This window comes from Opisthocomus hoazin, chromosome 2, assembly GCF_030867145.1.
Source record: "Opisthocomus hoazin isolate bOpiHoa1 chromosome 2, bOpiHoa1.hap1, whole genome shotgun sequence".
Lineage (NCBI taxonomy): Eukaryota > Metazoa > Chordata > Aves > Opisthocomiformes > Opisthocomidae > Opisthocomus > Opisthocomus hoazin.
In genome coordinates this window covers 12,437,476-12,502,057 of record NC_134415.1, presented here as the reverse complement: position 1 = coordinate 12,502,057, position 64,582 = coordinate 12,437,476, and the positions used below count along the sequence as shown (strand labels likewise).

General features: G+C 44.8%; 1 protein-coding gene across 8 annotated transcripts; it reads right to left on the bottom strand.

The window, feature by feature from the left end:
* Nucleotides 1-3,977: 3,977 nt before the first annotated feature.
* Nucleotides 3,978-51,055, bottom strand: DRC8 (dynein regulatory complex subunit 8). 8 transcript variants are annotated; one of them, XM_075445561.1, is made up of 8 exons: nucleotides 50,880-51,039; nucleotides 32,719-32,803; nucleotides 27,342-27,414; nucleotides 23,279-23,358; nucleotides 21,399-21,441; nucleotides 21,232-21,298; nucleotides 20,129-20,226; nucleotides 3,978-4,297 (listed from the first exon to the last, which is right to left on the bottom strand). In XM_075445561.1, the coding sequence occupies exons 1-8, from the start codon at nucleotides 50,905-50,907 to the stop codon at nucleotides 4,205-4,207; spliced, it is 567 nt and encodes a 188-aa protein (XP_075301676.1). In that variant the 5' UTR covers nucleotides 50,908-51,039; the 3' UTR covers nucleotides 3,978-4,204. The 8 variants fall into 8 exon arrangements, with proteins under 8 accessions (XP_075301676.1, XP_075301702.1, XP_075301660.1 ...); XM_075445545.1 differs by lacking the exon at nucleotides 3,978-4,297 and adding an exon at nucleotides 7,213-7,626 and having other exon boundaries at nucleotides 50,880-51,047; XM_075445549.1 differs by lacking the exons at nucleotides 3,978-4,297; nucleotides 50,880-51,039 and adding exons at nucleotides 7,213-7,626; nucleotides 50,659-50,722.
* Nucleotides 51,056-64,582: the final 13,527 nt, after the last annotated feature.

Genomic DNA, 64,582 nt, shown 5'->3' with positions numbered 1-64,582 from the left:
TTACGTATTCTCCTGCAGACAGCACAATCATCTCTAATAAACCCCCCCCCCTCAAAACAAGTGGCCGGTTTTCTCAGAAATGGATGCAATAAAGAGCTTAGCGCCAGATCCCCCGGCAGGGCCACAGCGCGGACGGGTCGACGCGATGGAAAGGGCAGAACACAGGGGACTTGCCTCCACCTCTCCATCCTCCTATTGTGACTTCCGTACAAACGCACCCTTCCAGCGTCCCTCCCGTACCTGGGCTGTACCAGCTGGGAGGAAACAAGCCCAGCCCGCCGCACCACCGCGCGAGCCATCTCCCAGTGCCTTCCCGACCTCACAGACGCTCTGCCAGGGGTGAAGGCGCGGAAGACGCCCCGCTGTGTTCCGACTTGACTAGGTTACCGCCCTCAGAGCGGAGCAGCCATTCCTGATCTGGACGAGAGCGCTTTAACCCAAAGGTGACACAAGCGATGCCTCCCAAGGCGGCCAGGCCGCATCAGCCGTGCCTCGTGGAGGTGCCTCCACCAAGCCCCCGACCCGGCAAGCGAAGGGGATGCACCCCGGCGCCCGCTGCGCCTGAACGGGCTCCGCATACACCAGTGCGTGAAGGTCCCGTGGCTTGTCCTGTCAATGGACGTGACAGCGATGACAAGGTCACGCAGGTGACGCCGTGCAGCGGCGGGGAGCAGGCCCAGCCCGCAGGCCCCGGACACCCGCTGCCGGCAGCCACGTCCCGCTCACACGCACGTTCACTGCGTGATTCTGGCGGCGAACGGGCAGACTTGCTCAGTTTTTCAGCAGAGCTTTAATTACCGAGCTGCTCGCTGCGCCTGCCCCGCCAGCCGCCCTCACCCTGCGCACACGGTGCCTGCGGGCAAGGGGCAGCGAGAGGCTCGACGGGGCGTCCCGACAGCCGCCCACCAGCGCCCGGTCGCGACCGGGACGCCGCGCTCTGCCCCGCACTCCGCCTTTCTCCCCGGACCCCCGGGGCAGCGCCGGGCGGCTCAGGCAGGGTCCGCAAAGCCTGGAGGGGGGGAGAGGCGGGAGCTCCCCCCCGGGCCGGGCCCGCCGGGTCCCCAGGGGCTGACTGTTAAACCGTTAAACCGTCGAACCGCCACCGCACCGGCCCGGCGGGGCGGGGCGGGGCGCGCGGCCCCGCGGCGTTGGCGGGCGGCGGGCGCCCTCTGCCGGTGGCCGCGGGGAAGGAGGCGGGCGCGGCTCCCCCGGCGCCGTTCGTTGACCCCCGGGCAGGGCACGGTACCGGGGTTCCGCTGCTCCCGAGGGGGTGGGTCAGACACTCCCGGTGCGCCGGTCTGCGGCGGGGTCCCTGCTCCCGCCCGCCTCCCGTCGGGTCCTGCCCGCGGCCCGGCTCGGGGAGGCGCCGGCACCAGCGGCCGACCCAGTCGCACGGCGGAAAAAACCCGGCTCCCGCCCGCACGGCAGGACCTTGAGGAGGGTGTCCGTGGGTTTCCCAGTCCTCAGCTGGTGGCTGAGTTGGGTCTGAGATGGAGAAGTAGGGTCACGAGTGGTAAGGAGGAAGAACATCTCCGGTCAGGACATTAGGACCTCAGGACACAGCCAAACTGTCATTCACACCCAAAGGAGTCTCGGTAGCAAATTTCCATTTTCTCACCTCTCAGGTTTGGGGGAGCCGTTAAGAAGGTGGCACTGAGCGAGCTCCTCTCGTGACTTGCAGCCTTGCATGACCTGGTTGGCCAAGCCTGGGTGATGGCTCTGCTGCTGCTGGATCCGCTCTCGCTCCTGGCAGGCACGTACTGACCTTCTGGGTCATTTGAGAAAGGTTTCATTGAATTGAGAGAGTTTCTGGAAGCTGAGATATTCCAAATTCTCCAGTTGGAGGTATTTTGCTGCTAAAATCTTTCCAATTCTTGTTATTTTGTGCTGGTCAAAGTGTAGGACACTATGGTATCACTCCAGCAAGAAGCTCTGCTAGAAGCCCTCTCTGGGCTAACGCCTTCCTTTCTGGGAAGCACTGAGGTACAGCTTTCTCCCATTCTTTCGGCTCCCTTCTGTGGACATTGGTAAGGTTTGCCCCTACAACCCCTCCTGCTCCGTGTGTCGCCAAGGAGAGGTGATCAGTCAGCAGAATCACCAACAGGCCGGTGACAGGCAGCTCCACAGCTGCTTCTCGATTTCGGGTTTACGCATTTCTTCTGTTATCAGAACTGGTAGCCGTGGGAATCTACCTTAACCTCAGTCCTGGCAAATCATTTATTCTCACTGTTCAGAAGTTAGACTAATTGTTGTTCTTAATTCCAGACAGAGCTGAAAAAATGGGGCTGTTCAGACGTTTATAAGCAGACAGGAGCCAAAGCCTCAGATGCAGGCGTAACTATCAGACAGAGGTTTGAGCAAAAGCTGGTCTCAGAGCACTGAGGATGGACTTTGATCTCGATCTACATGCTGCGCCTCTGTGGACTGTTGTGACCTGTCTTTTAGCCAGTGTACAAACCTCCAGCTTCTCCACCACACCGCAGTGCGTTTCCGGCGGTGTGCTACCGCTCTGCTGCGTTCAGGGGATGCCTTCTGAGCATAGCTCAGCGTGGGTGCTATTAAATCTGACCTAGAAGTTCAGCTTCATCACTCAAACCTGAGATGCTGGCACACGCCCAGTTCTATCACTAAACAGCAGTTTGTGAGAGCTGGAAATGTTCGTTGCATCAAAGAAATCCTTTGAGGTATTCACATTTATAATAAATCTCAGGATAAAATAGGTGACAGCAACTGTAACGTGAAGAGTCATCGCTGCCTGCACAGAAGCTTTGTTTCCAACTTCGGTGCTAATAAGACTCAGTATTGGGTCTTACTTACAATTTTAAAAAGCTTCCTTGGGGAGATTTGAAATGCATGACAGTGCTGATACTTGCTTAAAGCTGCATATTAACGAGCTGGAGTCCGCTGGGGGACAGCGAGGAAATTGAAGGCATTTGTAGTAATAGTGATAAAGAATTAATTGTAAAGATAGAAACAGCTAATTATTAAGAGCCACTAACAAAATCACCAGAACTTTTCCAGGTTGATAGATTTCTTCTCTAAAACCTTTCCAGTTCCTGTTCTCATCCCCTTGCCAAAGGATCGTTTCGGCAAAAAACTCTGCTAAAAGCACGTTAAGGCCCTTACCCTTTTGTGTGGCACAGCCATCAGCAGAAACACACACCTCCGCTGCCCGAGTAGTCCGCAGGACTTGGGAGTTCATGCAGGGCGGGAGGAAACCAGCTGTACAGATGGCATTTGTGCTTCTGGTGTTGCAGGTAATGCTCCTTCTGCGGTACCGGGGATATTATACTGTGCTTCTGCAGCGTGTTTTTCTGCGTGCTCGTGGCAATTGTTGAGTATGATATCACGGAGAATGAAGACTGGGCATTTCCCCTGTATGAGCCAGCTTCTGAGGCATTTGCTGTAGCACAATTTCTAAATCAGTCCACAGATTCACCTGATGTGACAGCATACAAAATAGAGGCAGACCCTGGAAACCGTGTCCTGTTCATGCACTGCTCCTGTCCCCAGTTCTGGGTGGTGTAACGCGGACAGGGAACTCTCTAGCTGGTCCTTGTTACAGCTTCTGCTTCTTGCTGCTACCAGCAGATCCGCATCAGTACGCTTCAAACACACTCTTCCCTACTCCAAGCAATGGCAGAGTTTTGCTGTCAGCCGGACGGGGGTATGTCTCCCTGTTGGCTTAGTTTGGCGCTTCTGCCTTGGGGCCGTTTCGCAGGTGTTGAGCCTGTGCTTTCCTTGCTCCACCGAGAGCCTCCTCGAATCTCTCTGTAGTATGGAAGGAAGCTGTTTGTGTTCAAACTTGGACAGAGTCTCATTCTGTTGCAAACCAATTGCCTTTAAATCTCACCCTTGCCCAACACCAAAGGCAATCCGTTTTCCACAAAGGGCTGTATATTTGAGTTTATTTTGAATGGAGAATTTTTCTGTATCTCAAATGTAAAATATTTCATAGATTGTCTAGAAACTGCTTTCATAGTTCTGTCACACAGCACTGCCTACTTTCATAAATCTTTATGTTCTCAGTAAAAATCAATGCCTACTCATTAATACAATATTGATAGGTGTTTCATAAGTAATAAAGGATGCGGTGTCATGCAAGTACATATAACACAGAGCAGAGTTGCATGGAGAAGTTTACAGTCATTTTATGCAGTGGGATGCATTGCAACGACAAGTGTGCAGCCAGTTTTGGTGAAGTTCATAAATTCAAATAGGGAGATTTGTCAGGATCCCATTTGCTGTTACTCAGGCACCATAAGCATTCATCACAACTCCAGAAATAAAGACAAGCCTGAAAAATAGAGCAAATAGACCAGTGAAACCCAAAGCACCAAGCCCGAACAATGCAGATTTTACACAGAACAGCAACAGAGCAAGAAAATATTGGAGTAACAACACCCAGAGTCACAGTCTGAAGGAAAAAGACGCCAGCTGTTGCTTGTGTGGAAACCCTGCTTGGCTCTGCAGGCACATGGAGAAGCCATCGACTGCTTGCTGCGCCGGGCTTGGTGGAGCCACATCCAGGTGATGCTACAGCAGCACCAGGGTAATGCTACAGCAGCACCTGGGGGGCTGTGATGGAAGCCCCCAGGGAAAGCATCTGCGGGCTGCCTCGGCCAGGGGGGCCATGGCAGCCTGGGCTCGGGCTCACCGCTAGCGATTCTCCCCGAGCGTGGGGACACCAGCTGGAGATATTAGAGGGCAGAGGATTCCTTTCAAACGTTCTTCAAAGACTCTCCTAACTACCTCAGGGGCCGAGGAAAAACCTGTCTTCCAAAAGAATTACTCTCAGTAATCTTCTTTGGATAGAAGAGGGGAGAAGATGGTATTGATGGTATTAATAAATGACGGCATTCACAGGAGGAAAATAGGCCAGCGTGTGCCAAAGTTATAAAACAGGCAAAGTGGCTGCTGGAGGGTAGCAAGCGCAAAGCCAGCGTGCGTGCCTGCTTCGCCCCGGGAGCCAGGGACACAGGCAGGCAGTGCAGATGGCGTGGAAGGGGGCGAAGCATTTATACCATCACATTTTCACGCTGCGTCCTTTCTTCTCGCAGGAGTAATTTATGGCGGTACAGATGAACAACGGAGCTGGCATCACAGGCGCTAGTCCGTCATAGGCTGGGATGTGTAAATGCCTTAAATGAAACACTATGTAAAAGGCAGCAGGCAATCCTTTTCTGCCCCTCAGCTCACCTGAGGCTAACTAATTCAACTCGGTGCTCAAACAACAGAGAATTACATTCATGATAAGCTGTGTCAGAGGCCTCACCCCAGTATGTTCCTGAGATTTTTGTAGTGGTAGGCACTCCAGATCTGTGAGCATCTGTTTCATCTGAAACTGTTTTTCAACTCCTTTTCAAACATTTGATACATTTCTTTCATCATCCAGTTTAAGGTTAAAAGTGAACCTTACAACATGCAGATTTCCAAAAATTTTAATGGTCCTTTTTTCTCTTTGCTGTGCATCATTCCATGCTGACTGTATTCTTTATGAAGCAACTGCAGAGGGCTGATGACTGCCTTATCTGCCTGCCATTTCCCTCACCCCTCTTTGTTAGCTGCCTCTAGTTTGTCATTGCCTTGAAAGTCACAGTTTGGTCCCTGCATGCCTCTCTCCGGCAGCTCGCTGGCAGCTGGGGAGGCAGAGCCATGGCTACACCTGGCATCTCCTGTGGACACAGGTCAGCGGCCAAGAACGACACAGAGGGCTGCTCTCTTTGCCCTTCCCTGTCTACCACCTTGAGTTTTCCAGCTCTGACTACATGAATAACCCATCAGGGGAGAGCGGGAGGACTCGTCAGGAACCCCAGACGACTGCAGTTTTTGTGTCTGTGTGCTCAGGGCTGTTCACACTTGGCAGCCCAGCTCCAGAGCGCTCCGAGCAGGGGACGGGCAAGGCGTACCTGTTCCTCAGAGGGACGCTGCGAGGCTGGTGCTCTGGGTGAGCACGGTTTGCTGTGCATGGGAACTTCTTCCAGCTTTAAGCAAACGAGCAGTCTTGTCGCCGAGCACTGGAGTCAGCGTGGGGGAGATGACTCTGGCAGCCTACCTGTGTGCCCAGGCATTGCTGCACGGTTTCAGGGCAGGCATGCTCACAGCTCTAGGGGATTGTCCGTCTGTCCCCTCAAGCTGTGATCTGTCCCTGGAAGCAACGCAAGCAAGGGGCAGCTGTGCTCAGCAGCATGTCCCCACCTGCTGCCTTAATGATGTGGCTCTTTTCTGAACCATAACTGTTCTGTCAAACGCCACGACAGAGGGAAAACAATCCCATACCTTGGCAGCTAGCAACACAAACACAGTTTCAGAGGTGAGCTGGCAGCAATTGATGGGCATTTCTTCCTGCTGCTGGAAAGCGTGGAACACATTACCCTGTGTTCCCAACTTCAGCAAACTGGGCTCTTCTATTCTTTAGAGGGCTTGTCTGCTTGTGAAAGTTTTACCAGTTTAACATAAACGGAAGTTTAAATTGCCTTAATGAAATCAGAATGACCTTCTTGGATTATTTCTTTGGATTTAAAGCTCTTTTTACTGATTACACCCATTTAGCTTGTACCCACGTGAGCAGGTGCAAGTGGAACTGGAGACAGCCAGCTTTAAGCTGGTAGCAATGTTCAGACATAAAGCTGCATCAGTTTGACAAAGCCAATTTAACATAACAGTCGCCACTGGACTGTAGAAAGATGAATACTTTTCAAACAACCGTGCTGGTGGAGCAGGAGGAGGTTAGCACTTCTGGTCTGCCCCCAGCGCTCCTCACTGCCTCTTTTCCAGAGGTTTCCCTCTCTTCAGACTCATCAGGATGTCTCTTTATGCGTAGACAAGGCTTCAGAGGATTTATAATAGCCTACACTTTAATTTGGTTGTTTAGCCTTGTCCATATTAAAGAAATGTTCACCCATGCAATTAGCCTTATGGAGCATTTTAACCAGTGCTACCCTCACCACTGTGTTCACTGCACCATGTCTGATCTGCAATGATGCAACAACGTCAATTTACAACGATTCATTTGGTCCAGACCTCCTAGCACAGGCAGGGTGAGAGTCCGGGAGGCGGCCGATGCTGTAGGAGAGCCACGCTGCCGTTCTGTGACCGGGGAGTTCTGGACCGCAGTCAGGGATTCGGCATGAAAACGCAGAGTGCTGCAGTGACAGCTGAGGCTGGGCCTGTCTGAAAGTACGGACCAATATTCTGGGATGTATGTTGCTAGGTGAGGGGAGCTTTTAATAATTGTGGTGTTTACTGAGAAGCCTCAAGTGCCAGTACATTCACACAGTTATTTCTCTAATGAAACTGCAAACTGGAACTGCAAACTGTGGACCTTTGGTCCACAAGAGCTGGAATCTGTGCCCTGGAGCTGGCAAATCCCTGTGTTTGTGGACGTGCATGGGACGGCATCCCGCGCTGCTGGAGCAGCCGGGGCTTCGTTGTTCACCGACAGGCCCCGAGCAGGGCTGCCCGAGGACACGATGCCGCTTCAGGTGGTTTTGTATTGATCCGTGCTCTTGTTGGGTGGGAGGCTGGTGTTTGCTCCTGCGTTATTTGCACTTCAGTCTGCATGACCACGGTGTCTTTGCTTGGTGGAGGAGATACTGCAAGCCTGGGAGGCATGTTCTTTGAAGGCTGTTTACATACAAACAAACAAACACACCAGTGCCAGTGAGTGGAAGATCTCAAGAGAAATGGGGTGCTTCTGTAGCGTATCAGGCCTGCTTAAAACAGAAAAGCAAGACTGCAGTGATTCTGACTTTATTTTTTTTCTAGGAAAAGCTGCACTCTGCCTCGGGATGGTGATGAGAGTTGACATAAAGATCGCCCTAGGGAGAGGAATGTATGTAAGGTTGTATCTTTCAGAGAATTCATCTTATTTGGGCTTCACGCTGATGTATTTATCACAGAGACAACATTTTTCTTGCTAAAAAGTATGGAGAAAGCTCCAGAGGGCCTGGAAAGTGTATTGCCAACAGTTCTAAAGTTGAAACTGCCCTGCTGCGTGCCACACAGCTGCGAAGCTGCATTCAGAACACCTGGATGTAGATGCAGCCTACCCTGTCAGACAGCCACCCTGTTCCCACTTGCAAGGGCTGGTGTCTCAGGAAGGTGGTTCTCCGAGCTATCCGGAAAGCAGATATCTTTGGCTGACAAATACAGATGACTGGCTGACTTTTTTTTTTCTGTGTACACCAGGTTTGTCCAGTTGTTCGCATTCTTTCACATGCTTGACTGGAACAAATTTTCTTAGACTTCAAAAAGAAGGTTGTAACCTTTTAAGGAAGTGTTTTAAGAAGCTGCTCAGATGTTAACTAATCAGTGGGGGGTCCATGTGATTTGAAGAGGCTTTGTTGAATGAATTTCTGACAAACTAGAAAGAAAAAATTGCTACATATAACACAGGTCAATCTGGAAAAGAATGGGCAGCTAGGGCCATATGGCAACTCCAGGATTACCAATTGCCATGCAGATAACAATAAAATGAAGGCTACAAGCTTGTAGGCTTCTTCAGGGAAAGGTCCTGATGACTTTCAGGAGCCTGGCAAAGGGTGAGTGGGTGTGTGTCTTTGTGTGACTCTGTTTACCATTTTCTGTGTTGAAAGAAAAACAGGTATGTCTCCTCCAAAGATGAACTGTTTACTATAAAGGCTATCTACCTGCCTAGACACCTGTTGCACTTTTTGTTTATAGCATACTAATGAAACGAAACTGGGGTTAATTAGGCTATAGAGTCGTATTCAGACTTACTAAGGAGATATTAAAACTTTAAGAAGTGAAACAAGAAATGACTATAGATACTTACAGTATTTATTTTACATGTCTCATAATTATAGGCATTAGCAGTAATGGTTCCATAAACCCATCCTGAATAATGCTCAGTTCACGTTCCTTTGAGCAGACAGGCCAAGGAGTTGTTTTTAATGCATTACATACATGAATTTACTTTGCTAACTAAACCCAACATCCTGTGTATTGAACATTGCTCCCCAAGCTTCAGCCACATGGAATGCTGAGAACAGCATTCCTTAAAATTCAAGAACCTTCCAGCTCTTGTCTTGATAAATGAGGAAAACTTGCATATATCACAACCACAAAGACTTTTTTTTTTCATGGACCACAAGACTGATCCTAAAATTCTTCTTCATGCCTTCTTCAAGCAGGTAGGAAGTTCCTTGCTTTTACACAGGGTTTGCATTTTCTTATCCACAATACCTGCCAAGTGGTTGGTGCCAGGATGTGGCATCTTAATGAGACTTGTTTGCTCGTGCACCTTGACATCACATCTGTTGCAAGCAAGGGCCCAGGCTACCTCTCTTCCCTCTCAGGCCCAGCTTCCTTGTAGGGTCTTGAAGATATCAGTAAGGGGAACAAATATGAAGAATCTGTCTTAATGAATTCTGCTTACAAGGAAATAACTTCCTTTGACCCCTGGACTAGATTGGCAAGCACAGACCACGCAGGAAAGTGGAACATGGAGCCCCAATTAATGAGTAATTGAAGGACTGTTCTGGAAAAATGGAAACCATTTCTAATCTATGAATGTAGCAGTGCATGGCGGATCTACAGATTTCTGTAATTAGCAGGCATCCAAAATATGCTGTTGACGCCACCAGAACCCCTGCAGAATGAGGCATTCTCTCCAGCAGGAGGAAGATGGCAGTCAAAGTATGCTCTTGCATGTGAACTTTTGACCCATCCAAGTACCGCTGAAGAAGGCACAGCTTGCATCCTGGATTTTCAGTGTAGGAAATAAGGATGTCCTTTGGACGCAGCAGTGTGAGGACAGGTAGGAGATGAGAGAGCAGTTTGGCACTGTCAGTTTCCTAACAGCACGTGTCTGGCACGTTCCAGGAACCAAGACAGGCAAAGAGAACTCCAAGGAAGTACTGAGGGTTGCAGTTTTTACATCAATGGGAGGGAGAGAGATCTGCACAATACCATGACATTCGGTAGGTTAACCATATTCCCCTAGTTTGCCTCTGGTACAGCTTTTGTCTCCAGTAAAAACCTCCAAGCTAAACACATTGTGGTTTCCATGATTTGCACTTGTGCACATTGATGTTGGTTAGAGATACAAGTACAGCAACCGAAATGGTATAGGTACTCTTCCTCTACTCCGTAATATACAGGTCTGTTCTGCAACAGCCGAGCTCTGCATTCAACAGGACAGGTAGTAATGGGCCACAAAGTACTCACTTCTACAAATCGTACTATGTACACGTAGCTCAGTTATACACAGTTTTCAAAGAGACCAGCTTCTTCTCAGCATGATTGCTGAGGAGGCCACTAAATGGGGACATAGCCAGTTGACTTCAGATTTATACGAAAATAGAGTCTACGATGGGAACACAGAACAGAGAGCTTGCTAAATATAATCATGTTAATTGTGAGCCTCTCTGACAGACGTGGGAGATGGGAATTTTGAGGCCCCCTTCCTGGCGTCTCCTGAGATGCCTCTGTACAGCTGTATGAGCTCTGTGAGACGGACACTTACAGGACAGTAAAGCTGGCCCCTTATGGAATGTTGTAGTAGATTAATGATGTTATTGGTAACGTGAGGGTAGTAATGAATGTGGAGAGTTTATCTTAGTTTCACAATCCCAAGTGAGAGGAGCGTGACTTCCCGTAGCCCGGCCTGTCGTTAGCATCATTTCTTTGACAGAGTTGATGTTTCCATAGCCAGTGAAGCGGCAGTGGCAGCTGGGGACAGCCTTCACCAGTGGGACTCTGCCGGGGCAGCTGCAGCGGGGCTGTCAGGGGACAGAGCAAGGCTTTCTCCCCAGGTGAGGGACAGCGGCGGTCGGCAAATGCTGCCGTTCAGAGGAACACTCATTGATCAGCAGGGACTGAAGACAGCCATTTCTGAGCAAATTAATTTAATCCACCTACTATCTAAAAAATGTCCCAAAAACAGAATCTTATCCATTGCTCTTAAACAAATATTGTACTTAAAGATCTCATCAGCGGAGCAGAGGTTTAGTGCAAGGGTTTTTCCTTACGGTTTGTATCTGGTTCAGAGCATAACAAAAGGAAAGTGAACCTGCTGGTCTCGGCTGGGTGCACATGAGTGCTGGACAAACAGCAGGTAATTCCAATAGAGAAAGGGGAAGAATGTTCTTCTGTTGCCCTTTTTATTATCCTTGTTATGAATTTTCATTGCCAAGAGGTAAGTTACAAAGTTAAATTTTAGCAGCGATGAATGCATTGTTTCTTCTCTTGCTCCTTGAGATACATTCGTCAGCTGATGCATAGATCTGGTTCCCAGCCAGCTGTACGAAAGGCCAGGCAAGCTTTCTGTGTGCCCGTGTGAGAACGCTCTGTCCCTTTTCCCACCACTATTCACCTGTCATTTCTGATGATGTACCTCATAGGCCTTAATGATCATAGAAATAAGAATCATATTTGAACAGCACTAATCAGCATTTGGCTTCCAACCAAGCACAGTACAGCACACACTAAATGCAAGTTAGAAAGGCATGTTGTAGTCTTCCAGAGCTACTTACTTTCAGATTATTTTTATTATTTCTGAAGCTATTGCCAGAAGTAAGACAGGCAGATTATTTCCTATTTCTCATTTAAATGAAAACTGAGACTTTGCCCAGGAGCTTCTAAAACCAAGGCCCTCGCAAATGCAGAAATGTGACAACTCTATAAAAGAGGCATTACAAAACCTTTGTCCCAAATAGTTTCTCATAGACGTCAGTGAGAACATATTTTGTTTAAAAATAAGAACTGTTTGTAACATAAGCATCTCTGGAGAGGTGAATATACGTATTTGTGCCTCTGAAGGGTTCTCCAGTTATCATTTCTTCCTCTCTTTTCTGAATTTCCTTGAAGACGCATTCCTTGTACTGAGGTTTCCATGGTTATTGACCTCTTAAAGTTGTCATATTAGCTCAGGCAGCCACTGTTTCTCTGTGTCTTTCAGTCTCTGAATGCAGATATTGGTCCTTCCCATTTTGTAGGGACCTATTTGGTAAGTCCTTGTCACTGAATTGGACTTTACTTGCCATCTTGATTTGTGCATGAAGAATTTGTTCTCTGAATTTAAATATGTTTTTTCTGAGCTCACCTTTTTGTAAGCATGAGCAGACTCTACAGAGCATGACTGACATTAGCTATCTGGGGTGTGAACTTTGCATGTAAAAGGTGTATGGGTTCAACATCTACTTGTAGATCATTTTTTCTAATTTCTATGTTTGTCCCAAATGTCTGCAGTTTATCATTCACCATTTCCCCTTGTGACTGTATCACTGTGAAGCCTTCGCTTCCCCAGTGAGAATGGGCAGGAAGCGAGCAATGATGCGAGCAACTTCTGTGTTATCCTGAGACAGCAGAAGAACAGTCCTTCTCTTCATTTACAGCTGTACACTTCCATCTGACGTTGCCTCCTGTGGGAGCAATGGCTTCTGGCTACCAAAGGCTAGCCAGCACGGCTTCCAAAGTGGCAATGTTCTTCCACGACCCGGCACTAATGTCTGTGGGTATAGAGCATCCTCTGACCATTTCATTGGCCCTTCCCTCCCAACACCAAGTGGCCAAGTTCTGAAATAAGGATGCTACAGCGAGAGCTTCTGGGGCTTGGGGGAATCCCTCGTTAAAATTCTGCCATCCCATCCAAAAGAAGCGTTAACATTATTCCCCTCTGCCTGCTGGAGCTCATCCTCTCAGCGGGTATTGATAAATCATCTCTGCCAGACAGGATGTGCCCTTGGCAATTAGAAAAGTCCCCATGAAGAGAATATCTTACTTTTTTTTTTTTTTTTTACCTACTGTCCCTGGTGTTCATTTACCTGTTTTGAAAAGTAAGTTCCCAGGAAAGATCCCCTACCCCAACTAATCCACTGTGTTATGCAGCAGAGGTGTTACATTTTTGAAGAGGAAAGCAGAGCTCTCACCAACAAGCACATCTAGTATTACACTACTTTGCCAAAAGACATCACATCCCTTCGTCGTTTGGAAGATGCAGAAAAAAAAAGTTTCAGTCATTTATATGAGAAAATCCAAAGGACACATTTCCACATGCCCCCTTTCTTCATGGATGCTCAGTTCTACCCCACGGAGCCACAAGATTTCTGTGAGAACATCTTGAAAGCCCAACAGCACATTGCCAGTAGGAAATGAAGAGGAAGAACCTCCTTCTTCACATTGGTGTAAAACCAACAGTTACACGCTTTCAACAGCACCTTTTACCTCTGTTTCCAGGACATTTTTACAGATGCTTCCAGGATATGTACTTTAGTGTGATACCAAAAAGAAATCTGTCTTGGTAAAAGAGCAACAGAGGAAACTTATAGCTTGTTTATATAAATTGTAAAATATTGTAATTAAATAAAACACTACAAAAAGAGTATGTAACTGGTTTTATTGTGTGTCCCCCATGCTTTTCATCTTACATGTTCTTAGATGGGATAGCTGGGGTTTTTCAGAGCACACGCTATTTCCGACTTGAGCTTCATAGGGCTACTGTAATGAAAAGGTGAATGACAGCAGCACCACGTTCTGCCTCCAGGTGAGGAGGTGCCCGAGGAAACTACCAATGATAACAAACTACATTCAAACAGCTACACCTCAGAGTCAAGCCAGCCTCTGTAAGCTGAATAATAGCTATCTTGAGCAAACAGACATGTCTTATACCCTGAAGGTAAACAGACTCTGGCTCTGGTGGCACAACGGAGCTCTTCCTTTTTCTCTGTCTTGCTAGGAATGGGTTGAGCCAAGGGCCCTGCATTTAGAGGGGTCTTCTTCCCACTCCTAGTCAGACAACTTCTTCAGAGAGTTCTCCCCTACTGATCTCAACAGCTGATGGGAAAATACCATATTTAGCTTAACAAACTCTCTCTGCAACTCTGATGAAGCCCAAAGAACTAGAGACAGGTTCTCAGTTTTCCATCAAATTTGAGTTGAATTCGAATGCACCTTTGTGTTTGGGGGGGCTCTGAAGAATGCATTGCTTCTCAAGGCAACAACTTGACACCATATGAAAACTGGCTACTGGTGCGTTTTTTAGTTTTGCCTCTGCAGTACTGAGTGCAACTTCACCATGTAAACAGATGTTTCAATAGAGATGTCCTTGAAGTTGAACTACTGTGTTTTTCTTGGCTGGGTTACTATAAACTAAAATGAAGCTAAAATTCAGCCTTTGCAACTAGTTTCCATCTGGACTGCACCACATCCTTAGTATTCCATTACTGTAAAACCTAAACTATTGTAGCTTCAAATTCTTGCATTATTAGCTAAAAAATGACACCTCTAGAAAACCTGAGAACTCCACTCTGGTTATTTTAATTACTGTGCTGGTGTCTAGGGGAAGACACGGTGGCATACCACGACACACACCTTAGGACCTGTTCTGCACTGAAAGATGCTGTTATCCTGGCAGGAAAGAGACTGCTTCTGGCAGGAAATATTCACAGGCTTTCCTCTGCATGAAACATCTTATTGGTTCCTTTCATGCTATCATTTAGGCAGGTCTTTGGAACAGGAAAGTCTGTTTTAAAAGGGCTTCTAAAAGGAATAGAGTCCAGGATAAAAGGAATTGTTTTTTTATAGGAAATCACAGCAGCAACACGTGGGTGTTTTTAAAGCTGCAGTATTTTTCCAGCATAATGGCAGGAAGAGGTAATTTTCAGCCTTCATGCAGTAGCATCGCTAGATTTTACTTTCTGTACTCTGAACAGTATGGAAAAGTTCTTTCTGCTGACTCTTATTGAATCTTGCTTGCTTGCATTACTGTAGACAAGACTTAACTGCCTACTCCCATGTCTTTACGGGTTTGGTCATTTCAATGGCACAACTTGTGTGCTAGTTGTACATCTCTGTTAGATCTTCCACAGATGAGGCTTTGTTTGAAGAGACTAAAAGGTTTGCACAGTGCCTTGTGAGCCAGTACATAACTATTTCTGAAGCTCTTCTGCAGACAGCACTCTCTTTGAAGTCAACGGGAGTTCTGGCTGAATAAGGGCTTCAGGATTTGGGCCTCGGGATATAAATGCTGTGATCAATCTTTTGAGCGTAATGAATAACATTTTCTTGGCTTTCAGAACTATACTAAGCCAAGTAGTAGCCTCAGGGATTCAAAATGGGTTAAACAGGAGAATCTGCTTTGTTTCAACCTACATCTTTATTTAGCTTTTAAATCAGCATAGTCCCCACACCTAGTACTGACGTGCCCAAAAAACCCCTCCAATAATAAGACCAGATGTTTCAACAGTTCGCTTTACAACCAAACCTATCACGGCACGAGACGCTACGAAACAGAGTTGTGTTCAGTGAAAAGCAAACACTGCCTGTAGACTGACCTGCTTAGAAGTTGCCACCTGAACGTACAGTCTGCAACAAAAGACCCGAAGGCTGAGAACTTTATTAATTATGTGACAAGGAGGTCTGTGGGCACTGATTTTGATCAGAACATTTTAGTACCAGACACTGTGCAAACATCAGAGTTAGTGATACAACAGTCGACAGTCTGGGTAGGCAAGACCGATACTCCCTGTCTCCTATTCCTTGTAATTACTCTGACTTCATAGCTAGGAAGTTCAGCGAGGGAGAGGTTATGTGACTTACCCAACACTTCTCACAGTCTACAATGAAACCTGACTGCCAACCCAGTGCCTCCCTGTCGAGACTACGCTCCCCCTTTTACACAATGATAACAGCATATTACAGGACTTAAAAAATCACAGCTTCCCGTCCCCGTCCCAGCCACCTTCCCCCCTGAAACTGAAGGCCTCAGTTCTTCCCATCACCTGGGATGAGGGTTGAGATGCCAGTGCTGCTTTCAGTGGCAGCAAGGCTAGATTCGGTGATATGCAGCACCCCGATACGGGCAGCTGCCAGAGAAAGCAGCAGGGCATCAGCAGTGTGCGGCAGAGCAAAACTCTCTTGCATTTTCAACCCCCGCAGGTTATCATGCAACTGGATTAACGAAAAGAGGTATAAGAGAACAGATAGACTGAAACAAGAGAAAGGAGGAGAAACATTGCATATTCTTGTTGCCCAAACAGAGGTAAGAGCCTGAACATTTTGCAGGCTCTTACCTCTGTGAAAACATGGGTGCACAGGTGAACAGCCCAGTTCCCTTCCTGGAGTCCCAGTCTGATGCTGGCCCTTTAGCCTTTTGGTGGAGGAAGTCCTGCAGCTTCTGCCCACAGTCGGTGGAGAGTCAAAAAGAACTGTAAATACCAGGCTGGTATGCATTGCAATGGGAAAATGTTGAAGCCTTCAGGTGTGAATATATATGGGACTGTCATTAGTGGACAGAAAGGTGTTTTGGAGAAGCAACTCCAAAGCCAATGAGGGAAACATAAAAAGCAGTGTGTTACCTGGAATACGAGCAACGGGACTCCCAAACACAAGTTCAGCAGCTGGAAGAATTTCTCCACCATATCAGGAAGACTGAGGAGAAGGCCTCCGCCATATACCAGATATGCCCTGACAGAGCTGAACCTACTTTAAGTTTTAAACAAGTACGGTCTTGTCCAGCCTACAACTTGCAGCAGTGATGTAAACAGCCTGCTGATTCAGCTGTATTTCTAGATGATTTGCAGGGTTTGCTTCTTTGATTTCTTCTTTTTTGTTTCTTTTTACATCTGGGTAATGAGTTCCCTTCCCTCTCGCTCGTTCAGCTAGGTCAAAAACCCTCTGACTTCCCCAGTTTCTGCTCGGGGAAGAAGCTCTGCTCCCTGGTGCGGATTTAGTCCAGGTGCAAGGCTGGCTCCTCCCTAGAGGCTTCCTGAGCGATCCACTCCCTTATCTCTGTTCCCGATCTGGAGGGAAGCGGCGAAACAGCCAGCAAGGAGAGGCACGCAGCAAGAGACAGCTCAAGGCCACTTGGCAGTTCAATTTGTCCACCTCAAAGATGAGGACAAAGTCATGTATTTTTCCCTTCAAATTTAGAAACAGAGGTCTTCTTAGTTATTGCAAAATGGTTCCCTAAGCCTCCCCTCCACCCCCCCAGGTATGGGACCCTGCCTGTCCCCAGGGAGCACAGAGACGCAGGGCACTCGGGAGAGCCTGTCCCAGGGAGCTTCGCAGCCTCCCCTTACGCAGCCCACCACCACCACGGGGACATGGGTGGGCACAGCACGGGCTGGCAAGTCGTGAAAGACAAGGGCAAGGGACCAGTCGTGCGCGGCACTGCTCAGCTGCTTCTGGGGTGACCCACGGGGCAGTTCCCTCAGAAGCCGGTCAGATCACGGCTACGTGATCCTACCTGGCAGGGAGCACTCAGCTTTTAGGGTCCTACAGAGTCTGAGGTTGGCTCTCGACACTGCCTTCACCCCCGTTTGGAAACTCCCCAGGCAATGGAATTCGGTTGCTTCTGCCCAAAGGGAAGAATGCAACTTGTTTTTATCTGTCCCATTTGCACACATCTTTCCTGGGGACAGCTATAAGAAGATGGGGCTGAAGGAGCTGCGGTGTGATAAAGTCAGACACAATCCCACTTTTTCATTGCCAGAACACCCTCTTCCCTTGAATTTGAGGACTGCAGGATAAAAATTATATATATCATCAAAGCATACATGTTAAGAACCTATCTGCACCATGAATTGTAACCACGTTGTATGTGGGCATCCCGACTTGGTGCAGCAGTAGCTGAGGCAGCCTCTGGGGTAGCACCACCAGAAACAAATCGTGTTCCCTCTGGAGCACTGCGAGCTATGAAATGACTTCCCGAAACAAGCATCCTCCTGCTGATATGCAAGCGGAGGCTGACAGTGGCTCCCAGGCTGCAGAATATGAATGAAACTTGTACTCCTGCCAGCTGTGTTAGAGCTCCAGTAGAACACACGGTATATCAAACGGAAGAGGGATTCATCTAGGGAAAATAATTTTAGCTTCCAAAGAGAGACTAAAGAGGGATAATACAAAAATATATTTTCTTAATGGGCCTTTGTTGCTCTTGCTTTAATCTTCAAAAACCTGTATCTTCACACATTATAACACTAATGATTACCTTTTTTTTTCATTCTTACTGACAAAGAAATGAAATACAGAGTAAATGTATTAACAAGAGCGGATTGCAGAGTCTTAGGACAGTACAACAGTGACTCCCAGATGGAAACCCAGCTTAGAGGTAGGCAAATGTTGTTTACCTGCATTGTTGCCTACTGTTTAAGAAAATATCAGTGAAAGGCAATTTGGGTTAGAGAAATAAAAAGAGAATTAACAAATGGTCTCTTTCAGATTGCTTCCGTCACCACATTTAGATCGTGCTAATCACTTCTTTGTGAAGGACAGCAGCTCCCTTGCAGCTGTGTATGAAAACAGCTCCTCCAAGCTTCCAGCTCAAGGGAAATCAACAGGTTGAGTAGAAGACCTGACACGAGGAGCCCTGTGCTGTTTTCAGCCCTGCTGCTAGTGGGGCATGACAGGGTGTAACGCACTCAGCGCCTCTGCGTGTCAGTCTTCCCCGGATCCCACCAGCTGATGGAGTCTGTTGAGGACACAGAGCTGGGATGCGTGGTTAAGACAGAGGAGTGGCGGGACACTGTACAGGAGGAAACCAAACTTGGCAGAGAGTGGAAAAACAGAAATGGGTCAAAGGCGTGGAGCACAAAGTACAAGGTCCTTAGAGACCAGACCACAGAATCTTCTCCTACAAGCTGGGACTTCCTCAACTGAGGGCAACCGCTGGTCACTTGTTAGCAGGGAATGTACAAGGCAAGAACTCGAGGGGAGAGCTCGAACTCAGGTTAAAGGACAATGATACAGTAACAGTCAAGAAAATGATTAAGCTAGAAGTGAGAAAAGCAGTGAGGTCTGTGGTGGTCTTCTAGTAAGGGTAGTTGAGACACATATTCTACACTAACATCTTTCCAAAAGCGGTGCTTCATCAGTTTATGAAAATCAAATTCCAGTTCTATCACAGAATCATAGTTTGGAAAAGATTTCGAAGATCATCAAGTCCAATCATCCACCCAACACCACCATGCCTGCTAAACCATATCCCAAAGTGCCACACCTACACCTCCAGGGATGGGGACTCCACCACTTCTCTGGGCAGCCTGTTCCAATGCTTGACCACTCTTTCAGGAAAGAAATTTTTCCTAATATCCAATCTAAACCTCCCCTAACGCAACTTGAGGCCATTGCCTCTCGTCCTATCGCTAGTTACGTGGGAGAAGAGACCAACACCCACCTCACTACAACCTCCTTTCAGGTAGTTGTAGACAGCAACAAGGTCTCCCTTCAGCCTCCTCTTCTCCAGACTAAACAGCCCCAGCTCCCTCAGCTGCTCCTCATAAGACTTGTTCTCCAGACCCCTCACCGCCTCGTTGCCCTTCTCTGGACACACTCCAGCACCTCAATGTCCTTCTTATAGTGAGGAGCCCAAAACTGAACACAGTTTTGAACAGGTTTAGCTCCTGATTTTCACACTGGTTATGAAAGGGGAACTGTTTATTGCCTATAGAAAGAGAAATGTTCCCAAGGATTACTTTGTTTGTAAATTTGACTATGGCAATGGTTTGAGTGTTACCTGCACGTTTAAAATGGAAGCAAAATACCATGTGCCAATGGATGAGTAATGTAAAATGGAACTAACGGGTCCAGCTTAATTGCCTGCAGTAAACACAGCACAAATATTTTGCAAAAACTGAAAACCGTAGAAAGTTTATTTGATCTATTACCTTATTTCAAAAGTGGTAACCGACCTGGTGCCGTATTAGTTAAACACAAACAGGGATTACATTTTAATATAAAAGCTTTATCTTAGTAGCATGCCTTCACAATTTTAGTCTTCTTAAGGTACTCAGCTATCTACTTATTACCCACTTTCACAGGTCCAATTTTCCATTAGTGTTTCAGAAGCAATTATGAAGTCATTTCTCAATTCCATTGACATTATTTTTCCTGTTATTTTTCAAATCAAATTCCACGATTTCTTTTCCAGACCTTAGACAGTATTTCTGTCAAGAGCTCTTTTTCCAGGTGTGAATATATTTCAATATGTATACAGAACTCAAGGAAATATAGCTACACAGATTTTATTTTAATTAGAAGCACAAGGTCTCACGCTGAGCTTTGTTATACTTTAAAATACATATTTCAACTAACTGCCAAGCTACACTGCTGTTACCAAAAGGCATCTCAAAAACTGAAGGGGAATATCTTAAGTTTCATCTATTACCATCATTGAAATGTAGTCTCTGTAGCGAACAGTGTTTGTTTCTGGATCTAGAGCAGTGGAGAGCATGTCCTCCATTTCTTCCTGAGTAAAGGGCTCACCTGAAAGGCAGCAGAGAATAATGCTTTGTCTTGATAAGTATTCTTCTCAGGACTGGCAATTACACCGCTTTTCCCTTGCCAGGATCTCCTTATGGTCCTCACACAGAGGAGAAAAGGAGCAATACTAAGGATCCGATTCCTTCACTTTGGCCAATGTAAGTCCTGCACACCGAGCGAGCCGGTCTAAGGGAAAGGAGACAGAGGACCTGGATCCTCTGATCTCCTTCTAGTTCACAGATTCCAAAACAGCCTGTTCCTCTCTGCCACAGGGATTTCGAAACAATCATTTTTGTCAGAATGAATTCTTCGAGTGTGTAATTAGAATTATCTCTCATTTGGCCATCCTTTCACTTGTATTTACATCATGGAAGGCTTCTGTTTCTTCTCTTTGAGGAGCTTCAAAGCTGCTGCTGGCCTACTGCATCCCTCTTTGAGCAGACAGACCCCTTCTGAGGATAAGCCTGCACATTGTTTTGTACTTGAGGCAGGCAAGCATGAGTCAGCCATGCAAGAAAAGCCGGCTCTTCAAGGGATATTGAGGATCACATGATATACAACTTAAATCTGGTCTTTGAATCTCTTTGTTTGCATACAGCACCAAAATTAAGATCAAGATAATGTAGGAATGAATGAGCACTGAAACTACCTGAAACACCTGGAAATCTAAACTACAGTTTTACAGGAGGACAGAAAAAGAGTCACATCCTTAGGAAGTACAGAGATGTGCACAGAATCATAAAATATACACATAAGATTGAATTATGATTCTTAATAATAATCATCTCTATCTTATAATGTCTGCAAGCAGACAGATAAACATTCTTTCCCTGTATTATTCACCAGTGAAATGTTCTAGTCTGCAGCCACCCATCATGGCAACAGCACTGTTTGAAGAGAATGTATCTACTCCTGCAGGTTCTGGCATGCAGAATGAGGACCTCAAGATGCCATATACACATGTAATGTTTATTTACTTAAATGCTGATCTTACAGAAGTCATCTTACCTTCTTCAGTCAAATATTTGATTAGCTCCTCTTTAGTAATATGTCCACATTTTTTTTCATCCAAAGCCTTTAAAGAAAAAGAATAAAACTTGTGGTTTTAACCATACTGAATCAAGAATCAGCAACTTCTTTCCAGCAATTAAGTACTTGAATATTTAGTTACAGACCTCAAATGCGTGTAGAAGAACATCTTCTGGAATAGGCCAGTAGCTGAAACCATCAAATCAGAAAAGTTAAGTCACTGGTTGCCAGGCTGCTGTACTATTCTGGAAGAATAAAATATGAGTACTAAAGGAAAAGCAAAACTTCTTTTCTATGGGAATTTACTAAGTCTGTCAATCAAACATTTACTTCCAGCTTGACTTTTTGGAACTGTCTTTTTATCTTTACGTCTTATGTCTTTTATTGTACTCCTGTTTAATTTCCCTTGTGCTACGGAGCCAGATGAATGGCTTCTGCATGTCTGGGCTGGCTGAGTGGGTCAGCAGGAATCAGTAATAGCTGAATCATCCCACGTAGCAAATGCACTGAGCAGAAGACGGCCAAACCAAGACAGTAAAGTTCTGTCCAGGTACCCTGGTAGCTAGGCAACAGATGACCTAGTGGGACTTTGACAGTCTGATGAGCTGATGATGAGTAAAGGAGGCTGGTAGCTACAAAAGAAAAGGTCTGTCACTAACAGCTTCAGAGAGACAGGAGAACTGGGCACGTGTGTGCGTGCGTATGCGTGCCTGATCTCAGAGCTGGAACAGAATCCCTGTGCAGCAATGGAGACCTTCCACATCCTAGCAGACTCCCACCAACCCCCGAGAATACTAAAGAGAAGACGTTGAAGCCAGGGAGGTTCTAATTGCTTTGTTATTTTATCTAGACCCACCTCGCTCTTTTACTATCTAAAAATCAAACGTGCTAAGAGGCCTCGTTTTTTGTGATCCAAATCTCATGTGCCCTTGGATAGGTGTACTACAGACATAGTGCCCCAAAAGATAAAGTGGGTCTTGACAAGCCTGCACTAGCCTGGGGAAGGGGGGGAAGGGCCGGGACTCTGTGTGTCTGTATGTTTGTGTGGAGGAGCAGAAGAGAGCCCAGAGCAGCAAGGTATCACTTTGTGAAAAGGTGAACAGCAGTCTGGAGCCAGAAATGTGCCATGAAGGCCAGAGAAGCCGGAGGTGCCGGCACCTGCGAAGTCAATGCACCGGGACCCAGACACTGCTGGCTGGTCCGTGCCCAGACACGGGTGCAGCGACTCCCGAACACAGCCCCAGGGTGGACCCCGCTGGCTCTGGATGCTGCGAGGCAGTGCTGGGAAATCCTACAGCTATTTGATGTGTAGAACACCCTCCTACCAAAGGCCCTCTGTGTGCAAAATAACTGCTCAGTATTGGACAAGGCTGAGTCTCCCAAAACCCTTGGCTACCATCTTTAAAAAGAGTGACAAATTCCCTGTAAGTAATCTTGCTTTTAGTGCAAAATATCAGAATAGCACAAGTTCCTGTGTACATGCAAAGACTTCTATGTACCTTTGAATAACGAGCAGTGTTTTTGTTGTAGACTTTCAGACCGGGAGTCTTTTAGAGTGCTAGTTGTGTACACTCAGCTGTACCCGGCAGTCGTTTTGAGACATGAATATGAAGCTGATTTATACAACTTACTAAAAACACACTGTAACAGACTGTGCTTCTCAGTCACTCATACGTTCAGAGAAAGTAATGGTTATGACCTCAATTTGCATATAAAATATTTCAGAGATCCACAAAACATGTTGAATACCAAGTTAATTCTGATTCACATTAAAAATACAAAAGCTACACACTATCACAATTTACTATTATAAGCTGTTATTATTTATATCATCCATACAATGTAATTTTATGTAGATGAAGTAATTTTGAAACAAAATCTATGAAGCTAATGTAAACTGAGTTTAAATAGCAAAAAAAATCTGTACTCCTTCCAGTTACGAAAAATTCCTGTAGATATATTTATTCAGAATCAATCCTGTCAATCTGCAATAAACTACAGACACAGAAAATCCACTTTCCATTACCTTCTGTCAAGTAGTACTTTTGTCATCACTGGAAGAAATTTTTCCAGATGAATGTATCCAGTCGGCTCTTCTTCTTCTACCTAAACGTAAAACTTGCGTAGGGTAGGTTATATGACTCAGTAGCTAACTAATAGCAAAACCAGAAAATTGGGCTGGTTGCTGCATGAAAATTACAGAGTTAGACTTTGAGTATTTAGATCAGGTTTTTAATATCACACAGCAGCACAACATCTGAGTGAAATGCTTGTGATCAAATAGAAAGAAATTAGAGGAAGAAATAATATCCCAGGCAATACAGGCCTGCTATCGTAGAGACTTTGAATAACTCAATATTGCCCTCTTGTGCTTAGAAACCATTCATGCAAAGGAACTGGATGCCAAGCAACTGATTCTCTCAAACTCTCATAATAACTCAGCAGAGGTTTAAACATCCAGACTGCGTTTGTACTAGCAAAGGCTAGCAGGTCCTGGAACGTCCCCGAGCAGTGTCATGCGACCGCCCGTAGCAGCAAGCCATCAGCACGTTCCCGGCGTGATTTTGGCCCGTGCCGCCTAAGGCTCCCCGCAGCAGCCCCCAGGCCTGGCTGGGACCCCCGGGACCGTTCTCCGGCAGGCTGCCTCGGGCAGCCGCTCCGCATAAAATATTTACCAGGGTAGACATGAGCTGCTCTGCGCCAGCTGGAGTCAACACCCAAGGATGTTTCTGGGCATATTTAATGTGTTAATTTGGACACAGCCCCAGTCTAGCACACCTCAAGGATGGAATCTGTTGCCTCCACGTGTTTCATAGCCAGAGAGAGTCATCAGGGGAAGGACCAGAGAGGCAGGCAGACTGAGCCAGGGCAGTCCGAAACCATCACAAGGCAGCCCATAAAATACTACACAAAGAAAAACTTCCTCCCAAACAAATTAACAGGTTAGTCCCAAAACACTAGGGACTTCTAGCAGCATTCTCACTGCATTCCTGTACCTCCACAGGAGATGAACAACGTGGTAAAAACGGCCCCCTATCATCCCGGTGCATCCCTTTCCTGAAAATGTCAAGTTTTACTCCAAGGAGCCCTCTTAATGGAGCTAGCCTGTTCCTGTCTGTGTTGAAACTGGATGCACGCCTTGTGGTCTCACGCGGCAGCAGCAACACCTTGCAAGGCTCTCCACAGACACAGCTCAGACTGAAAGAAGACTCAAACAGTCGCTGATCTGCAATCTCCTGACTGAGCCAGGAAAAGACCAAGTAACAAATCTTCCTCTTGGGAGCTGGGTCAGAGCTGCGGGTGATGCCTGATGCATCCAGCTGGTTAAATGGAGAGCTGCAACTACTGCTGCGTGCTCTTTTCCAGTGCTCTTGAGGGGCTTTGGTTGCTAAAAGCAGGCAGCCACCACCTCTTGCTGTTTTAGAGTGGAAATTGGCTTGAAAAAGCACTTTTTCCCTTCTGTTTGGTGAGCCTAGCGGAAAGGATCTTTAGCAAGGAAATGAAGCTGTTGAATACTTCATGCTAAATCAAATGGTACCTTTTACCATTACAGAACTATTTGTTTTACTGCTTGATAGGTTGATAAAGATATAATAAAAAACCTGGCAAAACTTAACTTCTTTCCAGTGACATAACGGTTAGTCAATACACTGAGCTATTCCACCCATCACAAATATTGAGATATGAAAGCACACAAGATGTTTTAGGGAACATCTGTGCTTCAACCAGTATAGCTCAGAAGTCCACAGAGACAGAAAAAGAAATACGGTAGCTATTTATTGGAAATAGATAGAAGTGTCTTGAATATATTAACCCCACCTAAGTCAGTAAGTGTTCAGATTTGCAGCTGCATGTATCCTCTTACTCTTCCTCATGCTCACTCCTGTTCTACACCTCATTCCCCACTGCTGTTTTTCTTTTTCCATAATTCCTCCCCTTTACACAGTGACTGTGACAGTAACAGTATCTGCTTGTTCAATCTCTGTGAGTTTTGCTCTGTCTCCTTCCTCTGGGTACCTCCAGAGCTCGATAGCAACCGCATTGTAGCACCCATCACGCGTTGTACCTCTGCTCTCACAGCCATGCTATTACTGGTCACGTAACATCTGGGGATTTGAGTCACAAAGAACCAAAGCCATCTTTCAGAGTTATCCAGGAGATCTGTGGCAGACCGGTGCGCTGAACCTGGGATTCCAAACTCCAAGCACTGCTTTTGCCATCTCTAGGCTTATGATTTAATCTTAACTTTGTAAGTAGGCCTAAAGATATGCTATGAAGTACAGCATTTACCATAAGGCAATATAGGAAACAGTGTATGATAATTTTTAGAGAGAAAATAATCATATGAAAGCTTATTTGGAAGATATGTATAATTTGAGGGCAACATATGCTGGTTTAGCTACAATAAGGCTAATAATAAGGAAGATGAGATGACTGAAAGACACAAGTAGTGAGAAATAGAAATGAATCACAGCTTACAATGGGCAAAAATACTGGAGAAATAGCTTGGTTACAAACCAGCCAACAGAGACAATTTTTACTTTATCTAGATTAAGATAAAATGTTATTACCATAGTCAATGATAATGGTATCTTATATAAATTAAGATGTATTTGTGATTAACATAATGTATTAAGGGTTCTACAAGAAGACACTGTTCTTCTGGTACTAAGCCTATGCCAAGGTTTCATTTACAGGCACCATGAAACCGTCTTTGAGATTTAACTTTCAGTTCAGTGTTCTTTAAGGTTAACCATTAGTCTTGAATGTATTCTTTCTTCTTGCAGTATTTGTACTTTAATTTAATATCCTTCTAATCAGCAACTGCATCCATGTTATACTGTTGTATCTCAAGAATCTTCTGCCTCCTAGCTGCAGTGCATTGTACTTTGTTATGTATTACTTATTACAAATTTTCAGTAATGCTGAAAATTAAAAAAAAAAACAAAAAAGAGAAAGTCCCATCTCTGAGAGAGGGAGGCAGGCCTTAAGTTCTCCTGTTCTCCCTGACCTTGGGGGTGGGGTGGTCAAAGCATCCCCTTCCTATTCTCAGTTCTGTATCTTGAGTCAGTTGCACTGTTCATTTGTTGCAAACAAAAAATCTCTGCGGGCCACTAAAAATATCATCTATATTAAGCACTGTAACTTCTTTTTCCATTTTGCCTTGTTTGTCGGTGGGAGCTGGGACTGTCTGGTACTGAGAGCACAGAACCAGAGCAGGCAGACTGCAGCACCACGTTGAAAGATCGTTCTCTGATGGTTCTTTGGACTTCCTCACTTGGAGCAGCTGCGCCACTTTCACAAGACTTAGCACAAAACTTCTCACACTAAATTCCGAACTACAAGAGACCAGACAAGCATACCAAGGAGAGACTGCTGCTGCAACCATCCAAATGGGACAGGAAGAAAAGAGTAAGAGACACCAATTCCCACCTGACCTATACACGAAAAAGAGAAGAATCCTTCCCCCACCTCTCAGCCCCAGCATCTTCCATTCCTTAAAGAACACAAAGTCTTCTTCCCACTCTTTTGTCGCATTTATTAACCACACTCTGTCAAGGCACCAGCACACCATGCTTTCTATTACAAGCATGAGGTAAGAAGACAAAAATTGAAAAATAAATAGCGAGTCTTCCCTCTGTGTATTTTTGGAATTTGATGTATAATTTTAACACCTGCTCAAGAACTAATTTTTATTACTTAATCATCCAGTGTGTGTCCATGGAATGTCCAGCAGAGTGAGATGGTTAAGGTTTGGGTATCCTAATCCTATTGAGATTTAGGACATTCTTTTTCATCAGCCAAAACAAATTTTTCCTCCATTTTCTCTAAATGCCCCTCCACCTTGGCACAGTGGCACAGTGACATTCTGGAGGAAAAGAGCGCCAAAGGCTCCTCATTTTAACCCAACAATGTTGTTACCTCATCAGCCTTCAGGGCAACCTGAGAGACTGCCTGCCTGCCTGAATCACTTCCCAGAGACTCTCAGCCTCTGGGAAAAGAGCTTTGGTTTCCCACACAACAAGGCAGAAGAGCCAGACTTGTGCCGGTTTAAGACTGAAAAAACCACAAAAGTTCTAAACCCTTACCTTTGCAAGCAGTTCATGTAGTTCTGCCTCAGTTGGGAAGCAACCCAGGGACCTGACAATTGAACCAAGCTCTCTGCAAGGAAGAGGAAACATCTTTCTCAGTATATCTGCAATACAAGAGTGTCTGTTGAGAATCCAGACACCAGGTCAGAGCTTGCCTATAGGAGCATGCATGTACAAGCACACAAGCACGCACAAGCATGTGTATGTGCACTTTTAAGATGAGTCTTACTAAGCAACATCTGTTTTTACAGACATGAAATATTCTGGACCTTTTGGAAGAGTATTACTGTTCTTGTGACTTTCCTCAAAAATTCTTTACCATTGTGTTGCAGTGCACTGTATACAGGTTACTTTTCAACTGCTGTCCTCTTAATTGTTAAGCTTAATTTCAATAAAGTCAACATTTATGTAGTTAATAAAACACTTGGAAACATAGTGAGATGAAAGGTAACAAATGTATGTTTATATTAAATGCTATAAAGATACAAATTCTAATTGCAGGAAAGAACAATTACAAAAGGTCAGGAAGGAGTTAGCTCTGCTGTGCCCCTGCTGTGCTCTGAAAGAGTCCAACAGACCAACATGGTGGCTTATCACCGCCCTGTTTATGCTGCAAATTATATTCATAGCTTGCATTTACTGCTGAACGTGGTGCAGCTGTTCTGAGGCTTTAAATAAAATTCTGACCAAACCAGCAATGCCTCAAAAAAGTTTAAGATGAACAACATCACAGACTACAAATAAAAGTACTTTATAGCTGTAGAAAAAGAGTACTAATAAGACTTATGGTATGATTGAAAACAAAATAACAGAAGCATCAATGTTGCTTGTGATTTTCAGTTGAATTCTGCAACATAGAAATTCAAGCACATTTGAGTAAGTCTCCACAGTGCTGGTGGTTCCCATGATTCAAACCTCTGTGGTTTCTTCATCTGCACCAGTACATTTGGTGGAAAAATTAGGTTGCCTAATAAAAATAGTAGATAAAAGAAGCAATGTACTTTGTGAAATCATCCTATAACAGTAAGCCCCAAATGTGGCGCACCCAGCACACGTGGAATTATACAGGTCAGTCTTTGGCCCCCTCAGACAGGTCCTGAGGAGCTCCCATTCTGATCGAAAACATGTGAGAAGCACAACAACAGACGACAGAGAGGAAAAGGCTGGCTGCACAAAAATAGTCACAAAACAAAACCCAATCCCACCCATACAGTTGTTACGAAACGCAGCCATCTGCTCAAATGACTCAGAGAAAGCTTGCCCCCTGCAGACCTGAACGGAATTTTGGCCATGGGCCTCCACGAGGTCAGACATTTAGCCCTGTTTCCATAATCCTTGACCATGCGTCCTATTTCTAGTACGGGCACACTGTATTTGATGCTCTCACTCCTCCACTCCCTCATCCTTTCCAGCTACAGGATACTTCTAAACATTCTTTGCCTCCCCCAGAGGAACACCCAACGCAGATCCTGCCTCCCTGCTGTCCCACAGACTGTCGGAGACGGGACGGTCACCATCACCTCCTGCCTCACCTCACGCTCAGCAAAACTGCGCCGTGACTAAGGTAAGCCAGGCCCCGCAAAAGAGTTTGCAAAATCTGGCACTGCTGGCTGCTGTTCCTGACAGTCTGTGCGTGCCTCGGCATCAGGATGTTGTTTGAAGTGTCTGTGGTCAAAAAAGCCATGTCACATTTGGTAACAACATGGAGTTTAAAGGACCCAGAGAGCAAACTGTATTTTCCGCCCAGCCACTTCCTCTCACTTAGTTCAGCAGCTGCAGCTCCTGCTGTGTGCTTTCTAGCACACAAAAACGATGGTTAAAATGAGCTTTTCATACAGGTTTTGTAACACTGACGCAATAAAATGCAGTGCCACAGTCTTCAACCTACATATAATACTTTCAATGACAAGATCTGCAAAATCATGGAAGCCCTTGACTCAGGGTGTGTTGTAAGCAGCATGAAACAATATCGTCTTCCTCATGCTTAACTTCTCACTAACTTCTGTCTGCTTTAGGAGTCACGCAATACCGATGCTGGCCTGTCACGCCAGCGCAATTTTCCATATTCTTCACAGGAATCTGATATTTCAGGCAGTGACATTCATATGCCTTCAACTGCGGTTAAGAATTGTGCTGTACTGCCACCTTCTGATACAAGGCAACCAGCCACTAATAATCCCATTTTCGTGATACAGCCCTGCAACACGAACCTAGGAATAATTAGACAGTAAATTGTTGTTCATTGTCAGTGACTATAGTATGACAAAAGTTAATGTGAAATTGTGTGTTTACTATGTTAAATAGACTTTTGAATGTCCCCTCTCACATGTTATGACTTATGGTCTGAATGAATAAAATTTTTAAAAGTCCATTATTTGTCTCATTTCATTGCTGTAACATTTTCTCAAGCTCTATATCCATTATACTGGATTATATTGGACATTAGGAAAAATTTCTTTCCTGAAAGAGCGGTCAGGCATTGGAACAGGCTGCGCAGGGAAGCGGTGGAGTCCCCATCCCTGGAGGTGTTCAAAAAACGTGTAAACATGGCACTTCGGGATATGGTTTAGCAGGCATGGTGGGGTTGGGGTGACGGTTGGACTTGATGACCTTAGAGGTCTTTTCCAACCTTAATGATTCGATGATTCTATACGATGGAGTGAGGAGTGAGGTGAATCTTAAAGCTAGTGAGCCTGGACCGTAGATGCAGATGACAAAAGATAAGCAACCAGTGGGCAATGGTGCGCTGAGGGCTGGGGCAGGGGGAAGTGGCAGGGGGTCCCCGCAGCGGCTGGTGGGGGAGGACCCCAGCCAGGGTCTGGCCCACCCCCCAGTCAGGAGCTGGGGGCACCAGGCAGCCCCAGCCTGGAGCTGGGCAGCTGGGGGCACTGGGGCAGCCTCAGCCCGGAGCCGGACAGCCAGGGGCACCGGGGCAGCCCCAGCCCGGAGCCAGGCAGTCGGGGGCACCGGGGCAGCCCCAGCCAGGGGCATCCGGCACCTCCCCGGGGATGGGCCAAGAGCTTTAGGTGAGCGCTCCTCCCAGTGAGCCCTATGGGCAAGGGAACAGCAACTGTCCCAAGCGTGGAGACATACCCTGAAATTCTCCCTATCTAATGTAACTGAAAAATCATTTCACTCCTATAAGTACTCATCATTTTTTAAATTTAGAGGCACTAATAAGCATGCATTGCTACAGCCATCATACAAATACTTTGCACCTCTCTCGCCTCTGCTTCATAATGTAGAAAACATGTTTGGAACACTTAAAGATGTTTTCCAATTTGGCTTTGTAAGGAATGTCTAGTGACAACAATTTCACCAGTTCTCACACTCCTTTGTAGTGTTTATACTCAATAATTGATTCATAATTAAAAGCTTTGGTGATGTCCTTGTAAAAATAGTAATTGGCAATATGAAAGATTACTTCAGTAAACTTTCATGACAACAGCTTGTAACAACTTCAGAACCTGCTCAGTGAGACATAAACATGTGTTTTAGGTATAACAAAAGCCATATTGTTATGTGTATGGATGTTTATGTTAAAACGAAGTTAAAGTAGCGCTGTCAAATATTCAAACTTAAAAAATACCAGAGTTAAGATTATTTAGGAATTTCTAAATTTTACTTCCTTTAGCTCTGTATCTTGTAGACAGTTACACCCTGATCAGCCTAACAGTCCATGTTTTTACCTTCTGCTGAACTTTTTCTTACTCATTCTGACCTGTATTTTGCTTGTATTTCCATAACATTGCATAACATTGCATAATGTGCGCTGGCAGCCCAGAGGGCCAACCGTGTCCTGGGCTGCATCAAGAGAAGCGTGGCCAGCAGGTCGAGAGAGGTGATTCTGCCCCTCTACTCTGCTCTGGTGAGACCTCACCTGGAGTACTGCGTTCAGCTCTGGAGCCCTCAGCACAAGAAGGACATTGGAACTGTTGGAGTGGGTCCAAAGGAAGGCTACAAAAATGATCCAAGGGCTGGAGCACCTCTCCTATGAGGACAGGCTGAGAGAGTTGGGCTTGTTCAGCCTGGAGAAGAGAAGGCTGCGTGGAGACCTGATTGCAGCCTTTCAGTACTTAAAGGGAGCCTATAGGAAAGATGGGGACAATCTGTTTAGTAGAGACAGCAGTGACAGGATGAGGGGTAATGGTTTTAAACTAAAACAGGGTAGGTTTAGGCTAGATATAAGGAAGAAATTCTTTACAATGAGGGTGGTGAAACACTGGAACGGGTTGCCCAGAGAGGTAGCGGAGGCCCCATCCCTGGAAACATTCAAGACCAGGTTGGACAGGGCTCTGAGCAGCCTGATCTAGTTAGCGGTGTCCCTGCTCGCTGCGGGGGGGTTGGACTAGATGACCTCTAGGGGTCCCTTCCAACCCAAAACTTTCTATGATTCTATGATTCTATGATTTATACTACAAAGGTACAGTGCCAGTAGTTCTCCCTCCTGACTCCCTCCTATGCATCCCATTCCCCCAGTTCTGGTCGTCCCATTTCAAAAAGTAGAAAGCTAAACAAGAAGGAGCAAAAAAAACAATGGCCAGAGCTATGGAATAGCATCTCCTAAGAGATTAAACATATGCAGATGCATCAGTCTTAAACTGCTGTGGTGGAAGACGGATGTGCAGACAGCTATGAAATCATTAATGGTGTCGAGAAGATTAACAGAGAAAAATTGTTTGCTATTTACCATAAGACAAAAAAAAAAACAAACAACCCAGGCACCTCTCAAATCATAATGTGGCAGATGCACAAAAACCAACAAGAAATACTGCGTATTTGCTAATTCCTTATATTCCTCCCTCAAGTAACTACTAGTAGCTCAGATGAGGGTACTGGGCTAAATGGACTTCCGGTGCAATCAAGTATTATCATCTTTATGTTCATATTATTATCACCATCATCATCAAATTATATGCACCCCAGAGGCAGAGGGACATGCAGGCAGCGTTGAGGTCGGAGGCACCTATGGCGAGCAGGCAGCTGTGACACATGCTACCGGGGTCACCCCTTGACCTGCTGGGACTCTCCCAAAAGCGAGCGGATCCATTCAGGATCCAGGATGTGTCATGCCAAGTGAGCTATCAGAGCAGAGATTTTCTAGGAGTAATTGCAGCCTCAGACTTCGTGTCTAGCTGCAGTTTCCTCTTACCTCTGTACTCCATCAGACCCAGCATCCCTCTCTCAAGCCAGTTTCAGTTTTCAACCACTGAACAATGCAAAATGTCTACTAAACAAGTAAAGACACAACTGTCCGATCAGGGCCAAAAGGACTGTCACAACTACACATTCTGATAAAGCAGAGGCGGGTTTAGGGTGTTATTTATCTCTATACTGTATCCTGTAATATTTCTGTGTGAAGGCATTTACAAACCTGACATCCACAGTTTTATTGCATGCATGGTCAAACACCTCAAAAGCTTCTATAATCTTTTTCTCTATTCCAGCTACTGCATCATCTGCAAAAAGAAACATAAGAAAACAAACATTCACTGAGCTGTTGCAACTGATTTATTTCCAACTGGAGAACTGTGACTGCAGAAGCACCAAAACTGATAAAAGAGCAGATGGGAAAGGTACTTCGAAAAACCGAATTTATTCTGAAAAAAAACCCACTCGAAACGCAGAATCCGTCATTTATATTAGTAACATGGCCTTGCTGTGGCTCTGCAGCTCCATCAAGTCTGGTGGCAATGGTGCGTCTCAGCTGCACGACCAGCTAGCAGTCCAGGTGTGGACCCTGCTCAGAACGTGCCACAGCTCCTTCTGCACCACGAGCCCGACCCTTCCCAGACACCATGGAGCCCATGGAAGGAGCAAGGTGAACCGGGGCCCAGGCTTGGCCTGAGATGGGGCTGGGTCACTTTGTCCAGGCTCCTGTGTCCAAGGAAACGTAAGTGCTCTCATGTCCACTAAGTTAGCCATAATGTACGACAAGCTGAGAACCAGGAACAAATAGATGGCTAAGACACGTGCACAGCGAATATGTCTCGTGGTAAATAATTTATTGTTAATAGTTTGGAAAGGAAGACAATCTCAGGGAAGAGAATGAGCAATTTGCTGCATCTGCTTTTTACATCTCCATCTCAAAGAACGGGAAAAGAACCACCACAAGTTATCTCATCTAAAGCCAGAAATCGCATTCTTGGGGTTAGGGAAATACCAGGAAACACATTCTGAAGAGAAAAATGTAGAGAGGAAGGGGTCCATCTCAAAAAAAAGCTCCCTGGCAAGGAAACCAGGGTAAATAGAAGCTAAACTGGTTAACCCATTTATTAACGTCGTAGTTTGACTCCAAAAGACAGACTATAGGAAGCAAAGTGATATGGAGCTGACCTTTTGGTTCCTGTGGCTAAACACGGCCCCAAACTCCAGCTGGCAAACCAGCTCTCAGGAGGCAGCACTTTGTGAGCTAGCCCCACGGCCTCCACAGAGACACCGCAGGGAAAACCGCAGTGACAGCCAGAACATAGCTGTCTCTTCTGTATTCTCAACACAATGATAAAAACATAACTCTTCTCTGTCAGAACAGATTTATTTTCTTCTCTAAGCTTGTGTGTTGTTGATCAGCACTAAACCACTGGACATTGTGCCCACTAACATAACAAATCCATACCTAGTTTCCTACAATCCCCATAATTTGGGAATCCCTGGGGCTGCAGTCTACAGCCATTTTTGTCATTTGCTCTCTTGAGCTCATGACAGAAACATCTGTTTTCTGGCAAAGGGTATCAGAACTGAACCTAGCTAAAAGATACATTGGCTTTGTGATCGCCCTGGTTTTATCTTGACCCAGGAGATTTTTCACCGTCATTTTCTCCCCTTGTGCTGCTGAGGAAGGCAGACAGTGGCTGGGTGAGTGCCTGGCAGCTGCCCAAGGTCAACCCAGCACAGGCTGCAAGCACTTCAATCTAGTAGTGGATCGACCCAGGTATAAGGAAGCTCTTCTTCACACAGAAGGGAGGTGCATCCCCTTATAAAGGTACAGGTGCCTGCTGCTTTCTGTCTGGGTTTGGCACTGAACTCCCCCAGGGGATACGTAAAGAGAAGAGAGGCAGGAAGATCTCTCATATTCCTCTCTCTGCCTTTATTCCCCTGTTGGAAGTATGGGCAGGTATTTGCATGATGGATTGGAGACTGGAGCTCACTGGGGAAGAAGAGCCCTGTTCAGTCCCAGATACAGGACAAGCTGTGGTTTTTTTCATAGCTTGACAATAATCCCTGCCTTTTATGTGCCTCAGCATTACAAACCACATTTAATTCCTTTCCAAAAAAGCATAGTTAAATCTGAGTGGACCTGATTCCTTGTAGAAGAGGCCCTAAAGATTTACTCTCAAACTACTAAATTTGATGGGAGGTTTTTCAGCGACTTCAAAGAGTCCTGGATCCAGTCTCCACCATAGACTCTTGGAGTTTAGTTCTTGAGATCAGGTACTTCAGTTGTACACTATGTCTTGCAACAGAGAAATGCTGAAGGAATATTTATAGCTGTATATTCTTGGCTTGATGAGTGAGCCTTCTGTAGAAATAAAAATTAACCACAGGAAGGCACAGAAACATTTCCAGTACTAGAACTATATAGCCACCCAGCCTTTTCAAGCTTTGCCTTCCGTGAAAATAGTACACATTAATCTTCCCCGTTTTAAGAGGCCTGGCAAAGAAAGATCCTGAAATGAAATGAACTTGATGATTTAATCTAGGTACCAGATAATCCACATTTCTTGAAAGAACTGAGATGAAGTTGTGATTAAGAGCCATATCCATGGAGAAAATATAATACACTCTTGTCCTTTCAAAGACTCTGTGTGAGAGGAGTGAACACCTAATAATCTATTGCCTAAATCTTGTCATCCCTCTAGGGATGAAAGCCAAAGATGTTCAACATAGCTCAGGATGGCAAAGCAAGACTTCTATGATTCACTCTAAACCTCTCTCTGGGAGGCAGAAAAAGGTGGATTCCAGCTCTAGGATAAGTAATGGATAAAGTTTTAAAATGCTCCCTTCAAGACAGGCATCAAGAGATCGGAGATGCAGTTAACCCAGCAGATGTGATGTTCAAATGTATGACAACGTTCTGCACAAGGACACTCTGCTCCATGGGTACCTCAACGAAAGTTTCACGTTGCCCTGCAGAGCAATTTTTTAGCAGTTTTCAGGACAGAAACACCTACGGTCTGATCGAATGAAAGATTTCACTCGCTTCTTCTACCAACTAGAATAACAATACACAATATCAAAGCTAAAATTATCTGATTACTTCTAATGGCTTAAATAAATAAATATTGAAACATATCATGCCAAAAAAGATTCCAATACCTACAACTACTTATTCCCTCAAATGAGTCCTGCAGAGATGATACACTATTTCCATTTTTATGCTACTAAAATGCTTCAGACACTTGTCATTTTTTTCTCATTTTCTCATTCTCATTTGTTTTCCTACCACATATGCAATAAGAAGACAAAATGTCTTAAAATCCATTCCTCCTTAGATACATTAACTGAAAAGCGTATTCACTATCAGTTTTCTTTCCTGTACTGTCCTTTGCTATTTTCCCAGTTTGTTTAGCATGAACTAGATAAAGCTCTAGACGCTGCCAGTTAAGTAAGACTGGTCAGGGAGCTGGGACTCCCACATTAATTCTGGCGGTTCCTTCAGACTGAGTCGTTCCTCTTCAGCTTGCCCAGACTGCTCTCCAGCACTCTGAGGCCCATTTGAAGGCAGCCCTTAAGCAGCACACCTGCCTCAGTTGTGACATTTCTTCTTCAAAGACCACAGCGTCTTTGTAGCACACAGAAGCAATTAAATAGATGTGGCTCTGCCAGACTCTTGAGTAATGAGCATTTTGAAAAGCGATTTCTAGCTGATACAATTTGCTAGATTCTACCATTCGCTTAACTGTATGAGCTTGCTTTCTTTTCTTCCACGGGGCCAGGCGCTCTGATGGTTCAAAACGCCAACCCTTCCTTTCACTGAAGAGCAATTCTGTGCAGAAAAAAGAGGTATCATAAGAGCAGGTAGGCCAACATTAAACAACCACCTAAAAAGCTGGGGAGCAGCACGTGTGCTGCTCACAGGAAAAGATTTAGTCCCAATGCAGCCTCATGAACCCATTTATGCTATGTGATACTCTGAAGCTCTTTTCCTGCTACGTAAAGAGTCAGATTAAGGGCTGATTTGTAGAAGCACAAATGGACTTGATTTTATTCCTCAGTGTTACTGCTCAGCACACCTGAAACATTAATCTGTGCAAACATTAATCTAGGTATATTTTAATAAATATAGTCAATTTTATATTTAAATTCCTATATGTACACGGACACCTCACTAATTACTCCATCCTCTCTTCATGCTACTATGTTATGGTTACAAGCAGGCCTGAGGTCTTTGGTGACAGGAACCCTTTCCCATAGTCAGTCTGAAAGGACAAGTGACACAACTGGGTAACCCCAACTCAGTGACAGACAGTTTTAGAGTCATTTACATGTTGTTGTTCTGGTTTTATTTAAAAGTGCTGTTATCAGCAGCTCTTTTGCACATCTTCCCATCCGCTCACCAGGGATTATCAGCAGGAAGTACACAATCGTACCGGTGGCTACATACTCCAGCATCATTTCTTCTCTTTCCCACTAGCTCTTATTTCAACCAAAAGAGTAGGTAGCAGCCTTGGTCCTGTAAGTTGAAAAGCTGGGAACAGGATGCAAAGACTGCCATAAAGAAAAAGGAACTTTTTTAAGAAGGCAATGGACACGAGAGGGGACATGACTGTGCAGGCAGCCACACAAGAAAATGTGAGTCTTCAATCTCCACTTGACTTCAGTGAACCTTCTCTTTCTGCTCATGGATCCAAGCTACGGTATTTAACTAGCCTCCCCATGCTGCTCCAACGCTCTGCCACAAGGCCCCTGTGACCACCCCCTGCAAACCCTAGCTCTTCCCATCATCCCCAAAACCACAAGGAACACTTTCTTGCCATACAATGACAATCAAAAAGGAGAGGTGAGAAGTTGGCTGAGCTATGGGGAATATCCGAGCCAGACAGAGGTGGAAAAGGTATAAAAAAGTAAGTGTGAAGTCCCTGCTTAAAAACTCAGCCTATTGCGTGGTCAAAAAAAAAGGTTTGGCCAACAAGCAGAAATAGCTAAACAGATTTTACTCTTTACAGCTTTAATATGGAGTTAAAATCCTAGAAATGTATCAAGATGGAGGAACAGTTACCCAGTAAGAAGGAAGACTGGTGCTATTCCTGAAGGATACCACGTTCCCTTTAAGAGCGACTCTCAATTTATTATCTAGGTGCACGGGGCAAAAGGATGAAAGAGATGAACTAAAAAGCAAAAGAGATTTGTCTTTGATGTTTGCAGCCACTGTTTCATCTGACCTCTTCCAAAATCCTTCACAAAACCACTCATGGAAATAAGGGCACAAGAACTGAACAAAACCCCAAATATGACTGTAGTTCTAATGAGAAGAAATGTACAAAGTATATCTGTTAAAATACAAAGCAAGAAAATAGTAAGAGACTTCACAATTGCAACTCTGAGGAGGTTATCAATTAGCTCTCATGAGACCTAATCAGGCTTTTAAGCAAGTGTTACCTGGACTATCACCTAGGTCAAGATATTAAAAAGCAGTCACAACACTCAGCATCACCAGCACGGGTGAAATCTCAGACACTGTCCAATAAGCTCATCAGTTTTATCGAAACACTGTGTTTCCAGAACAAAAAGGAAAAGCCAGTGCAGCATCCCAAGATGAATTCTTGGTGATGACATCAGCATGAGGTGTTCCCATGCTACTGCTTCTCTTTCTTAAATCCAAAGCAAAGCATAGAACTCCCTAAATTATTATGCCACAAATGTTTGTATTGCCTTCATGTTAAGTGGAGGGAGCGTGACTCACTTAAAAGTAACTCAGAAATCTTGCCCCGCCCCAAAGAAGAAAACCTTACAGCATTTAACTAATTCTATTTTAAGGAAATTACTGAGGAAAACAATCTCAAGGCTATTTGAATCTGACTTATTGGCAAGGCCTTTCTGCTCTGTAGAAGAAAAGGCATACATTAAATTTTTTTTTTAGCAACCTTCTTAATTTCAGAGGAAGCCTAATGTACAGTCAGCCTAATGTGCTGAAACAGTAATTGTATGCCGTGCTTTAAAAATACTGAGGCAACGGAATATTTTCATCTCTACTCTGTACCTCCTATAGCATGTATTATATTAATATATTAGATACCAGAAAAGAAAGGAACAATATGATTAAGCTGTAAGCTTGCGGAATACGCAGTGTTCTTTCTTTGTGTCTTGTGATACATAAAGAAATAACTTAAGATATGTGCTCACTGAAGAGTCTTCATTCTGGAGACACAAATCAAGCAGATTTTGAAGAAAAACAAGAGGTTTATAAAGCAGCTTGATTCCTCCAAAACAGGGATAAAGACATTCGTGAACTGCAATCTGAAGAAAACAGGTTGATGCTAAATATTGATGGCTCCAACGAGAAATGTGTCACCTGACTTTAGCCATTCAGACTGAATGAAGAGATGAAAGATGCAGCTTCATGGAATTTGGTATACGCCAGTTCCCAAGAAATGACAAGGCTGAGGACTTCACTGACAGTGGTACCTGCCCCGGTTCAGGGATCCACGCTATGGCCTGCAGACTCTGGAAAGGGATAATGCTTTCTCTCCTGGATGGGAAGCATCCCATGTTAGCACAGACGATACTTAGGCAATCTGAATTTTAGTCTGTTTCCTGTAAAAGAATAAAAAAGCTTAACTGGTTTCTGCAGAGGTCACTTTCAAGCATTCTCAAAGAAGGAAAAATGACGTCTCAAGAACAGCAAAAGCTTTTTCTTCCACATTTTTCAGAATTGCTGAGAACTAGCCGTATCATTGCTGCCTGCTGTTTATGTTTGTCGCAGCATACACCATGTGCGATCTAGATAACCAAGCAAACCCCATCATACGTGTGAATCAACAAAACCAAAACCCTACACTCATCATCATGTATGCGAGCAACCTTGGACTAAGAGCATAACCTCACCCTATGGTCACACCTCTTTACCTAATGGTAGTACATGTGAGAGCTGAAAAATTACCTGGTTGTTTCCGTCACAGTAACTGCCTTATGGAAAACTAATAGAGAATAAAAATAAAGGAACTATATTTAAAAACAGATACACAGAACGGAGCTCTCAGAGGAGTGAGAACAATCTTAGTACAGCCCCATGGTATGTGGTGCGAATAACCATGAGAACAAAACCACCAGCAGCAGATACAGAATTTTACAAAAATCAGGTAATTAACTTGATGTCTTATAATAAAATACAGGCTGTCAGTTTGATGAAGGCTGTGGCAAAGTTAACTGCAAAAGCTACTTCAAATTCTGACACAAAAATATTAAATACAATTTTTCCTTTTAGTCTTCTTTACATAAGACAGTTGTAACATGGGCAAAATACATAATAAAGTGATGTAAAAAATTAAGTGCTACCTTGACTCCAGCTTTGGCTATGGAAATGAGATCATTTTACAGAATTATGTTAGTAATAAAAAAATAAAAAGAGTTCAGATCAACCACAATGAAAATATTTTGGTTATTTCAGTTAGAAGTTGACAAATTCATTAAAGACTTTAAAAAAAAGATGTAACAACTGTGCATTTCAACCTCAAAGTTGAAAAATGCAGCAATATACCGATATGCAAAATATATCCAGTTTGTGACAGTCAGTTGGCGACAACTAATGGAGCTACAAGTTGACAGCTACTTTACCTGATTAAACAAGATACCCTGAATGTTATCCTAGGTTTTGATTGTTCAGTAGATGGCATTTTAAATGCCATGGCATTCTAATCTACCATAGATTCAGATGCTTTAATACACGTGGGAACCAAAACTAACAAACCTAATGGGGTAATTAGCAAACTAATTCAACTGTTGAGAAACAAAGTAAGTACCGAAGCTACTGTTGTATTGATAGGCAGTCAAGTTTCTAGTTGCTCATAAAATTCTTAATCTAACTGAGACTATTACATAGAACAAAACAAGCCATGGAGGATTCCAGATGAAGCTGGAAAAGAAGCTGTAGTCAATGCCTTTCATCACCTAGTATATCCAAAGGCGTTTAAATCCATAGTTCACATTGTCTCCAAAACACAGTTTGTATTCAAGTGTCATTGACCTCAAAAGGGAACATCCACCGTTCACAAAGTTCCTGTCACCGTTGTCTCTCCCCAGAGGTGCTGGAGTAATGGTCAATCGGCCCTCCCTTCTGGATCAAACATGCTTCTTCACCAGTGGAAAAAATATTTCTTTCCCTCGCGGTACATACACATCCTTGTAGGTCATCAGGCCCACTTTAATGCTGTCAATTCTGGCTGCTCTTGCAAGATGCCGTTACTTCGCCTGGTCTGTGCTGGGCAAACAGCCCCCACACCAGTCCACAGAGACCACTCTGTATCCTCAGTACCTACCTGCCCTGAGGCACCACAACAGAACAGCTTGAACAGCTGCTGCACCCAGCCTGAGGCCCACATCCTCACCAGGATCCTGCTTGCTTGCTCTGTCCAGAGCTTGCACGGCATTTCTTAAAGTCAGGGGATGCAGATGGCAAAGTATATCAGCATGAAGCCCCAGTGGAACTACAACCCCTGCCTGGGCTTGCTGCAGATAACACATTTGCCTGTGGGAATGGAGAAGGGTAAATTACAAGGGACACCCTTGCTACTTCTGCAAATTCCTTGACAGATGCCAGCTGTAACACAAAACGGTCCATATGTCGGAGGGGACCAATAAACCACTATTTTCTGCATCACTTCCTACACTATGACCCTGACAGCCTCCCTGCACCCAGGCTTCTGGAACAGAGGCATTCATTTCCCTGGTTTCACACAATTCTTTCTGGAGATCCCCAGAATGGAGGACTGCAATTTGTTTGTCAAAGCAATAAAAGGCGTAAAGACTTCCTACACAGAAAAGGCAATCCAAACTTATTCTAAACTTACTGAAACTATTTATAACCAAGCAGAACTTGAAAGTGAAGGGAAGAGAAGCAGGGAATGTCACAAGTTAGGAGCGGCTGAGTGGGACTGGGTCCCAGGAGGAATCCTGCTAATGTCATACAGTGCTTCTTACAGGCTGTAAAACTCTGCTAAGTGCTCTTCAGGGCTGGACACGTGGCGGGTTCGCTCGTGACGAAGGCATACGGAAGACAGACTGCAAGTTTGGTGCCACTGAAAGAAAAAAAAAAAAGCAGCAGCACATGCTGAGGATGTGGTAAGGGACACGACTCTGCCCTTCCTACTGCCTGCCGGAGTTCATGATGCAGAAATGCACACAGGCAGAGGTGGCTGACACCGCACTCGATTCTTCTCGCTTTGCCCGGAGCGCTGTTCCCTCCGGGACAGCACCCATCTGCTCTGCTGAACGTCCCTTCCCAGCTTTGTGCTTCTGGCATCATAATCTTCACATGTCTTCATGTGCTGTGTGTGATTAGTCTCTCCCCTGCGCTACAGGCAAGAAAATCCCTCCTTCCTGCCGCTCAAAGAGTTCCTGAGCAGCTTCTTGGTGAGGGCAAGCTCAGTCTACACAATCCTGGGACCTACTGGGGAAGGATGCTACAGTCATACAGTTTGCTAGGGAAAATTCCACTCCCTTGTAGGCAGTTAGTCTGGGTGATGCAACACAGGTGCACACCAATCCACGTCAGTGACAGCACTTCATGCATCCCAGGAAAAGCGGCAACAAAATATGACCTGATATTTTTACTGTAGGCAACCTACTGTAAGCTGTATCTACATATATATCTATACATATTGAAGCAGCAGTCTTCATAAGCATCAGCAGAGAAGCCTGCAATCCTGGGAAATGATCAAGGAATACTACCTAGCTGTACTCAGCTTGAGCTCAATTTTCTCAAACCTGAAGCACTTATCTGAGGTTTGGCGAGTGATCAATTTTTCAGTTTTTGTTGGGTGGGGTGGCATGGAAGGAGTCCTTCCTACTTTCACTGCACAGAACAAATTTGTCATTTGGTCTGTGTCTGCCAAAGAGGAGAAATGGAGGTGCAGTGGCTGGCTGGTTGGTACGACCATGCATCTGCGACGCAGCATGCATCACGTTCCCGGTCAAAGCAATTAAGACGAGGCAGACTCTGGCAGGGATTCCTGAGCTGCTGCAAGCACACAGGCAGTGGCCCATAGGAGCACCTAGCCAAGACAGGCTAGTTCAGGCCTTGGAAATGGAAGTGTGCAGGCTGGGGCCAGGACTTGGATACGGCACCAGATTATCTTGCTGACGAAGTTTTCCAGACCTAGCAGCACACCCAGAAAAAAAAAGTCAGAAAAAAAAAAAAAACAAGTTGGCCTAATTCAGGTTAAAATTGCAAGACATTCTGACATGTTTTCTAGTGAGTAATTTGTAAGCCAAGCTACAGCATTCCTTTTACAGCTGCAAGGAAAATGGTCCAGTGGAGGCCATCACCCACTGCCTCGCTGGTGGTAGCAGGCAGAAGTCCTTCCATCGGGAAATGGCAATGGAAGTTGGATTCCCACACACACAGCAGCACCGTCAGCTTTCCTGCTCTCTGTCTGACCAGCCAGGATGATACTGTGCTGAAGGATTACTACCTGTAAGTAGCAGAGAAGTGGACAAGCAAATACGTGGCACCCAGCCCTCCTCCAGCTCCAACTTACTGTTGTTCTGCTGCTGCTCTACAGACCGCGTGCAGGTCCACCACAGCACAGCCCAGAGCGCCTGCTGCCATCTCCCGCTGTCCCCTGGCTGCGGGGGGTACGGCACTTAGCGCCCAGCGACAAGCACCTTGCTGTGTCTTGCACCTCTCCCCATCGCTACAGCTTACAGATTTTTATCACCCTGAGCACAAAGTCTCTCTGAGCTCTGAAACAGTCAATAGCGAGAGCTAATGCCTTGACCTGACCTTCTTAAGTGCCTTACTCCTTGTATCCTCACCCACTGCCACCCCCGTATTAAACAGGGCAGGGTCATGCTGTGGACAGTAACATGCAGCTTATTGCCTGTGGTTGCTGGAGAGTACATAGCACTGGGAACCAGCAGGAATGCACGTGGGGTATGCCCTGTGTATGCCCAAACTTCAGATAAAAATTAGGGATAATTTCTTAGAGCCTGAAAGCACCTGGAGTCACCATTACTTACAGCAGAAACGCTTGGCAGTCCTCGTGAGCACCTTTCAAAATACAACAGCACCTAGCCTGACCATAACAGTTCCTCTCTTCCCAGCTCTCACACAGGTCTGTTTGCCTGCACTTTGTGCATTTGCTGTTGCAGAGTCCTTGCAGAAAAGCCAGTTTCTTTTTTTTTTTCCCTAATATTTGGTCATCTGTTGAAACTTACTTTTTTGCCTCAAACCCATTTTGCCTTTTATCATTTCTCGGAGGGAAAGGTTGGATGAGGTGGGCTTCAAGACTCTGGGATGGGACAGAGTGACCTTACAGGACAGAAAAAGCTACTGAGTCCTGCACCATAACAACACGCACTTTCGTTTTATAAGCTGTCAAACATGTTACCTCAGGAGTAGCTGTAACATTTTCAGAGCAACAATCAGGACACAGCATGAAATGTTCAACCATGGCTCTCAGGATTTGGCCCTGCCTGTCTTCCCAGGCAGCTGGCCATAACCATGCCACTGTAGCTCCACAGGCTTCACAAGCGTTGCAGATTATTAGTTTGGAAGCAGCATGCAATAAGGACTCTCGGGAAGAAACATGTATCTAAATTGGACCTAACAGGTCTCAATCATGACCCAGATTTCAGCCAGCCGAGCACATCATCATTCTGCACCTACTCAGGAGGTGGCTGAGCCTGACTTCACAAAGCCTGGAGCTTCATGAGCCAAAGCAGCAAGCCCTGAGTAATATCCCTCACCCTCATCGTTTGCACAGGTCCAGCTCTGACAGCAAAGCTCTCCTCCTGCTAGCTGGTGTCCACAGACAAGCTGCCAAATACTTGCCATTGCAGGCAACCGACAGGGAGGGCAGTGAAACAACACGCTTTGTCACACCATCATGGAACAGAATGATGGGGGAAAATTCTTTCCTTTTGGTATAAAGTTCTCTTCTGAGCAGAGGATGGAGATGTGCCTCCAGTCATCCATGAAAGCAGGGAAGCCCCATCTGTGCATAGATCTGGATTGCGTCCTGTACGCCTGTGATTCACAGATAATATACAATTAATATCTTATACTTTTCTTAAGGAAAGTCATGATGTTCCTTCCTACAGCACAGGGAAAGAAATGCCAGCACTTGACGTTTGTTAGCCTGCAAAAAATAATTGTGACACTTTTTTTAAACTCAACACCCACGGCATATAGTCTCCCTTTTCACAGGGCAGAGAGAAGCTCAGCATAAATCTCCATTAGGGATGTCTTGCACATCCCTGGATTCCCAACTCACAGTTGTGCCAGTCAGCACTCCTGTTGCAGCTCAGAGCTGGAAAAAACAGTCATCTCCACGGTTGCAATTTGTTCCATATCTTTCATCCCAGCCACACCTAGGATATAACGAAAGAGTTATGTCTACCCCACACTTCTATTCTCTTTCATCACCAACAGCAACCTGCCCTGCGAGGATATATAGCTCTCCTGGTGATGCTGAGAGTCTTGCTGTACCTTCAGCCACTGCTGAAAAGGAAAAGCTAACACAGGCTGCGGCACCGGCAGGGCACAACCCCTGCTGCTACGCTGCGTGGTCGCAGAAGGCGTTTGCCTCCATTTTTCCGGGACTCTCCCCAGCACTGGCCCCAGAAACAGGTGGCAGAGCCACAAAGGGCAACTCCGACACTCACAGCCTAAACCACGTATGTGCCACACCGAGCCTGGCCAAAACGCGGCAACGCACGTTGCCCCATGCCCCGTGACGGCCGCTGGCTCTGCCAGGGGTGTGGGATGGCCCCAGCAGCGCGCCGGACCCCTTCTCACCACCGGCGCGCGCGTACACCTCATCGCGCCTGTGGCAGCACCAAACAGCTCGCAAATTCAGCACGCCTCTGCACGCTGATTGCTCAAGTGGTCAGGAACCGGGGGCCAGAATCAAGTGGATGTTAGTGCTCTGAGAATTAATTTATTTTAAGCATAAGGCATTATAAAGTTTAACTACAGCACCACAGTAGTGCTGCTAGCACACAGCAGTCTGTAAACTTTCTTCTGTTCAAAGAACCGTAATTGTCTACAGTCTAATGGGCGGATGAGGGTTTTTAAGTATGACTTTTAACACATGCTGTTATTATGCAACGTATCACGAGCCCTTCAGCTGGCCCGACAGGGCCTCAAATGGGTTTAAAAAAATACAGTCTCTAGACTGGCCGCAATTCTGCCTGTACTACTCTGGCGTGAGGGCTTCGACCACGCAAAGGCAGACTGCGACCATGAAACTAAATGGCAACGGATGACAGGGGGTTGCTGCAGCTGCTTGGTTTTTTAAAGAGCTGTCTTGAAAGTATCACTTGCAGTGCTAAATCACTTTCTTTACATATCGTGAATGAATATGAACCTCCAATTTTCTTTTTGTTTGCCTAAGAGTAACATTCTGAATTTGAACAGCATTTCAGCTGACAAATTTAAGACATTTACATTTATCATCAATGGGGAATAAGGCTCACTTCTATCACCATTTGAGGCAGGCAAAGCTAAGGAGAAAACTGGCAAACAAGGGAAAAAAAGATACCAGCTGTTCAGGGATAAATTTCAGCATTCACGTCTAATTTTCAACCTCACCATCAGCAGTAGCGGTCCAGAACGTCCTTTGACCCCACACCAGTGACACAATAATCCTTACCATTTTTAAAACAGCGCTTGGTAAGCTTTTGAAAGTTACGGCTGTATATCAGCCCCAGGCTGGACTGAAGGAAATCCCTTCCAATCTTACATTCATCCACTCTTATGATCATGGGGCTTTCACATACCACCCACACCTATGTAACACTGAACACCTTGGATGTCACATTTCCAACAAGTCCATATTTTCTTAAAGATGGACACTTACAATTGAAGACCATTTACAAAATCACCTCCTAAGACCTGTCAGGTAGCCCGCAATCCAACCTCGGAAGCCGTGGGCGACAGAGGCAGGTTTGGGTACCCCCTGCCCTGCCAGCAGCCTTCACCCCTGCCTGGGCACCTGTGAGCTCGATGCTCACCTCCTGCGGCCCCCCTGGCCCCATCTCCCACCACCTCGTGCCATTCCTGAGTCCGCTGCCGAGCCAGCACCAGGCCCACCTCCACACGGGCCAGGCTGGAGGAGCTTTGTTCAGCTTCTGCCCCCTCCCCAGCCGCACCCCCATGGCAGGAGCAACGGCGGCAGCCGGACCCCATCTGTTGAGCCCACAGCGTCTCGGTCAAGCATATCCAAAAACAGGTCCATGTCAGACCTCCGCTACCCGAAAGACCGTTCCCCTTCCACAGCCTTCAGCCTGCCGCATCTTACCACCAAGAGCAACGAAGTGGGATCTGTTCACAAAAAATAAAGGTACTCCCAAATTGCAAAAAAAAAAAAAAACAAACCCCAATCCCTCAGATCTCTTGAATAATTAGTATGTAGACACGGAAATTCTTAATAACATGTTAACTATTGTTGGAAAAGATAATTTGTGGGAGTTCTCGAGCTCCCTGTCAGCACTGCGGATCTGCTGGCTGGCATTGTTTAAAACACAAAAAAGTTTAAAGCCTTCCTGCACAACAGCCAATTTTTTATTCAATAAGTCAGCTAGAAGTAGAGCCAAACTGAAAAACTTCTGCCATTTTATGCACCATGGAGACAAGAAACCTGTCAATCTGCAATTACCTATTCTACACCCATTCAAGATCAACTTTTACTGCAGGAATATAGCCAAGAGGATCAGATCTACAGCCTGCATTTGTCCATGGGAGATGGACATAATTTATATTTTGTTTCAGCCTCAAGTAAGTAGAAATATTAAAACGTAACTCAGATTGATGTCTAGGTGCATGTTAAACTGCATTACAGTCTAATAAAAGCTATAAACTTTTCTTCTCATGTAATTTCTCACAGCAATGTCAACAAGAGGATATCAAAATATTCATAGTGTTCATCTGTAAATCCCACTGTGATAAAACTGCACACTGATTTCCTAAGTGATCTCATATATTTAGATTTTCTCCTAGAGCTGTAATATTCCTTGCTTTAGCCCTAGGAAAGCTACTTATTTTTAACAACTCATACTAACTTTGTATTTTTTCCATAAACGAAACACTGCCACTTTTTAAATTAGAGATAATTTGTCCAGACTACTTTAACCTGAAGGTCTATTGTGAGTGTTTAATCCATGGGTTTTGTACCTTTCAAATGCTGATGCTTATTTGTGAAACCCTCAAAAATACATTTTAAAATCCTCAATATAGCATGACCCTTAAACGTACTCACGTTCTGAAGCGTCACGTGCACCACATTATCCCATGCAGCAGGACTCCCCAAAGCCATACACAGCTCAAGCGCTTTTCTGTGTCAGGTTTGCAACTCCCATGTTCATTCAGTGTGCTCCGAGCAGAATTAATGGTTACAAGTGCCTATGGTGCTCATGGCAACTACTAGGCTCTCTGAGCTTGGACCTGCAACCTGATTAAAGCAGAACGCGCAGTGATAGCACATTCTCAGTATCTCTAGTGACAGAGTCCAGGCAGAGCCAGGTGACACGGAGAGGAAAGGTTTCGATCCCACCTCCAGCCGCAGGAGGATTCGTCAGGGCAGGTGAAGTCGGGGCCACTCTGCTTCTTTGCAAGAAGGTGGAAGTTGAATGGGATGTGTAGCTTGTTCTTACCAAATGTACGGTCCAGTAAACCTCCGACTTCACCAGCGTGCCAGGCAGCAAACTAAAGGAGTTAAAGAGCAGATACATATGTATGCTTGAACACACTGTTATTTCATTTACATAAGGCACTAAAATTGGAGTGAGAACTCTTTCCCATCTCCACTAACGACCTCCAGATGACTGCTCCTTTAGCGGGGAAGAAGATCTGCAAGGCCTGATTGCATATCACAGCTGTAACTCAAACTACCCAGAACAACTACTAATCATTTGCCGGAGAACACCATCATCGCAGAATGGTTGTTCTCCACCTCCATCAGCCTTCGCACCAGAATCGGGTACCTTTCTGGAGGACATCTGTTATCCAGAACCAGCTATTCTGTTCCATATGGGCATAAGTGGGTGAAACAGGATCTCAGACTATTTAACATACTTCCTTTTGGATTAAAATTCATGACTTATTAATTGCATTTTAAACATGTGCTAACTAGCACAAAGAATATGGTCTCAGAAAAAATCTAATACTGATCAATTACATAACATCACCATAATGATATAGGAACAGTGAGCATTCTCTCCTTTATGTACTTCCATGTGATTTCTTAAATCCCAGCTGCAGAAAAATATGTCTTGTCTCCTGTCTAGTTCTACTTCAGGCACTACTGGTCTGACATTCTGCTTTCAGGTTCTAGCAACATCAGTATTGAGATCAGAGATAGTAAAACTTAGAAAATGTGACACCTTATGTCAAATTACAAAGGAAGTATCTGAGAGCAAATGGAAGAACAGACAGACTGAATTAAGCAGCAGAAAAAGGTAAAGAAACAGAACGATAGGAGGGAAGATACGGACAAATACACAGAAGAGAAGATTATGCAAACAGTCTAGGGTAATCAGACGGGTATGAAGAAAAAACATTAAACAATGTTGAAAGCACAAACGTAACGATATAAATTCATACATAAAACACGTAGCTACAGACAGTATGGGCATGATCCCATTAACACTCATGCACATACAAGATTTTATTCACAAGAACTGTGTAAGTTAAGAGAGTAATACTCAGGTGAGTAACATGATGTACAAGAGGCTGCAGCATTTGGCCGTTCACCGTTTTTCCTTATGTACATCCTGTACGTCTGTAAAACATTTAAGCAGGCATTTTAACTTTGAAGAAGATAAAACTTGAAAATAATAGGACCTAAGGGAAACCTTTACCGTGAAAGCTGGTGGAACGGCAGTTCTGCAAAGAACTGAGAGGAATACCCTAAAGACTAATTATTTGACAATACAACCACTGTTATTGTTCTGTTTGAAGCATGATGAAGTAAAAGTTCCAGTTTGCACAGATATGGAATGCTTGTCAGAAGAAAGCATGATCGATGCATGAATCCAGAATCGGGGAATCCTAATCAACCCTCCAACTGCTATCTGCAAGAAGTCTAATAGCAACTCTGAAATGAGTGTAAGCGACTCATTCTTATGGGATTGCTTCTGCAGTTTAACGAGACACTGACTGCCAGCCTACCCCAGCCTTGACCGTGTTAATAATAATGAGACACCTTTACAGAGCAATAAGTAACCAGTTTGCTTAATAACAGACTGTGACTCTCATGAGAGATAGAAGGCAAGTCAGGTGCCTTGTCCGTGGGGCACAGGTTATTGTCCTCATTCCACAGACAAGAAACCAAAGCCCAGGTATGTCACTGTCCATGAGCGGCTGGGGAGTCTGTCAGGGCCAGGAATGGAGTTTATGGGGCAAGGTCATTTGGGATGACGGCACAATTTTCCTGTGGAGGATGACACCTGATACTCTATTGGGAATAGTGTTTACAGGATGTTAAAAAACATTAAGCGTAAAAAAAAAACCAACCCACAAACAAGAGAGACTGTCTTCAGTAATACAGTAATTACACTTCTTACAAAGTATTCTCACTTTGAAACTACAAAAACAGCATTAAAAGCCATTAATCAAGCAATCAGAAACCCAGGACCTTCCTTCTCTGAGAGTTTCGGCCTGCGGATAGACAAAATGATGCAAAAATCTCCGTATGGGTGCCCAAAATATCTGGAGCCAGAACTTCCCAATATTACTGTTATCCTGCCAGAACACCAGACTCCCTCCTCTCAGATGGTTCGGCAGACTTCTAGGCTGTTATCCCAGCATCTCTCTCCCCCTCTGCCAGCACTGTGCTTATGAAATGAAACGAAACGAAGCAAAAGCTTCGTCTGCAAAGCTGGGAAGATGCAAAAAAATGCGCTTTTGCGAGCCTAACCAAAAGTGAAAAACAATATAAGAGAAATACTACCTTTAGCACATTCCTCACTGAAGCTGCATCAGTCTTATGTCTTAATTTCTGCAAGGTATCTGTACTGCAAGGCGCAGGTCAGAAATACTTCCACCAAAACCAAATTACTTAGCACCACCCACGCCAACCATTTGTACAGGGCTGTTCTATGGAATATATTGGGGTTTTTTCCTAAATAACACGAAGGAATCCATTCTTCAGATTACCGCACATTCGCTCTTCCTGGCAGCGGCAGCCCGGCGCACCCGGGAACGGCTCTGCGGGGCGACGGCCGCCGCTGCCGCCTCCCGGCGGGCCCTGCGCGGCCGTACCGCAGCCCCGGGGCTCCCGGCACCTCGGCCCGCCGGCTTCCCCCAGGCAGGGCGGGAAGCCCCTCGCACCCCCGGCCGGGGCGAGCCCCGTCCCCCCCCCGCCAGCCCGGCCTCACCCTCGCCGCTCCCCTCCTTCTCCGCCATGGCGGCGGCCCCGCGCGGTCGCCATGGCGACGCGGGCCTGGCCGGGCCCTCTCCTCCCGAGGCCGGCTGCGGGCCGCGGCCGCTTTCCCCCCGCCCGGGAAGGCGCTTGGCTTGCAGCCTTGGCAGCCGAAAGCAAGGGGGGGGGGGGGGCGATGGAAGTCGCCACAGCGGGCAGGGGGCCGCGGTTCCCCCCGCAGCGTCGCCAGGCCCGAGGTCTGGCCCGCAGCGCGGAGGCCGGGGTCTCGCCGGGGTTCGGGGCCTCGCTCGCCGCTGCGCCGAAGGGATGGAGGAGGGGAGCGAAGCGCCGTGGGGCCTGCGAGCCCCTGAAACCTCCCGGCACTCCGTTTCTCTTAAAAATGGAGCTTTCCGAGCTACCCCAGAGATCTCCGTGTGTCTGAGCTTTAGAAAGCGAAGGAACATTTTGTTCTCACTGCCATTGCACTGAAACAGCTGAAATTTTCTGTCTCAGCGATATTAACCAGAACTGTGCCGTTTAAATTCAGCTGTGTGCATTAGCAGACACGTTTGCGATGCCTGGTTCTTCTGACTCTGAAACAACTGTGAAAGTAGAGAAAATATAAATATTCCAGCAAGATGCAACCATGTATTCGTAGAAAATAAATATTTATGAAATTCCTGGAACTAAAACCTTGTCCTCCCCGCAGCAGGTGCTTGTTTGTCGGATGTTAAATTTCTGCGGAGCCGGCGTGGATGGCTCCTCCTTGCGCTCATCCCCACCTCCCAGGCGAACAGTTACGGCGTGCGCAGTATTTGTGGGAGCCTGAAATTTCAAGAAGCGCATTGAAGCCAAGCAGAGGTTCTTCGCTTTACGAGTATCACTTCTTAATAACATTGTAACATTTGCTGTTTGCCTTTTAGCCATTTATTTCTGTGTTTTTATTGAACGTGGCTCAGAGAAAAGAGGGTATAATAGGTACCCAAGCCAATACATCTTTACTCTGTTGGGAAAACAGCTGATTATGCTCTCTAACAAAGCTGATCCCTCTGAAAGCTTCTCTACGGACTTGAACAGTTTATTAAAGTGACTAGATACTTCAAATTACATGTTTGACTAGGGGAGTAGCATGGATTTGCTTCCTCTCAAATTGGTAACAGAAGTTTTGGTGAGAACAGCACGGCAGCTGAAGTTGGAGGATGCAGCAGCAGAAGCAAAGGCCCTTATCTTTCAGTCTTACAGGGATCCCATTTCTCATTCCCTCAGCCCCTCCATCCAGAAAACCTTTGTCTTTCCTGGCTGTAGATCTATGGTGGTGGATCAGTCACATGTTTGAAACTGAAGAAAAGGGTGATATATGTTGTTTTGGCAGAGCTTTCTTGTGTCTTCCCTCCCCTACCTCAAATGTGGAATTTCATGTTCTTGGATACTGTGCCCAGCATTAGATTTCTTAAGTTGTTTTCCAGATCACCTGATTCATTGTAGGACATTTACAGCTCTTCTACAAATGCTACACTAATTCAAAGTGTTTACAATATTTCCCTAATAAAAGGTTTAAAAAATTCTATTCTAGTCATTTGTGTTTTCATGCCAAATCCGTACCCAAAATATGAACAACATTCAGCTTTAAAATAGATGCAAATATTGCCTATTGTGCAGATTTATTGAGAGTCTTGTGTTTTTACAGTCGCCCCTGAATTGAAGTGAGTCACTGCAAATGTGACGTGATAAGACAGTAACTCGGCCGCTGCCTTTAGCATCTTCCCAGCAATTTCACCAGGGCTTGCGCTTGGCTTTCCTCACCGCCCTTTCCTCTTTGACACGCACTTGTCTTTGTTTCCTCCAAGAGGGGTGGTAACGAAAGCCGTGTCTAAAAGCCGATCAGGAAAGGGGAAATCGTGAAGTACGTAACAGCTCTGACACCTTGTGCATGCCACAATGGCTACGTCCCGTTGGAGCAGCTGACTCCGGCCCTCAGGAGCTGCTACAACAGCTCCTCGGGGAGAGCGTTGTTCCAAGTATATCAAAGTGTTGGTCAAATCCTGCATGTTTGTACTTGTTAAGTGTGATACCTTCAGCCTAACTGCAGAATCTTTTGTGACTTACAGCTAATACTAATTTCAGCAAACAGTATTTTGCGCTGCCCTGCCCTGCCCATGTTGTTGAGAGTCCACTCAGGACAATGACTGTAAATCAAAGTGCTTCGCTTGCATCATCTGCGCCAGCCTGGAGTTTCCTTTTGCTTTCAGGAGCTTGCAGCCAAGTGTCAGCACGCGTTTCCACTTCTTTCCCCAATTCCTGACACACAGTGCTTTGGTGTCTTCCCTGTCTCCCGCAGCAGAACAAAATATGGAATGAGAATGCACTTCAAAATGAGAACTCACTGCTTTAAGATTTCCTGGCAACATATCTTGAAAAATCTATGTAGGAAAAAAAATGTTAACAATTATAATGGAGATCAAATATTGGACCTGAACCACATAACTGTTTCCCTTCTAACTTAATGCACAGACATCTCAAACCAAGGGTATGAGTGGGCTGAAACAACTAATCGCATTTTGGCACAGACAAGTACAAAAGGAAACCCAGAATTACTAATTCAACAGCTTGAAATATCAGCTGCTGCATGCAAGATCTTTAAAGAGCTCCTCTGAAGAGAACATACCCTTTTAAACTTGTAATTTTTCATTTAAAAAAATGTCAAAAAATATCTCAGGGAAAAATATGGAAGAAACCAGCACTGTTGACATAAAGCCTGAATCCACTGAAATCTAATAGATGTGCCTCTGCACCTAATTTCATCACATACATTCCTCTCAGCTATCAGGGTTCTATCACACATTTTGTCTGTTTTCCATGCATATGTTCAGAAATTTTGTTCAGCAGTAAAAAGCAGCTCCATAAAGGGAGAAGCAATATAAAAGACAGAGTTGTTCAAGGAGGTGTAGCAACGTCCTACAAAGCAGCATGTGTGTCCCCCATGGCTTCAGAGTCGCAGCATTTGGACACGTCTTTGCTCCAGACACTTGCTGGAGACCTTCAGTGTGGAACTCCCTCCGCGGGTCCCTGGGGACCACACAACTGAAGGCACGAGGAAGCACATTCATTTGCCCTTCACAGAGAAAGCAAATGAGCAGCTATGATCCTGCGGCAGGACGTAGCTAATGGGTACAGCCCCACCACTCAGGAGGGGCTCCCATGTCACAGCACCTTTTGTCACCAATATGACACGAATGACCCAAGTGGATTTGGCATCTTCATTCCACTCTTCCTCTGGCATCAGCAGCTGATCCAAGTGACTCAGAAACAGCTTCTTCAAAACAGAGTATTATCTGAACATTATCTGCTCACCCAAATGATACACAGCAACCAGATAAAAATGAGAAAAAGACTCCATCATTCCTTGCCTATGCTGTATCTCAGATTTTGGGTAAATTACACTGAAAGCAGCTACCTCGTTCCTTGATGTGTGGGAGGGAAGACAGCTTCTCTTCTGGCTTGTTCTCTTTGTTACTGCAGGCTTTGATCCTGTGCTTGGACCAGCTGAAGAGCAGCCTAACAGAGTGGGTAGAGACAGACAGATAGGCATGCCCACTATTATTGGCTCTACCATTGACCTCTTCCAGGCTGCTGGTATTTTCGTATTGACGTTATCTATCATCCTTTGGTTTTCCTTTTAAAAAATAAAAGTTTTCCTGCTCTGGCCTACAGAACAGCAAAAAGCACATAAATTGGCAAGGGAGATCCTTGATTTTTCATACAGGTAATAAATCTAGAAGCCCAAAATCTGATCTCTTAAATAAAATGTCAGGGTATTATTCCTTGAGATATGTGGAGTTCACCGATGCTGAAAGGGGAGGATCCAGCTCTTTCTTCAAGTCTTGCCCTTCCTTCTCTGCTGCTGGCTGCACGTCCTTCTACCTTGTGCTGGCTCTGCCGTTCATTGAGAGCAGATGTCAGTCACTGAAGTAGTAAAAAAACAATCCATCAAAAAGTGAATAATTTTCTGCCGTATTAAGAAATTTGGTAAAGGGTCTGACAAGTGTCTGAATCAGCACAGCCAGGAAGCTGGGCCTTGCAATTAGAAGCGAGGAAGGCAGGAAGGGTGAGATGTTCTTTTAGAGGGAGAAGGCTCAGTGGTTGTTTGGCTGAGTCTGTATGTAAAACTCAGAAGGAAAGAAGAGGGAAAAATAGGTTTGAAGGCCACTTATAATAACAGCATCTCAAATCCTTCTTGGTCCACGGGATGGCTTTGGAAGTGTCCTGGCACATATTTCTTGCTGCTCATACACAGCTGCAATCCGATGGATCTTTAGCTGCTCCAGTCCAGCTTCAGCAAAGCTGCATTTGAGGAAAAGTGACTGAGCATTAAAAATGAGTTACTAGAAAAAAGGAAGCATTTCTTTCCCTCAGCAATATTCCTCAATGTCAAGGAGCTACTGGCAGCACTCGGCCTCGGGGACTATGCCTGAAGAGCTGCAGCAGAAAAAACCTCTCGCTGTTACATGTAAGCGCCAGGATGCTGTTCTCCATCCCACCCAGGCACAGAAATGGCCCTGGAGATCCACGTATTTTAACCTTCAGACTTTATTACCATTAATTATATCTCAAAGTGAAGCCAGGATCCCTGAGAACACGGTGGCAGGAACAAAACACAATCATCCATCTGCCTAGCAACACGGGTTGCCATGAGTACTTCTCCCCGTGCTCCACAGGCAGCGGGGGCTCGCCACTGAACACTGAGCCAAGTTCAAGGGCCCCATACTGGTAAAGAAAGCCTGCTTCCTCGAATGACAACCTTGGTTTCCATATCCAAGACACCTGTGTTCCTCCGGAGCCTACAAGGTGTCAGCCAGCAGCATGAAATTCAGAAATAAGGGACTTCTGGAGCAGCAAGGCATCGTCAGTGGAACTGCTCTTGCGAGAGACAAAAGCAATGACGTTGGCAACACGAATGCAAACTCCATTCTTCCCTTCTCTGTTTCTTTTGAAAAAGTTCTTTGCTCACGTTTCAATACCATGCCAAAAAAATCCCCAGATAACATACTATCAAATCACTGAATTTACGTACTTAGGAAGAAAAGAAGAAAAACCTACGAGTGGAAATACTCTTTAACGTCCCTAGCTCAGGAGGTCCTTGAATCACAAACCATTTGTAGGAGGCTGAGAGAGACAGAATTCAAGAAACCCGTTTGCCTGGTTCTCCACTGAGCGCCTGCTTTAGGCCTCGCTAGAAGAAAGGATACTCAACGGGACGGACCTTTGCTATGACCCAGGAGGCTTGTTTTGGTGTTCTTAAAAAAGCAAGACTCTTTGATCATTGCGTAATATTTAAGGGAGGCCCTCTAATAATGTAGTTATGTAGAAGCTGTGTAAAAATAGAGATGTATGAGAAAAACACCAAATCATAGATTTCAGACTGACATTTGGACAATCACAATTGAATGGGAATGTTGAACACTGGAGCTATGTTTATGGTACTAACTGTGAAGTCAGCCTTTAAAAAAAGCTCTTATTTCATTGTTTGTTATATGATCACATGCAATTTAAGGGTATAAAGACCATGGCATGGGTAAGCTGGCCCAAAGTACATTTTACAAAGCTGTCAGCTGTGACACAGGAGTAGTTAGCTTTAGGATGAGAGGAGGAACTAAGGTTACACATCTGAATGATCATATATAGCACTTAATCGGTTTGCATGAGGCATGATATAATACTTTTTAATAGTTAGGAAAATCCTCCTAGTGCATGAGCAGCAGAACTACTTTATTTTAGATCATCTGTCAAGATTATTTGAGCATGGAGATGTTGCTGTACTCAGTAGGTTAGCAATAATCAAAACCAAAATAAACCTGGATATAAGAAAACCTATCAATTTAAGCACTTAAGATTTTTCTGGGTTTTTTTTCAGAATGCAAGTTTTAATTTATTAAAAGAAATTCTAGACCATCTGCTTGTGAAGATAATGTTTGGAGAATTTTTGTAGTATCATCCTTTTAAATCTACAGTAGGACGGTAAGGGAGAAAATCATATTCTATAACAAGTCCCATTAACTTAATGTGTTCAAGATTTCACTTTACAAGTTTGACCCCGCTACCTGCTCACATTAGCTTTAGACTTTCAGTGGGAATAAGGTTAAGGTCTGTGGGACTGATCTTGATTTGACTCACAATTTATTCTTCTCCCTTGACACAAATGGTGCACAATTAAGACTAGTGTTACAGCATGAGCATCGCCTCAATTCTCACTCATCTCAGTGGTTTTTTTATTCAAAGGTCTAATTGCATGGCTAGCTTGTTGTTCCCGGCTTGTGACATTTTCTTATTACTTAAATATGAGCTTTAACTTTGCACAGATTAAATACGCTTCCATATTTAAATAATGTTAATTCTGATCTAACTAGAGATACTGTACAGAGTGTGTTTTGTAAACTTTCCTATATAGAGTTACTACTGTAAAATGAAAGTTGCTACGAAATAAAAATGTGCTTGTTACTTTAAGAGAGGGAAAAAAGGAACAGAACTAAGATACGTCCCACGAATATTTTCTTTACCTTTAGAATAAGAAAGAAGTTGAACTCCTGTTTGATTACATCTTGAGGGACAGGGCACTTTGATGAACTGTGGCCAGAAGACAGATAACTGTATTACTGAAAATCTGATCTGTGCTCAGAGACTTTGCATGTTGGCTACGAATGTAAAATATTCATACCACAATAGGCTGTTACACTGTCAAAAGCTGAAGTTCAGACAGTTTTACCAGGAAGAGTTGACATTTTGCTGTATTCTTCATTCTAGGGAACAGGAAAAATAAGCCATCAAAACTGCTCCTCCACTTGTAAATTTAGCCAGTGTAACTATTTAGATATGTCACAAATCGGGAAATAGGAAGTGTTTGTCTACTGAGCCTTTTGGACACAGTAACTCAAACTAAGAGAGGTACCAAGTACTTTGGATTGGTCCAGTTTTCAGCGGCCCTGTGCCAGGGCAAGCAGAGGCATCCCCTGCTTTTGTATCGCCTTCTCTGCCATACCCCAGGGCACGGCCACAACAGGATCTGAGTAGGAACCTGATTCAGCTAAGAAATCGTCTTTTTTTGTTGTTGCGGTTACCAGGTTGTTAGCTGGGTAGCGCAGCAGAAGGGACAGCGTAAGAAAACTGACCGGGGCTGAGAAAACACAGACCTGCCACCGAGCAGCAGCCGGAGGCCGAGTCCTCCGTCAGTGGGTGGAAGCGGCTTCTGGTCCATCACTGGCTTGCCTTCTCCCAACTCAGATGCCTGCCGCCCTGAACTAGCTCCCAGCCATGCTCCATTCACGTGGAGGCCCACCAAGGAAGCAGAAGCAGCGTTTGAAAAGAGAAGCATCATTATTAGACTAGCTGACAGAGCTGGGATAAAAAGAAACAACTGGTTTTGGATATCTGATCCCTTTTTCAGTGCTGTAATAGAAGTTGCATCCCTTCAACAGAGTACAGTGGCCATCATTTTCAAACAAATTTAGCTTTATTATGTTACATCATTTGGACTATGGGAGTGAAATTGTTAGTTGGTACCTGCAAGGTAGAGGTGAGTGTTTGCAGAGGAAGACATGAGAAGGACATTAGCCTTGTGGGACAGAAAGACAAGCAGTTATCACATGCAGAGCCCTAAGGAGTGGAGAAAACTTGCAACATGCCAAACTGATTCTAATAGGTACTGTAGATAGATGCAGATAAAGGCGACTTAACAGGAAGAGGCACTTAAATATCCTTATAAAGCCATTTAGATTGTCTTGGGGTTGGACATTCAGAGCTGTAGCACTTAAGCATTTATGAAGCTGTGCAATGAACCACACCAGGGAAATGACAAACAACCTGAAAAATATCCCAGGAAAAACAAATAGGCAACAAAGTACTAATGGGTTATTTCTCTGTGAGATGAGTTCTCATTTGGTGAATAGCCACAGGAATACTTGCACAGCATAATGTAGGGAGCGACAACTGCTTAAGCCACGGTTGCTGATCAGTTGCTGCTCAGACACACTGATCTTACGCAGGTCAGTATGTAAACTTACTCCAACATGTAAGGATTTGCAGCACTAGGAAAGCTGTGATCAATTACCTGCTCACTTAAGGAAGTTATGGCTAAGATTATGCAGAACAGTGAAAATGGACTACTTAATGCACGCATAAGTTTTAAGCTGTTAACCGAACTTGACAAAGTAGAAATACGAGTTTAATAATCCATCTGAAACTGAGGATTGGTAAACTCTTGATAGGTAACCTCTTCTCAGTTCTGCGTCACTGGCACCATGATTTACCATCAGGAATTGCATAGCTAGGCAAATAAACCTAAAAGTGGTATCACTTACAGTGTGAGATAGTTGTTTTCTTATAATTTCTCACTGAAGTATATAACTAAAACAAAACACATCTTTTACCTGTGTTATATATACTTTCATGATACAACAGTATTTATTGGCATTGCTGTATGCATCATCACCACCTTGAGATCTTTAGTCACTGTCGGTTTAGATTAACTCAACCAAACACAGAGTCCGAGAGGGAGGGTAGTTTTGAACTAAACTGCACGATCTGGAAACCTGAAGACCCAACCTTGCTGCAGTGATGTGAGGCAATACCGTCGTCTCTGGGTGAGCAAACCTTCCACTGCCAGCTGGCATCTCCCCCTCTGTAACAGAAGGATCAGACAGCAATGGGTGTGGGTGCCCCGGTATGTCTCCTTCCACCTCCTTTCACCTCACCCTGGCTGCTCAGCACAGCACAGCATGTTTAATACTTTAAATCAGTAAACAAAGCTGTGGCCCAGGAAGTGATCACACATCCCATTCTGTCACTTCTTAAGCAGTGCAACTGCTGGGACAGTAAGGTCTTAAAGCACTGTAGCTAAACTAGACAGAATCTGCCAGTGAAATTATTAACTGTTGTTTCTCTGCTACCAGACCTCAGCTGTGAACATGCATAAATCTTTTAACCCCCACTTTTCAGATACTGACACATTTAAGTGATTTTCCATCTACAGTTATTTACAGGATTAACAAACCTCCAAAAGCTCAGAACGCCTTACCTGAAAAGTCATATTGTATGATGTATCTAATGCATGTGCGCTGCGTGCTAGTGTTATGTATTTTAGGATATCTTTAAGACAGTATAGAATATCTTTAAGACAGTATTTGTGCCTCTCTCCCCATCCTTTTTTCAAGTAGTTTGTCTCTTAGGTGTAGTGTGGAGCATCCAAGACGCATTGAAGATATACGATTGAAGAGAGAACTAAAATTTAGTATTAAAGAAGCGAAGCTGAGGTTAATTTGTTAATAATGTAGAATAAGAAAATGTAGAGCACGTAGCAAGAAGGGAGACACGTGGGAAAAATGTGCGACCTAGGGCAGATAGCACACCCAAGTGCAGAACCTTTCAAAAAGTCTCTCCTTTTGTGTCCTGTGTGCCTCTGTAAACATCCAAAGATGCTCCTAGAAGCAGACACATCCTTGAAGCCTTGCCTTCAGTGGCACCACCAATTCTCCTCTTCCTGTAGTGAAGTATTTGCACATCAGAAGTCCAGATTTCAGAGAGATGTAGACAGGCCCATGATTGCCAGATCCCAAGATGCTAAATGGGCCTCTTTGTTGATCTCTAGCCCTGACACCAGCAAGTTTAACAAGGTCAAATAGCAAGGTGGTGCTGTAACATGTCCTCCTTGCTGACCGATGGTCTCACCAGCAAGCCTGCATGGCTGCAGTAGTCTTTTCACTCAGCAGTTTATCTATGAAACCTTCTGAAATGGCTACCAGAAATCTGCCAGGATGCTCATGAACTGATCTGGTAGCCATGGAGATAGACATGATTCTTGTCATCTAAAATTTCAGAAATCTGAGAATCTCTTGTTCTCCTAAACAACTCTAGCAGCCAAAATTTTCAGCACATTTTCAGAAGTCCAGTTTCCAGAGTGGCGGAAGACCTCCTCAGTAAATATGACAGAGTCCCAGAAAGCACTAAAAGAGGTTTTCTGTCTTTGTGGAATTACTTTGATTCAATAGTAAAAGGAAGAAGCTGATTTTCAGAGCTCTGTTTTTATCACTTTCCAGCCTATATTCAGTGCCATAAAATATGAATGCATAAAGTTATCAGCCTAGAGCTATTGGCTTCCCTATAGATTTGAGAAATGAGAAACACAGAGGAGAATCTCTGATTTGAGACTTTGAAAGAAATAAATACCCATCTCTTTTTCTCAGGAGGGACAATCTTCAGTAATAAAAAAAAAGCTCCATAAATTCACAGATCACTCAAAGCTCCAGGTCTGGCATTTGGACATGCACAATGTGTGGCTGGTTATGAGGGAGCCAGTGCCATTAGCAGCAACCCCATGGTTGACGCTGGGAAGATGTCTTCTGCTTTTAAGAGAGCCATCACCAAATTCTTTTGTCCATCCTCCCAACATCTTTCAATAGCCTGGTAGATTGCAGCAGAGAAGAGTTCATTTTATATTAAGCATAAGGTTTCACAGACAAACCTAGCTTGTAAGAGCTCTTTTTTGTCAACTTTGTGATCACAAAAAGTTGCATAGAATTAATCACTTCTATTGCCACTTAGAAATCAAGAATAAAAGTGCTAATATCTGGAAGAAGGATAGAGAGAGCATATGTGTTATCTACTGAGAAAGACAGATAATATGCACTGGGAGGAGAAAAGATCTGTGAGGTATTAGTGTTAGAAGAAGAATTAGAATGAAACCTAAATGTGAGGATTTCAAAACAGAACAAAAATGAAGAACAGAAGTAAGACAGTAAAATGCTTGAAACAAAAGCATCAGAAAACAAAAGGATGAAAGAAAAACAGGATATAAATAATCAGATAGAAAAGCTGAATTTGTCAGGACGATATATAAAGGCTCTTTAAGCTTTGAAAAAAATGAAAAGAGAAGAGGAACTAGTGATCCAAAATATCAGCAGATCTAAATGGCTAATGGAAAAATCCCAGGCTTGAGGCATATACTCATACTCTGTCCCAGTCATGAGGCATATATGTGTGCTTAGCTTTACCTCATGCAAGTAACACCAGTGAGTTCAGCAGTAAGCTCCACCAGTGTAAATCACACTTCTCCCTCTCTTACACCCCCAGTTTCAGCAGATGCAGCCACAGTAAAGACTAGAAAAAAAGAAGCCAGAAACCAAATGCAATTTCCAATTCAGATAAAACATCAGACTGTTAAAAGTACTGAAAGAAAATACTTCTCCCTTATCGTTTCAAACGTGGTTCCAAATATACCGAAAGGGCAGAAGGGGAAGACTAACATACTGTTACCCCGTTCTAAATGCTTTTATTTTAAAATCTAGGCTGTTAGGATTTTAAGAGATCTTGGTACCCTGCAACAAGCAACTTTATTGCTAATTAAAATACTGCGTTTCATAAATTTCCTTTTCGTAATTCTAAGGGGTTTTCTCATTTTTGTTATTCTCTAAAATGAACAGAATCTCTGAAGCGATTCCAGCAGAAGCAGTAATAAATTAGTTTCATGAACTTGACTGAAGAAGCAAAGTAAACTTCAAATTTCAGCAAAATGGCTTAAAATCCAGAACACGCTCTGGAAGAACACACTGTTTACCACTGGTATTTATTCAATGGTTTTTTTTAAATTTGCTTTATTCAAACCCATTCTGGATATCACCCAAGGAAGCACCCTACAGCATGGCAGCATGAGGCTGCTGACAGCCCACCCTTGTGTGGGCAGCACCAGCCCTTCTGCAGGGTGGGCTGCTCCATCCCTCACACTTCACGCTCTGTCTCCCTGCCCTCTGCTCGCAAGCCACAGCCTCCCTGTAGGGCCACAGCACTCGCCCCAACCAAATTCTTCCCTTTCTTCCATCAGAGTGCAGACTTTTTCCAGCTGTGGCTCAGAGGCATCCCTGGCCCCCAGGTGCTTGTTCCCCGGCAGACGGGGCCCAGGGTGCTGCCAGCTGTGGGCGATGAGTTCCTACCAGCCCCTGGCTCCCCAGGTGCTGCAGGCTGGCTGTCCCGCAAAGGGAGGTGCTCTGGCCCTGGCTCCAAAAAGTGCAAGTTTCCAGTGTCGTCCCCATCACAGCAGTAACAGTTTGCACGGGAGGAGGAGGAGAACGGCGTCAGAGAAGGAGGAGTATTTTCACCCTTACACAAGTTTCGCTGCTGAGTATCCAAATTGGCTGCTGTGGATTTGTTACCTGTTCGCAGCAGTGAAAGCGAAAAGTGACTCAGCACCACGTTCATTCACTTCCCACCCGGACTGTGGGTTTGGGGGTTATCTGGGGTAGCGCTCTCCAAAGCAGCCCTTCTTCGCTTTTAAGCAGACGGAGATCTTCAGCTGGTTTCATGTGGGCTGCCGCAAGCTGCAATCCACTGCCAGGGCAGGTCAGGTTCAAGTCAGACGTTTCAACGTTCCAGCAAAGTGAAGTTCTGCATCGTTACGATGAAGTACTTCAAGTATATGACAGCGTTTGAAATACACACAAATAGGGGAGAGAGTATAGGGAAAGCTATAAACCAGTACAGGGAAATCTATAAAGCAGTAAGTGAGCAGTACAAAGGAAGAAAAGGAAATATTACCAGAAATATTTCCTCATGATAAGGGTGCTTCAAATAAACAGCGGACCTAAAGCTTGCTTCTGATTTATTGCTGGTTGCTAAAGCATGGCGTTCCGTACAAACTCTCAAACGGTCAGGCCTAAGAACTTGGACAGGGATTGCTGGAGTTAGTTACTATGGAGTTAAAAAAGCCTGTTGGCTTTTGGGATGAGACCAGCTTCAGAGAAGGAATAGAGGCTAACGGAAAAAAGCTGGGTTTAAGGATTCATGTAAAGATTGCCATCTGAATGCTCTGCATTCATTTCCTTTAAAGCTGATCAGTTATAACATTATCTTCTGTGTATTCATTTCATTTAAACCTGACTAGTTATAACATTATTTTCTCACATAATTCCTTCTTTTTTGAGTGTTTTCTGGGTTTTTTTAACTTTTAATTGCCTTTTGTGTGTCAGTATATTAGAATTGCACAGTGCTATCCATAACATCAGTATCTGAACCTTTCCTGTGAGGAACGTACTGGTGATAAAAAAACTTTCTAGATATTGTGGATACTCTTGATTCTTTTTTGTTTTGAAGCTGTGAGATCTGTGCTTGGAGCGGATGTCTTTTTTCATTCCTTTTTAACAATACTTTTGGGTTTAAGTTCTTGAGTTTGTAAATGATAGACAAGCACACTATTGTCACTTAGTGAGCTTTAATTTTATTTCATTTCAGAAACACTGTCCTGTGTATGATAATAGGATTGTTGAAACAGCTCCTTATTATGACTGGCATGCTGTGCTTGCCCTGCTTCTTGTTTTAATTTTTGCTATTGAGGATTTCTGACTTCGCTGGTAAGCGGAGCGAGAAGAGCAGCAGAAACAAGGGCAGATGCCTCATCTCATGGAGGAACTGCCAAGCAGTTCAGGGTTTTTTTTGTATGAAAAAAAAAACTCATAAAATCCAGAATCTCATTGAGGCCCCGACCCTGTGATGAACTCAGCAGAGGCACAGGGATCCCGGGACATAGGGAAAGCTATAGGATAGAGAGGCTTACATTGCAAATACTGATAAACCAGGGTGCTGCACAAAACATGTTGGCCTGATGTTATTTAAAAGAATGGCTTGCTTTATGTTGGCTATCAGACAAATTTAGCTGGGTAGTTTCAGAGCTTGTTAAGTCTA

Bases quoted from the DNA above. Each gene is read 5' to 3' on its own strand.
- DRC8 (XM_075445545.1), bottom strand. From the start codon at position 50,907: ATGGCGGAGAAGGAGGGGAGCGGCGAGG. The intron at 20,227-21,231 runs GTAAGATGACTT...GCTGCCTTTCAG, and splicing joins CAAATATTTGACTGAAGAAG to GTGAGCCCTTTACTCAGGAA. The intron at 7,627-20,128 runs GTAATAGATGAA...GTATGTAAACAG, and splicing joins GAGACTACATTTCAATGATG to CCTTCAAAGAACATGCCTCC.